Source organism: Pholis gunnellus (genome assembly GCF_910591455.1).
Source record: "Pholis gunnellus genome assembly, chromosome: 5".
Taxonomy (NCBI): Eukaryota; Metazoa; Chordata; class Actinopteri; order Perciformes; family Pholidae; genus Pholis; species Pholis gunnellus.
In genome coordinates, this window is record NC_136531.1 from 18,410,151 (window position 1) to 18,471,985 (window position 61,835).

Genomic DNA, 61,835 nt, shown 5'->3' on the forward strand with positions numbered 1-61,835 from the left:
TTTTTCTGTGCATGACAACATTTCAGCTGAGCGATATGAAACTGTTTGTTGAGCTCAGCATCATGATCAAATTGTGGTGGCTTCCTGTTGCACTACTCGGTTATCAACTTGGCACTGCAGCCAACACAATACAGGAACTGTGCTCCCTATCAGTCCATCATCAGCTTCCTACGTACCCAAGTAACAAACGGCTGCCCCGCCACAGCTTATCCGAATTCACCAGGTGGAAACCATAGCAACAGACTTGACAGCCCCCCCCCCCCCCCCCCCCCCCCCCCCCCCCCCCCCCCCCCCCCCCCCACCTTCCACCGATAACTTCCTGAGGAAGCTGTCACCTCATTGCTTCCTTCCTGAATGACCCGGTTTTCCCATATTATTACTGCAGGGACGTCACAATGATCTTCATCCAAAATTAGCTGCCGTTTTTTTTTTTATTATTATTGGAATATATGGCGTAGAGAAAGAAGAATATTTGGGACTATTTTGCTCTCGCGCTACAAGATTGATTACTTGCTTTGCTTTTTTTCTTTCCTCGCCTCTTAAGGCTAACATAAGCAAAGTGTGGCCCTGAGTAAATGTAACGCTGTTGTTTACTCCTACTGTAATACAAACCAATGCAATGCAAAACTGTGACTAACTGTGCGAGTGTGTGCGCACATCCTTTTTGAGGGATGTCATCTGGACTCCTATGAACCTCACTGTTTATATCAGACTCCATTAGAGACCATATGTCCATGTCTAGTTATTATGTATACAAAGGCATACGCACAGAGAGTAGAGGGATCAGATTTAATGAATTAGAGTTCCCTCTCTGTAGCTGATGCATTTTTCCCTCTTTTCCAGCTCAATAGCTCTTTATCCATGCATCTAAATAAAAAAAACGCATACAGATTTCCGTCCTCTAATATCCTCAGGAGTGCATCTATTTTGTCTCCTTCATCCTCCCTCCCTCCCTCCTTCAGTCTGTCTGTGAAGTGAGGGGGTGGAGCGAGGTGACAGAGGGCAGATGTTTCCTCCCCAGCTTTGAAGACGCTTGTAAAGATGGAGGGGAGGAATAGTGGAAAGGGTAAAGCATGTTTCTCCGTGGAGGTTGGGCGTTTCATGACTAAGGCCACAATCACAAACAGCAGATACAGGCTCCGTCCTGGCAGCAGCTTTGGAAAGGGTAGCTCTCTTTCCAACCGTCGGCTGCAGCCACAAACCCTAAAAGTCAAGCTAACACCTCATTTAGTCGAAGCGGCTTTAAATTGCCTCTGTCATCGACACAGCCGTCATTGCAGCATTTTGCAAACTGATCAAACTGAACTTTGCCTGTTCAAGAGGAGTTTACAGTCCATATTTACTCAGAGAGCTGCAATGATCAGCCAAGTGCTTTTGCTTTTTTTTTTTTAGTTTAGGGATTTGGAAAACAAAAGCTTGACTGTGCACTGCATCTGTTCCTTCAGTTGTTAAGGGTGTGAAGGCTCAAATTGCTCTTGGCCTGAAGGCAATGGGGTGTGTGCCTTAAAGCTACATATTGCCACCATGTGGTTAAAGAATTGTAAGTCGCTTTGGATAAAAGCGTCTGCTAAATGACTGTAATGTAAAGAAATTACTTTATGAAGCAATGCTCAGATTAGACACCAGTCATATAATCCATCAGATATAAAGGCAGTAACATGGCAAAATGACAACGACTTTTATACAAAATGGGATTGTACAAACATTAGTGGAGTGGAAAAAAAGGCAAGGCCCTCTCCTTGAATGTTTCAAAATAATTTAACACTGGTACAACACATTTTAATCCCCATAAAACGTCAAAAGAAGGAATTACGTATAGTAGTTAATTGAGAAGTCAGACTGGGTTTTTTTTATTCACCATTTTTGTGTTTGGGATTCTTTGGTCAGGCCTTAAATAATGGCTTGATGATACACTGGTGCCATCCTTAGCATTACCCCTCCCTAGTGTACAAACTATACTTTTTTTACCTGCCGTCACTTTACCGGCCCTTTGTGGGCTTAAGTCTTAAGTCTCTGGGGCTGAAGACTAAAGTCTGAAAATTTTAAATTTAAAAAAACCTGTGTTTTTAAAATACTGCACCTTCAAAGTTTGTATTGTTCCTTTATAGACGGTTAGATAGTTGCATTTGTCATTGTATTACAATTTTTTCTGAGTATAACAAAAGCTGAAATGGAGTTACAAGGCTCTTGACGAGTGAATGTCGAGATTTGTGTTTTGTCCGTTAACGGACGCTCAGCCACCGAGGTCTCCTCAGCAAACACATCTATAAACACAATGTTAACTTCAGAGCTGAATTTAATAACCAGATACATCGAGTATTTGCATTTTGCAACACACACACACACACCTTTTCAGACAAACATTTTATAAAACATAATCTTTCATTGAAATTAATGAAACTTCATTTGGTCTTTATTTTTTTGAATTTAATAGCATAATAAGAGCTTTTATATTAGATCAGGCTCTTCTTTGTTTCGTCGTCCCCTCAATTTTGGAGGTGCAAAGGTGTCGACTTAGATGACTTGAAGGGAGGCAGACAGGGTGCCGAGGCATTCCACAAGTAGAAACTCCCACACACATTACGCTGTGACGTAAGTCCACACTGAGTTCCAGAGAAAAGCTATCCCAAGGGAGATACAGTATGCGGCTAGAGCAACAATGGCAACAGCATCAGTTTTCTATAGAAGTACAAACTTAACCCCACATTAACAGCACCAAGAGTTTAAACAGCATTGATATATTTCACTTTCATGCCTTAAAATATATGGATCTGTTAAATATAAAGTTCTATGCTTTGTCATTATTCGCTGTTAAGCTGTGTTGATGGCAACAACACCAACTTGCAGAAGTTATAAGTGCTGCATAGATGGTTTGTCCATCAGACAAGACCACGTTGGATTAAGCTGTAAAAAGAAGCAAAAAGGGAAAGGACACAAAATTAGAAAGTAAAATAAAGAGTAGAGAGTCAGATCAGTTATTTTGATGGACGTTAAATTGCCTCAACCCAAACACCAGCTCACCTTTTATGATGACTTTGGCCAGTGCCTCACTAGAGCCGATGTGGTTGGTGGCCACACATTTGTACGTCCCGCTGTCGCTCAGTTTAACGCGGGCGATGAGCAGCGTTCCATCGCTTTTGCTCTCGGCTCCTGGAGGCAGACTCGCCCTGTCCCCCCGGCTCCACTCGAACTGAATGGGATGAGAGCCGTGGGCGAGGCACTGAACGTGCAGCGCATCTCCGGGCTGGAGCCTCACCTGGTCAGGCAGGCAGGTGGCGTACGGAGGACCTGCATGAAGGAGAAAACATGACTTTCACCGTGAGCAGTGACAATCTTCATGGACAGTATCTGTGTCTTTATATTATCTGCATTAGTCAACTCACTCTCCACCTCCATCTGCGTGTACGCTTCACTGTAGCCATGTATGTTGGTTGCATTACAGATGTATTGTCCTGAATCTTGGCGCCCCACGCTGGTCAGTGTCAAAACTCCACCAGCCATTGTGTGTTTCCATGGCAGCGGTGCACGCAGCTTGGACCAGGTGATGACGGGAGGAGGGGAACCTGAAACGAGGGAGGGAAACGGAGAGAGCTAAGTGAAAAATGAGAAGTGAGAGCAGCACTGAGAGATATTGACACGCACACGCATACAAACATCCTACCACTGGCCTGACACTCCATTGTGATTGTATGTCCCTCCACCACTGTCATTTCTGAAGCGCCCACTGAAGCCACCGGTGTTCCCGGCTGCCCCTCGACAATGATCTCAACTTTGACCTCGGCCACCCCCTCGTTGTTCTCAGCATGGCAAATATAAACTCCCGAGTCGTCTGGATGCACTACAGGCCACTGAGAAAAGAGTTGGCGATTATGTTCTTTTTGTTGTCTTAAGTTGTGGAAATAAGTATTACTCGTGCATGTGTTCATATTTCACCTGTATGGTGTTGACGTCATTTGTGTCCTTGGTAACCAGCTGCAGGGTGGAGCCTTGGCGTTTCCAGTTCAGCTTGGGCCGTGGCCTGCCTGTGGCCCGACACTCCACTGAGACAGGGTCACCCATCCTGACTCGCAGGGGCCCTGTGGGTGTCAGCCGCACTTTAGGAGCATCTGACAAAGGACACACAGACACGAGTGACATAGTAAACAAGCAATAACCGACTTTTGTGAACACAATAGCTTTTGAGGTGATTGCAGTTTCTTTTAGATTATCCAGCGGTGAAACATAGTGCATAGTTTGGTACTTAGTGTGGCCCTTATTGTGCCATATATCACTGTTGGCAGTTGGTGGGGTTTAATGGGCCTGCTGGGTACATTTGCGTACTGGTGCGGGACACTTTCTTTGTGTGTAGCCCCGTGTTTGTGGCCACATTTACCATTTTTTTTGTCTCTCTGCCATGATGTTTGTCTCATGCTGTACTGAGCTGGAGTCGGTGTGTGTGTGTGTGTGAGAGTAAAGCACAACACCACCCCTCGTGCAAAGACAGGCACAGAGATTCCGGACCTTATCAATAATTTAGAACCGGTTCCCGTTTAGAACTGAGTTTCAGGGGGCATCTTTAGTCAGTAATGGACCCTATGATGGGCATTGACAATCCCCCTCATGCTTTGGGATTGCTCATCTGAGGTCCTCTTATTGGCTCCCCTTTGTCAGCTCACTCAAAACTAACACGGGGAGGCTACGTCATCAGCTGTCCTATGTCATAGGCCTATCTCAGGCGCCAAATCGATACCTGAAGGTACTCCCATTCAAATTGATTGATACATACATACACAGGAATCGCGTTGCCTTTTAACACCAAGTTTTCCAGTTTTGGATTCTGCCTTTCGACCAGTCACTGTCACCAAGGATCTTTACTCAGGTGCTCTCTGCTGCCTTTAGCCCCCCTTCAGTTACAGGGTCTCAAAATCCTGCCATATCTGAACTACTGGTTGTCCCCCTCACTGGATCAAGAAATCCAGGACACAGAGCTGGTGGCTCATGTTCAGTATCTGGGGTTCACAGAGAACTCGAAGAAGAGCAAATAAACTTTCTTGGTATCCACTTTTAATCTGTGACAATGAATGCACATCTCACTCCCAAGAGGGTATAGACGTTCCAGAGAAAGTGTTACGTCACTTCCGACTAGGGAACCTTGCTCACAGGGTGAGTCATAAACAGCTGGGACTGCTGGGAATGCTGGCAGCAGCATCAGTGGAGATTCCATTTGGGCCTTGCCGAGGGCGTGTCCCACACAGCGATGGTTCAAATCCTTTCATCTCAATCAAAAAAAGGACAGGAGGAAGAGGCTGCTTTTGACATTCCTGCATGTTGGCCCCGTTCCCTGGAGGATTCTCAGGGGAACCCCACTGGGGCACCTCTCACATAGGAGTTTAATAATCACAACAGAGGCATAACTGACAGGGAGAGCAGGACAGTGAGGGGCCATGCGTCGAGCCCTCTTGGGGCATCAGAACATATAGATGCGCTTGAACATGTCCTTGAACTGAGGGCCGTTCATCTTGCTCTTAGTGTGTGCTTATGAGAACACACAGTACCTCTGCAGTGTACCATATAGATCGCCAAGGTGGAACAAAGTCACTATTTGGTCTCCAGGTTGCGGTCTCACAGATCCAGAGTTAAATTCATGACTTGTGTCACAGAGCAACTTTAATATGTATGTGGAGTCGTGTGTCTGCCCACCTGGCAAATGTTAAGTCCAATATTCACTCACTTTTAGCTGTTTTAGGTTTTTGGTTTGTATCAATTCAAAGCTCAATGCTCCACTATGTTCACCAGCTATTGTCGCTAACGGTGTCTGAGTGCCGTTTGGTCCCGAGCTTTCTCTCTGAAAACAGCTACTGGAAAGGACGCTATGAGATTGGTAAGAGTGAACCTGAGCCGTAAAAGTACACGTGCTGAACTAAATATTGATTAGAAGCTCACGTTTGACGTTCAGCACAGCCGTGCCAGTGCTGCGGCCTACAGAGTTGGCTGCCAAGCAGCGGTACTGGCCCTGGTTTTCAGGTACAGCGTTAGCAACCGTCAGCACAGAGCCATCAGGGCCCGTCTTAACATTGTCTAGAAGGAAAAAAAGGAGAATGCAGTGAAACTTCACGGATGTTGATGTTGTATGAACAAGGCTTACATGTTGTTAGTCCTGACCTGGTAATGCTTGGTTATTGGCTTTCTTCCACACCACTTGGATTGGCTGTGCACCTCTCCGCACCTGGCATCTGAAGCTGGCAGACTCCCCTTGGCGCACAGTAGCAGCCCGGGGCTCCACTGAGACTTCAGGAGCCTGACCAGCAACTGCACAGAAAGAGATAACTAGTGACACACACACACACACATGCAATGCAACTTTGTGAACCTTTAGACGAGTCTGGGTAGAATACAGTGTAAACACACACCACCCCAAAGCAAACATGCTGAGCAAATACACAGACTGAACAGAAGTGCTATTGATGACAAGGCAAAAAAAAAAAATAAGGCACAGAGATTAAATGAAATTCTTTTAAAGACATTGTGTCAGAGAGGAATATTCATTTATTTTGACTTTGATAAAAAGATCTGTATTACTATAGTAAAGGGTTAATGTAGCCAAATTACCAAAACAATGGTAGCTATATGCACTTAGTTTTTCTTTGATTTGCCCAGATGTTGAGATTTGTTTTGATGCTCACAGCATCACATCACAAATTACCATTACTCTGGATAATCAACAGAACATGCTTTCAATAGCTTCCGAAGGGAATATTTCTTAAATTGAAAGTTAGACAGTTAGATTTGTGGATTACCCAAAGTAATCGGGGCACTGTTTCCAAAAGGACAATGCTGTTGAAGTTTATACATATATTATTTTATATTGCTGTGTGAGCAGCAGTTTGTGTGACCATTTAAAAGTACAAGAACAAATATACGTCTCTACAGGCGTCAAGCTAATTAGCAGAAAAGCTGCAATTCTGTTCAAAGTAAATCCGATTTATTACCTGAACACAACAGAGAAAACAGGATCAGAACCCCGGGTGAGAAATCCATGATGAACGGAGATCAGTCCCACTTCGTCCCCTGTGAGAAATCTCCCCTTTCACTGTTTCTCTGTCTCTTTTTCATACAGTCACTTTCAACCTTTAACCCCTAACTTACCATTTACCTCTTCTCCTATTCAAATACTGTCAACCTGTTCTAGTCACGTATGAAGCGCTTCACTGCCGTATTCTTACTTTGCGATCTTATTTTGTTCTCATTGTTTGATTCCAAAATCCAGTGACATTTCAGTTGCATTGCTGTGAACCAAGCAATGCTTACAAATAACTCATGTTAGTGGTATTGAATGGACTGAGGTTGAAGGACATATTCTGCTGACGAAAGCTGCAAAAGCTGGACACTAATTGTTAAGTGTGTCAAACAACAATACACAGAGATATTGATTTCATCACTTTAGTCTTCAGAGTATTATTCTGCTTTCCAAGAAAATGATTTCTCTCCAGTGAGACACTCCATGTATCTGTAGTGTATTGACCAGTGAGCCAACAGTCATAAGTGGCAGATGAAATACAATTCAAAGGACTCAAAGTACAACTGTCCTGTTTTTTTTGTTACTGAATTTGGGATATTTGTGAGTAACCTCAAGCAAAGCTGGAGAATAATCAGATAAAATGAAAAAACATCTGGAAATATGTAGAGAACTAAAGGAACACACCAAAGAACCATCAGATATGACTGAAGAGAGCATGCTCAGTATCATTTCTACTCATAGTTTGTTTCAATAGTCTCACGGATTATTAGCCTTTATATGTAAGATTTGTAATCGTAATGTTTGCAGAATAACAAGATGCAATAAAAAGTAAATTTAAGTAATTAAATCTGTTAAAGTGTAGTTTTAACTAATTAAATAATGGGCAACTAAGACTCATGATGAGGTAATAATTACGATATCATCCTATATGGACCTTGCATCCTGTTATTATCACAATTTATTGTCATAATTTGGATTCATGGCTGTCTGTTTATCAAGTCTCATTTGTTGACATCCACCATTGAAGATTAACTCGGGCACAAACAAGTCATAGATGGGAAAACAAGGCAGGTTTGTCAGGAAAACCAATTGCTTCAGAATATACAGAGGCTTATTATATGCAGTGGCACTGTTCAACACTAGAGGGCACAGATAAATAAAACACACCTGGTCTCATTGGTACAGTGTGACGTGAAACGTAACACAACGTCAAGTGTGCACATGAGCATAACACACTGAACCTGATCTCCTGGGTTGAAGCCTCTTTGGTTCAAAAGAAACAGAATTACAATAAAGCAATAATGTATTTAAATTCAGTTACATGGCAACAAACTCAAACCAGTTCTCGTCTGAAGCAAAGAAAAATTTAATAAGTGACAATGTTTTTATTCATTTTTGGTCATTTCTGCCATTTATGTTTTTGTTGTACTCTACCAATGCATTTTCTTAGTGACATTTTTCTTAAAAAACTTCAAAGAAAAAAATACATCATAAAATTGTCAACATCTAAAAATGACTTCATGCTTTCTTTTTGTCTTTTTTTGTCTTATTTTAAATTCTTTGAAATAAAATGATGAATGCGGTTCAAGGCGACACACAGGCCCTAAACCTTCATACAGTTTATGATTCACTGAAGGTGAAGTAGTACATTAAAAAAAGTTCTTTTCAGCATTTATTTATCTTTTTAAAAAATAACAGAAGAAAAATGGTGTGAGTAATAGTAAAATGAAAAAAGAAAGAAAAAAAGGTGTCAACACATTCGTAAAGTGGAAGGATTAAAAAAAAAGAACTTGGAGAGATGTTAGAAAAACGATCAGCATCACAAAGCAAAACAGAACAGTTGCAGAGTTTTGGTAATGCTCTGTTCGTGGCTTGGCTGGATGTCAACCTACAGTCTGGGTGGTGTTAGTCTGAGGAGCGGGATGGGGGGGTGGGGTGGTGGGGGGGGATGGGGGTTGGGGGGGCATCAGCTGGAGGTGACGTAGTGTTTGCTCCCTGGTGCTCTGGGGTGGGGGGGAGATGGGAAGAGGAATCACCACTGTGGTGCCAGCCGTCATCACCCTACCGAGAAACAGACATTCAGAGCAGGACGTAAACGAAAAGCATACACCCGTAGATCCACTGACCCTGTTCACATATCACTCGGTGAAGTTCAATCGCGCTTAGAAGTCACTTTGTTACAGCCACTCTTCACTTCAGTGTGAATGTTTCCTTTAATGCACAAAAACAATCTAGTGTCCCGTTTCGGTCGGCGATGTCGTCATATGTAGAGGGCCCACATCGATAGGGTCTACAAAACGTGTCACACCATACCACGTGCTAACACGGGGAACGGCTGTTACCATGACTACTCAGTTGGAGAGTGTGTAACTATAGCAACAGTGGTGTAACCATGGCTACTCACACGGACACAGAGAGGAGGGAAGAGTTCCTCCGGGCAAGTCTTCACAACCTCCCGTCAGGAGTGTAACACTGGGCTGGGTATCCTCCTGTCGGCACACAGTTAACACACATTTTAATACTTCTGTCCTGAGTCATAGGTGAGCTCGGTGGTCCGCTCATGGCTAGCCACGCATTTCATTTTCAAATATACACCCAGTGGTCGTCTCCGTAATATACACCTGATATGAAGTGCTACCCTGAGCCTTCCACTTAGCACTTATTGTATTCGTATTAGTTTGTTGCACTTATTGTTTTCGTTTGTTTCTGCACTGAACGTTTGCTCTGGTTCATGCTCTTAGATGCTTGTTTAACAAAGGAGATGCACTCATGACTTCTGGTGACCAGTAGTTCTCTTGAATACCTATGTTGAATACTTATTGTAAGTCGCTTTGGATAAAAGCGTCTGTTAATGACTGTAATGTAATGTAATGTAATATGGAGAGAACAGAGACAGTTTAATGAGGGCTGAATCTTAGGCTACGTCCACACTACTCTGTTTCCATTTGAAAACGCATATGTTTCGTTTACACCGAGCGTCCACACTACGCCGGAGTTTTAGAGCACCGAAAACGGAGGAGTTTGAAAACGCTCCCGAGGAAGGATAAGTTTGAAAACGCCGGGGTTGCGTCTTCGTGTGGACGGTCGAAAACGGATACGTTTGGAAACGATGACGCCCGCACCCGCGTTCGCTCCTTGATTGGTTCTTAGCAGTCACGACGTGTCCTTCCCTGATTCGTCACGCCCCAATCACGTGACCCTTTCCCGGAAGATCACAAACAACAGCAGCCTTGATTATCGATCGACTACCAGGTTAATTCAACACGGACAACTGATTACAGGTGTTGCTGACCTTGTTGTCTTTACCAGCAGCTGTGGTCCAGTTAAAGTCTGCAGCTGTTAATGGAGCGATTAGCGAGCGGCGTGTCCAGCGGCGTTATCAGCCATACGGAGCGGACGTCTGAAGTCACGGTTAGCGGCTTTGAGGAGAACGGACACAAAACGGAGGACTTTCCTTTTCTTATTTATGCTAATTTTGTTCTGCACAACTATTGTGAAGTCCACATATAAACTATAAAGGAACAAAACATTGATTGCTCTCCAGTAGGACAGAGACTTCAGCCACCAGCGGAGCTACGAGTGAGAACAGACAACAATGAAACCGAGGAAACGAGTGAGAGACGTGTGTTGACCACATTTATGGACCAATAATCTTTTATTAGTAAGTGTTGATTTTAAAGTAAATTTGATGTGATGCTGTAACTGAGTCTGAAAAAGAAAACTTCTAAAACTATTCACGAAATGTGTCTGTTTGAGTTTATAAAGGAAGATCTTAAGTATCAAACACGACCGTTCATTATTAAAGACTACTTTATTACTCTGTCGTATTTCTTTTAACTAAGCAACCATTCTACTTCCTGTTTACATCGGCACCCACCCGCATGCGCAGTGTACGTGAAGAGTCACGTGATATTCGTTTTCAGGCGTTTAAGTGTGGACAGAAATCATCTCGAAAACGATGCTGAAACGCCGTGTGGACGGAGTATTAGTGTGGATGTAGCCTTACAGTCACATAATGAATTCAAACTGCTACCTTGTTTTGATCATATTTTGCTAAGTTGTATTTTTATTTAACAAGTAAGACACTGTTCCTCATTTGGTGTAATGCTTTTCTTCCACATTCAGGACCCCAGTGCTTTTATTAGGGCTTCTCTGAGGCTTTTGACATGTTTTCTTGGCGTCGTGTTTGGGCACATGATGTGTGGTTCTTTGATTTTCTTTTACCCGGGTCGCTGAGCAAAATGTGAGTCAGTAAAAGAGTACTTTCTTTAACTTTTCCCAAAATGATCTCATCCGCAGCCTTCTTACTTTTAAGATTATAACAGATACGTTAAGAGTTATCTATAAAGTTACTTTCTCCTTGTTTTAATCCCGTGACGGGAATCGGAGGTATGTTTGTTGTGTACCTGAGTTTGGCGTGGCGGGGGAGTTGGCTTGGCTTGCCTGTGAAGATACACTGGCAGCGTCCACAGCTGTCTTCACAGCATACCGGTTAGCTTCCTCCTGCAATTTTGCAACGTTCCTCTTATACCGAATCCTCTTGTTTCCAAACCAGTTCGCCACCTGAGAGAGGTTACAGAGGGAAAAACAAAGTCAGAACCACACCAAACGTCGTCCCTCCCTCCCCCCAGTGTTTCTTTGACGGCCTGACCTGAGAAACAGTGATGGAACACTTCCTGGCCAGGTCCTCCTTGGCCTCCTCGCTGGGGTAGGGGTTTGCCAGATGAGAGTAAAAATATGTATTCAAAATCTCTGCTGCCTGCTTGCTGAAGTTTCTTCGTTTCCGCCTGCCAGAAAAAGTGCAATTGCAACGATTAACAGTCAGCGAACACTCGTCTTTTACACTGTCACACACTGGAAGACTGAAGTTGAGAAGAGGCGGGAAAACAAACAAATAAAACCGCCAAAAAAAAAAAAAAACCCTACCTGGCATCCAGGAACCTGGAGCGCAGGATCATGACAGCTTCACATGTGCTCTGCTTTAACTGCATCTGGATAGTGCTGAACTTGCGGTGGATGATTCCCACCATTCGCTCTATCTCTTTGGGTGAGATGGGCCGCGTACGGGACTGCTCCCTCAGCAGGTTCATCACGTGGTCGGTGAACTCATTGCATGCCTGCATGGGAGAGGGGGAGGGGGGGGGGGGAGAGTAGGTCAGGTTTGAAGGTGAGAGAGAGAGAGAGGGACAAAGAAAGAATTCAACAAACTCAAACATTAGATGTTGTTTTCACTGCACTTCATTTCAAAAACCCTGGTGGGATCTACAACGTGGCTCACTATATATATTCAGAAAAAGCAACTCAGCCATGTGACATGTGTGTCACGATGAAAAGTACCACACCTGTTGGTATTTCTCCAGCTCAGCATGGTACATCCGTCGTATCTGAGCGAGCTTCTCTTTGTACTCGCTGTGGTCTACGCTCCCCCCCTCGCTGGGCGACCCTCCGGCTGCAGCGGCGACCACAGCCGCCGCTGCAGAGGCCCCGCTCCTCTCCGGACCCGCGACCCCCTCCGCTAACAGCATGTTGTCCAGTCGCATGATCTGAGGGTCGGGGCCGTCTTCTTCTTGGATGCCTCGGATGCTCAGGGCTGTGGTGGGGGGGGGGGGGGAGAGACACAAACACATCAGATGTGATTTTCTATTTACAATACTCCCCAACTGCCGTTTGTGAATCCTGCTCACGTAACACCGACATGTTCATTCACAATTTACAGGTATGTAGAACTAGAAAAACAGGATTCACTCATAAGCTAGAACAACTGCATGAGTAGTAGACTTAGTCAACGTTTTAAGCTGCTTCCTAATATCGTTTCCTTCTGATCAGGAACCTGCTTTGCCTGTTGTTACATTTACATTTCTTAATAGATATTTGGCCATTTTTTAATTATTTAATTGAATAATTGCTGCATTACGATTTGAAGCGCGGACATTGTCGTGCTGCGAGCCCAATCTGTGATAAAGAGAAGAACGATAGGAAACATGTTGATAGTTTTGTGCGCCCATTGAAAATATTAAAATGAAAAACACAGAGTTGTGTATAACTTCCATAGGGTTTGTGTCTTCCAGCAGAGTTAGGGTTCCCTTCACAGCCAGCAGAGAGCACTATCTCACAATATAAGACCCACAACAAACATATGTCCACACTATAGCCGGATCCTTTCTGCTCCATCAGTAGAATGTCCTCAAACTAAAAGCTGCAAACTGCTTTTCCTCAGAAATATCAATAATGATCTGCTAGGTGCTGAAGAAACAAGCCAATGTTTTATATCTCCTCTGTCCTAGAGCCCTGGTTTGGCCCAGTCTCTAACTAGACGGTGGTAATGAAAGTGAAACATTACAATAGCTTGGAGAAAAAAAAAGAAAGTAATGTGTTTTCTCACATCAAATCAAATATGCAGCCCAAACGGCCCAGTTGAACTTCAGAAAACTTCAGAGAAACCATTATTTAATAGCCCGGAAAGAGCTGACACAATATAACACCGGACGACAGAGGAAACCTCAGTCATAGCTTTGTTAGTGAGAGGCGGCGAGGAGATCAAGTGTCTGGGGCTAACTGGAGAGAGAGAGAGAGAGAGAGAGAGAGAGAGAGAGAGAGAGAGAGAAAAGAGGAGGAGGCAGGGGACGGGAGACACAGACAACAAAAAACACTGCCAGGAGGGAGGTTTACATAAAGAAATACTGGCTGTTGCTATGGTAGTGATGCCAGCTTTCCTTGGCATCCTCATGCCCAAAGAAAAACAGCCACACGCACACGCACGCACACGCACACACACACACACACACACACACACAGACACACACACACACACAGCTGTTAATTAACGCCAGCTCTTAAGGAGCGACTAAAGACCCAGTGAAAAATTAAGGCTCATTTGAGAGGTCGTTAATTTGCACAGCTATGCAAATTAGGTGGCAATTACAAGGTAGTTCCAGAGATCACATTCATAATCCCGCAACGAGGGCAATGACAGCCTCCGCATCTGGCAAACAGCATCCACACACACACACACACACACACACGCACACACACACGCACACACATCTAAAGACACTAACAATCGGTGATGGCCTCCAATTATTTCAGACACACTAGCAATTTCCAAAACCATGTTACAGTACAGTAATATAGTTTAATATGTGAAATATGTCTGTAATATTACAACCAAATATGAGCATACTGCACCTAACATACTAGCATACTAAAGTGGAAAATCAGAGAGAAATGTTCCTTTATTGTAGCAGTGAAATATACGTTTAGTTTATTCAGTGTACGATGTTTCTCAGCGCTGCGTTTCTTGTATATCAGAGTAGAGGACAGACGAAATGTTTATTACTTATTCATAATACTTGTTTTGAGCTTGTTTTTACTATGTCTCTTGTGTGCAGTGTCCACTATGCTGCAGTAGTCCTGTAAATGTCCCCGCTGCGAGACTAATAAAGGATTATCTTATCTTATCTTAAATATTGGAGACGCCGCTCAGTATAATGCAATAAAATTCAACAGCAAACTACAGCCAACAAAATGACCATTTAGTTTAATCGGCAACTCTCTGAAACGGTTCGAACAAAAACTGAATATTATAACGTCTATTTATTACAGGAACACTTTAGACTGCGTTAGTTTTAGTTTGCTGTGCCGAACGAACTGGCAACTGAGTGTATAAGAAAAGAGTAAAGGCCGTAAAGACAGCGGCAGAAAGACAAAGACACGTATATTGAAATGGGGCCGGGGTCCCATTACTGTTAATTACATATTAATTAGCCCAGAGTGTGGGCCGGCCTTCCAGATTGCCCGTTGCCTCTGTCGAGTGTACAAACACTAACACACACACACAACACACACAGTAGACGGGATAAAGAGATGAGCGGCGGCCCATGACGCTTCGAGGAACAGCGCGAGTAAATCCAGCTTTGTGAGCCCAGTCGGGGCCGTGGGTGGCAAACTGTCCCCCACTGAGAATCTGTTTGTAGTGAAGGCTGACAGGACTCCGGGGTCTGGAGATTATCAACTGTCTGCCATACCATGAAACACAACCATTACTGCCTCTCCCTACAACCCATCCATCAATCTGTCCCTCCCTCGCTCTTGTCAGTTCTTTTTCTGTTTTCTTTACTTTGCCTCGGTCCTATTTTGTGCGCTGTAATCCTCTCAAAAATTCCCAGAAAAACAGGATGGCTAAAAAAAATAAAATAAGAGTTGTATTGGGAATAGTATGAAAGAAGGAGGGAAAAAGAGGTAGGACAACGGAGAAGTGAGCAGACGTACCCAAAGGAGGATGCAGGGAAGATATATCTGAAGAGAACAGCAGTGTTTTGTCGCTGTCATGTGAGGAGTTATTTTTAATGGTTGTAACTTGGGATGGAGAGGAACGAAACACTGACAGCAGAAATTAGGGAGGCAGCCCGGTTCGAGACAAAGAGAGGGAGGAGTAATATATCTTCCATAATAATCTAGATATGGAGACTGCCTGGAAGCCCAGAAAACCACTCGGAGATCAATTGTGTGTATCAGAGCTATGTGTCCATAAGATCGGTTACTGAGCATGAGGTTATTGTTCAAATCAGTGTGAAGAAGCAACAACACACCGATGGAAAGCAGGAACTCTCCGTCGCTTTGTAGGTATCGTGATACGAATCAAGGGTCCAAAACACATTTGGCCATTCATACCAGATTATTGCTTTAGGCAAAATATGGGTCATCCCCATACACAATCACACAAGCCTGGGTTCTTAACTACATGTATGATAGCTTTATGGAAGTGTACATGTCAATGGCAAGCTTTGTTTGATATTTCATGGTTATTAAAAGCGGTTCCTAGATGTTTATTTTCTTGTGAAATGGTGCATAATAATATGATGATGTGGCCAGGTAATACGACTTCTTTACCAGAAGTATTAGAAGTTGATGCAATAACAACTGTGAGGCTGTGGCATATGGCCTTTAACTATTTTCATTACAGTTGTTTTTGTTATTTTGTTTTGCATGAATAAGGTTGAACTTTGTAGTGCAGTTGCTTGGTTTGTGTTGAATTGTAGCGTGTACTTCCTGCTTGACTCGGACTTGGCCACAGCCAGCAGCTTAATTGAACACACCTGTGGAGGCAGAGCTGCTGGCCAAAAAAACGGAGCGATGGGGGGAAAAAAAAACCTGAAGAGACGCTGAAGCGAGCGGACGAAAACCGCAGAGCCCAACTTTGGTGGCGTGTCCAAGGAACCGGGGCCACAAGCGGTAGGCCTGCTCGCCCAGGAGAGCTCTGCACGACTGGGACAAGTTGTCCAGACAGAGTGGGAGTACGGCTCCAGTGAACGGGTGAGAAAGATCTAGTGCGGGCTTCCGACCGACTCACGGCTGCTCTCGTATTTCTTCCTGGCGACGTCAGCGGCGCGTGGGCGTAACGCAGCAGCGGAGAGGACCTCGCTAAGCTAGCGGCTAGCATACAAGGCTGTAAGTGTGCTTTAAGGACGAGCGGCCTGTCGACCTAGTGGCTGGACAAAGAGACGCGGCGGTGCACCGCAAAGTAACTGTCGTAAAGACGACAGGACTTAGTTTTAGCTTGTAGTTATTGGACTTGTATTGATCTTTTTTTCCTTTCTTTTTTAAAATCTTGTTTACATGTAGACGTTTTTACAGAAGGCCTTATTTTTTGCGGAAAAGACCAAAAAAATAGTGCCGAGCAAATTCACTATTTACCTCTGTTTGAGTAACAACTTAAGGCAACAATTACTATTGATGTGTCTGGCAGGAACAGATGGACATGGGGCTGAGTGCTCCAGAGAGTACTGAGACTGAAACATTGCTAGTTTAGAAGTTTTCATGGGATTTATTGACCCTGAAAAAGATAATAATAATAATACCAGCCTTATCCTTTTGATCCTCTCATCAGTTAGGAAGAGGGAGTGTTGTGGCTGAGAGGGGCAGCAGTGAGCACTCACTGAACTCAATGAATAAAACCCAGATCAGAGCACATTACTCGTGATGACCCGTTGACACCGAACACAAAGATCAGCTCTTTCTGGGTCAAAGCTGCGGTGTGAGAAATATACAAACGGAGGCTGTCTGTCAGCGTGTGAAACATCTGAATGACAGCGAGTAGACGAGACAACTACAGTAGTTGCCTTGGAAACTCTGCATCCCTCCTGCTGCCAACCTCAGGGTTCCCGTTTACACACTGAGTGAATGAAATGAGGTAATAACAAGGGCTCCGTGTCGCTCACACTTCTGTCTGCCTCGTGTCTGGAAGGAGTTCTCCACTCTAAAGACAAGTTGAGATGATCTTCCACCAGATAAAACACAAAGGTGGGCCCTTTACTGTTCAAAATGAACTGCTGCGTCAGGATCAAACATTTAAGGTGTAATATAATTGTAACAACCATCTCATTTCTCAGTCAAAAGTGTCTGTTGGTAGAGACGCTTCACCTGTTTGGTGGTGCATCCATCAAAAGATGAGTTTGAGAAAAAATGTCAACACAAACTGAAGATAGAGGGTGTGAGACACTGAGCACAAGAGGAAGAAAGTGAGACAACATATTGAGAATATGTAGCGGGTGGATGAAGCACTGGGGGAAACCCGGCTGGACAATATTCTTATATCTTTCTGTCTCTGATGCGTCTGTCTCTTTATCCTTATGTTCTCAATTTGACCAAAAATGATGAATGTAAGCCTGAAGTTCAAAACAATGGTTGTGGACTGTAGGCTTCAACCTCCGCTACAATCATGGATGCACTGAAAGAGTAAAATAATGTGCATTCTTATCACCATGACAGCCTTTTCTTTACTGGCTGATGTGAAAAAAAAACAAAATAATAAGACCAGGAACCAAATGGACAACTCACCTGTCCTTTCTTTGATCTCACACAGGACACTGAAGAGAGCGGGCTTCATTCTGTGGCAGTTTAAAGCGTGTTTCCTTTTATGGAAAATGAAAGACACAGACACAGAGAATGTAAATTATAAGCCATTCTGTTGGTTACAGGCACTGACATCCACCAACAATAGATCATGTAGACACATTGCAAGTCAGTGCTGAACAGACTGGATTCAGATGAGTGAGTGTGCAACCAGACCTGTTCAAGCCCTTGACTGAAAACAGGCCTGAGCACATAGTTGTCTAATTCACCTGGACTTACTCACCTTAGTGAAGACAGACAAGAGAAGAGATTGACGGCACAATCATGCAGAAACTCTGAGAGCTTAAAATGGAACAAGCCTGTGTCCACATAGAATAGGGATGGCACAAATATAATAATAGTGCATCAATCAATATTGCAATATAATGTCACACTACGGTACAATATTGATAATCTGACACCAGTTTTGTGACACTATTTCTATTACATTACTGTGGCATAAATATTTTACTATTTTCCTGCGTACATCTGATGTGAAATGTGCCGTTTCCTGGCAGCTGTTTGCCAGTTTTTGACTATTTGAATTTGTACATCCTGTCACACGTCCATGTTGCTTATGAAACCTCTGATTTATCTCAAAATGTTATAAAACTCTGAATGTCATACTTAAGGCAGTTCTTAAGACATGATTTGATTTCTACTTAATGAAATTTACATCACGAGATGAAGTCAAAAAACGAGAGTGATAAAGGCAATATATTACAGAAGTAATACGTAGCATGCTATGAATGAAGGACTTCATCTTTAGTTACACATATTATGTGAATAGATTACTTGGCTTTACTGTATATATGGTGTATTCGCAGTATTACCTGTGTTGAGACACTATTTTGAGCAAACTACTGTGAGTTAGCATATTGTGAGTTGGGTGATATGATTAAAATTAACACATTATTAATAAGGATACTTCCCCCCCATCAGTGTGTATAACAATGTTATAAATGCATCTACAATAACCAAACTGCATTCTCCTGTTAAACTTAACTTGAAACCAAAGTCTCCATGTGTACAACTGAGTTTGTTATTTCTAATTAGTGGTAATCTAACAAAAGATTTTGCATTATTATGAGTAACTGATTTCATGTCCCGGTGGGTCGTGCTATGGAGCCAGTGGTGTACTGAGTGCTGTTGATAAGACCTGTGGGGGTGAAAGCTGGTGATACACAGCTGGAGACGGGGCACACAAACCCCATCAGCATTCTGTAAGTCAGGGGTGTTATTACAGTCTGTTACAATGTGTGATGTATGGGTCTGTGTGTGTGTGTGTGTGTAAGCCCATGCACGTTTGAGGAGATACTGTGATGACTATCCCCCCCCCCCCCCCTGTGCAGACCCAAATCCAACTCTTAAACATTCTATCAGGCCTTATCTGCTCGCGGCTTTACCTGGCCTGGGCCTCATCCAGGCTCTCATCTGTGATGACCATGATCTGCTGGAGGATGTCACCAATGTCCTGCTGCGGCTGGCCCATGTTGTGATGTTTCCTTATGTTGTCAGGATCACCCACGTCCTCGTGAGGCAGTCCAGTTAGTCCAATATGACCCAACATCATGCGGGCCTGCTCGTCCATACCTACAGTGTGGCTCTTATTGTGGAGAGAAAGAGAGAGAGAGAGAGAGAGAGAGAGAGAGAGAGAGAGAGAGAGAGAGAGGGAGAGAGAGAGAGAGAGAGAGAGAGAGAGAGAGAAGGGAGGATCACTACAAAAAGGGGTTTCCTTCTCCAACTTTCAGCACTTAGAAAAAACGAGAGGTTGAAAAGTTTCCCATAAAAAAAGAAAAAAAGCATACAGGGCTCAAAACAGCGAGAAGTGTTGGCTCAGCTGGAGCTGCCTGCTTGTGTTGGTGTGAGTAACAAAGCAAAAGAGACAGAAGTGCAGCCGCCTTAGCTTTTACTCATCCGAAGAAAACGATACAAAACCGGGGCTCTGGAAACGGGTTCTTCTTTGGCATTGGGGGTGGGGGTGTATGGGGGGGTGGGTTGGGGGGGTGCACGGTTAAAAAAAAAATGTTCGCCTTCAGTAAGATACTGTTGTTTTTATAAGTAGCCTGACGCGCTACGGACGTCTTTTCTTCCCCTGAAAAGACGACCAAGAGGCTCCAGATAATTACCAAAACTGGCTTGTTACGGAGCTCATTCCCGTTTGAGAGAGGCTGGTCGGCTCTCGCGTGTTAAATAATGGTCTGATCGGTGCTATAGCTGTATCTAATGACCCGGGAGCCCCTTTGATGTCGTCGTCTCCGCCTGCTCTCCTTTTATCCATGAGTCCCGTATCCTTGCTCGGTAATTAAAAGTGAGAACCGACACGGTCACCTAAAAGACGGTCCGGGAAAGGTGTTCCCGAGGAACTTCATCTATCTGGTCCCGTCCAAGTCCCGCAAATTCAGGTTTGTAGCCTTTAGTTGTTGCTTATTGCTATTTTCTTTCCCCGTACGGCTGTTGTCCCACTCCTCCCAGAAAAACACCACCATGGAGCAATGCCGTCCTCTGTCAAATTACACGAGACGAGAAAAGACTACTTCCGCTCCAACATTTCAGACTAATGCACCTTAAAGCAGATAGCCCTATTAAAGGAGTAGGTTTAATGAAGTAATAAATCAATAGACGGGCCATGTTTTATATACGCGGAGAGATATTTTTTTAACAACATATACGTCAATGCAAAATGTTAAAACGCACAAATGGTCCAAGCAAAGGTCGTGTGAGGCTGCTTTTGTTTTTAACAGACAAGAGCTAGTCCTAACACAGTTTGTCCGTGTGAAGGGGACGCTAGTCATGTTATGATTCATCACTTTTACATTTTCTGCGCTCTTTTTCTCCTGGTCAGCACCCTACAACAGCAGAATTTGCCTACTTCATTGTATTGTAATCGATCCATTTAGACTGCATATATTGTGCAGGGTAAACAGATTAATCTGGACATTTCTGTCTGCTTTCCTGCTACTCTGTATTGTGAAAATGATACATTGTATACATGCTGTTATTATGTGTGCAGTGCATGTGAAGTCTTCCACAAACTTGTCCTGGAGGGGACAGTAACATGGTTTTAATATCCAATGTCGAGCCAAATAGAATGATCTGGTCAATGAAATACAAAGAGCTGCTGAACAATGCTGAGTTATACACTTATAATTTAAATGTCTGAAACATTATTTAGAATGCTGCCTTGCAAAGTCAAGTGACCGACACAGAAATGGAACAATGGTTTAAAAACGGTTTTTGATTCAGATAGTAGCGCGTTAGTACTTTTATTTTGAAAGAAACAGTGATTCAATTCCGGCCTCTTTCTGGCTTTTTCTGGTTCCCTTGACGCAGCTCTCCATCAGTATGTCGGCGGGCTCCGGGGAATGCTGCAGTTTGATCTGAGACCGCGAGGAGGCCATCGCTTCACCATGGAAACAATGTTGTTGTTGATGTTGATGATGATGATGCGACCAATACTAATAAGTGTGTGCGTCTGTGTATGTGTGTATGTGTGTGTGTGTGTGTGTGTGTGTGTGTGATGGATGTCCTAGAATACCTAAAGGTGCCCTCTCCCTACAGACACCGTCCTGCTGTTATGGTGACCTCATCGTATTGTATAGTAGCCTATTGTCTAAAATGACATTTTATTTCTACGTGACTTTATGTTTCATCCGTTTCAAAGAGGACTCTCGTACACCTTCTTACCTCACTAGCTACACATGTTTACAAGCTGTGGGTAAGCCCTGTGTGTGTGTGTGGGCCAGGATATATATAGTGTTTTTTTTATTGAGACTGCAGTGTGTGTTTGTTTGCACATGAGCTGAATGCATGTGTGTCTGTCACTCCAGACAGGAGGCTGACTTGATGGAAAAGATGAATGAAACCCCCCCCCCACCCTCCCTCCCTCCCTCCCTCCCCCCAGCATAGTAGGAAGTACCAGAGCGTCTGAACCTACTCTCTCACTCAGTCTATCACTCTCATATTTACTACCACGCACACACAGGCAGCTGCATGCACCCCCAACAAGCAGACACGCAGATGTGCAGGCATTCAGACACACACACGCACACACACACACACGCACGCACACACACACACACACACACACTGGCGCACATTGCCTCTTCTCACTTTTGTTTCAGTCCCAGCTGATTACAGCTGGCTCATTCTCATTAATTGGCCAATCAGCCAATAAAGCTAATGCTCTGAATAAACACTGATTTTCTATTTTCACCGAGATGGAACAGTCCACCCGCTGCAGCCCCCCCCCCCCCCCCCCCCCCCCCCCCCTACAACCACCCCCTGTGGTCTGCTCTGCATGTTGCCATGCCAACAGGGACCTGAGCACCTCTGGATGCTCCAGTCTAGTGTCTTTTTTTTCTCATTTTCACACATACACACACACACACACACACACAACATTAGAGTTGATTAAGAGCAGTGTCTGTTGTGAGAATGTATAGTCTGTCGCCATCAAAGGAGCTTATTCCTAATGTGTGTGCCTCCATGTTGCATGGTGGAAATGATAAACAAAGGATAAGGGTGGGCTCACTGACTACTCAAAACAGATGTAAATATCCTCGAATCATTCACCTTGGGAGGGTTAGAGGTGGATTTAACTCCACTATGAATTGTATTGCATGTGTGTTTATATCAAAACAGCACCTTCAAGGATAAGGCTGTTAATGTTCTATATTAGTCTCATTGTCACCATGAAAAGATGGAAATGAACCATGTGTTAGTCCTAAATGCGTTCTTCCCTTTCCTTTCTGTGGCACTAAGGTCCATGCCCAGTGGTACCTGCTGAAGATGAACATCATTTAAAAGGGGTCTCAAAAATGTACGTAATTTGAAACACTATTAAGTCAGGAGTAGGCTTAATAGTGTATTTGTTGGGGACCATTTCCAATGCATTTACTTAAACAGTTCACCCCAAAATACATATTTTCCCTCATACGTTAGTGCTATTTATCAACCTAGATTGTTTTTGTTGTGAGTTGCCTTGTTTCGGAGACATCGGCCGTAGAGATGTCTGCCTTCTCTTTAATATAATGGAACTATATCGGCATGTGGGGCTCAAAGCACCAACATGTCATTTGAAAAACTCAACAGCAACGTTCATTTCCAGAAATCATGACCCCCGGTTACTCAAGATAATCTGATTTTGATCTAATTTGAGCAGCGGGACGGTGTATGTGGGACTGATTCAAGATACTCTACAGTGCCCATGTTAATATTAATGCAGGGACATGTCAGCCGGTGCAATGTTTTCGCTCATTAATGTGCTTTCAGTCGTTTGCCTCAACAATTAATCACACCAGGCTGTGGCGACACATGCGACACCGAAGGCTACATGGTGGTAGGATTCATTGTTGGTTTTAGTCTTTGCAGAAAGAAAAGATGTGTTATCCATTAAACCAGTAGTGTGTGCATGCCTGGTTTTAAACACCACGTCTTGTCACACATCTTCTCCTTGCCCTTTAAAACCCCCACTGCTCCCAACAATTCATCCCTTCTTTATCTCTCATTCCCTGTTACCCTTTTTCATTATCCTCCCCTCGCTCTCCCCTCTCCTCCTCCTCCAGTCTGCCCTGCTCACCCTCATTTTCATGTAAATGAGAATCGATTCTTCTCTCAGCACCCCTCTGTCCACACCTAGTTATATCTGCAGTGGCCTGTATGTTTGTTGTGAACGAGCCAAAACAGGCTGAATGTTTATATTTCGTCCTTTGTTAATTGAGGACACGAACAACACAAACCGCCGTACAACCGCAGGATAGCACACGTAACAGTTCGGGTACACGTTTAGCAATAACATAAAAAACATGTTTAATGCATGTATGGCGTGAAATTGGACAACAGACTGTGTCTCCCTGACTGCTGTAATGCTGCCATCTTGCGTTCAGACTCGAGTCGGCATTTAACGGTGACGTCTTGCCCCGGGGGCTGACGGGAGTTGGAGTCAGAATGGATTCAGTACTTCCTGCTTTCAAGAAGAACACCAACAAACTCCGGCTGTTAACTAAAACGTTGTTTCCGTGCCAAACCGTCTCACTTCGAAGAGACAGACGTGGGTTCAGAGACAGAGTAAGTATTTATTTTTTATGTTTTTATTAGTCGACTCCCGGAACAAAAGCGAGTGAGCTCATTTTGAACAAGATGCAGCGAAGTTTTGTCAATGGAACAGTGGCTGCTATTGTAAAGTAAACTCGCCTTGTCATGTAAGTTAACGCGAAGTACTTCCAACTGAATTGAACTTGAATCCGTTTATTTTTATTCATAACTCTATTACAGTACACGTGAGCTTGTCTGGAAATATAGAAGTATGATACCAGCGCGAATGTCAAAGTTGCTGGTAAAGCAATTAAAGTGTCAAAACTCCCCGTGGATTGATTAAACTGATGTACCTGGTGTTGATGTCCAACCCTGATACCAAACAGAGTTCACGCAATAACGATTACGTAAGCAAGTAGGATGTAGGGAAGTAAATACATACATCTTACATGTGTCACTTAAAATGTTTAATTCGTTAGTTTACTTTCATTTAAACATGTTGGTCGTTTAGAATTCACCACTCATGGCCTACTCTCAGATGTTTGCTTTATTCTGAGTTTTGTCTTCTGAAAACTGAAGACAGCTTCTGGGTATTTGATATATATCAGACCATTGGGGGCAAATAGCAGAAAAAAAGATTTAAAAGAAATGCTTTTCACATCAATTTAATCAAGTACTTTCATTTGTCATTTTCTTTATTTGCCAAAAGCAGACTGCTTGTTTCATGATATAAATATTGTGGTATATAATGACATATCCCTTGATAGAGGACTTTATCCACATCAACCCCTACTTTCTACCAGAATAGGGGGGCTTGGTAAAAGAACGTTTAAATCTAAAACAAACGTCTCGTAAAAAGAGGAATGCAGAACTTCCCAGGATGGACTGCCATTCACTGCTGTAGTTTGGGAGGAATTCCTGCACTGGATAGCATCTGTCTGTCCTGAACTATGTCGCTTAGGGAGAACATTCATTATAAGACTCAATGGGAGCCTGTTTACCTTTAGTGAGTCCTTTCTTTAAGTCACATGGACACAGCAAATTGTTTCACAATGCCAACCAGTCCCAGAGAAAGCAAATCTTTACACACACAGACAGACAGACAGACAGACAGACAGACAGACAGACAGACAGACAGACAGACAGACAGACAGACAGACACACACACACACAGATAAAGACATTCTCTGCTACCACCGTAGTGTAATTCCTATAAAAACCTCCACTGTCAAATGAGGGTCTGACAAGATTTTATACGTATATGTTTGCCTCCAACATCAAACACACACACACACACACACACACACACACACACACACACACACACACACACACACACACACACACACACACACACACGTATATTGTTGTCCTCCCTTCCAGATGCAGCCAGATGTGACTTCCTTATTTACTCTCCTGTTCCCTTTTCTCTTCCTCAGATGTCTTTGATGGAGCCTGGGGTAGTCCGGCCAGTTACAGCGGTGGCATGGACCTCCAACACCAGCACCTGCCCCAAAGATTTCACACTGGTATATATACTTATACAGAGATTAATGTTCTATACAACTGTTCATATACAATCGTACATTGTTGCCACTGGAGTAACAATGTTATACCATTTTTTAAAAACTACCAAATTTCACTCCGTGGTGACCACAAACAGTTTGCTCGAGTGTTGTGAGAATTACAATATATCTTCCCTTCCTCGCTTTAGTAACTGACAACCTGAAAGACTTATTCTGTGCTGTGGTGTATTGTGGTGTACTGTGGTGCCACAACAAAGTACATCATCATTACAGGGTTAAAATTGGCGCGACATCCTGCAGCATTAGAGGGAAGTGAAATGTTGTTGGCGGGCAGTTTGAGTGTGTTGATGAGCTGTAAGCATTACAACATTTTGAGAATACTCTCAGAGAGCTCCTAACGTGGCCTAAAGAAATTCTATCAAGGAGTCCTTGTTTAGGAGAGATTTAGGAAACTTCTCTCAGCACGGCCGGGATGGAAACTGTTTCTGTCGTGAGGAGCTGTGGTTGAGCCCGTTGGTAGGTATGACGCACTCTTTTAAAGAGGTGTGATAGGTTAAAAAAAGAAAACGGCACACTTAGTGATGATGGGCAGAGAGTGGATAGAACGTGGTCTCTATTCAGACATGGTGTAATTATGACTATTCTATGTCATGAACGTCTCTGTTGAATAAGTTGTAAGCCGTACTGTATAAGTAGGCTTCAAAAACGTCTGCAAACACAGGCCTCCTTGCACGTGCTGATAGTTGTCATATTCATTCATCATGCATGGTCGGCATGTAAATCTATAAACCAGCAAACACTCTGGCATTTTTTCCAGTGTGCCAAATCTTTTCAGTCAAAAGCCCAACTTCTAAGCCACCACTCACGTCCGGCGCTCTCTTTGTGCCCCAACTTGCCAAATGTACTTCCCTTCTGACATGCCCGTTCATCGTGTTGTTAGTGATGTCACATGTAGTATTCCTAAATGTACCTCTTCTCTTTCTCTGCCCCGCTGCAGATCAGCATCACAGAGGACGGAGCGGCAGCGAACTTTACTCGCAGCTTTGCCATGAAATCTGGATATTACCTCTGTTACAGCAAGGTAGCAGAGAGAGAGAGAGATCAAATCACAGATGCACTTCTATACTTTTAAGTATGATATGATAGACATTTGTGTATTGCACTTGTCCCACCTGTCTTCCATAAATGGACTGTGTCTCTCTCTCTCTCTATAGGACTTGACAGCTGGTATGGTAGTGTCGGACATTCAGATGATCTCAGACAAGGAGTCTATTCCTCCTGGTTACTGCTATATAGCAGAGCACCTCGAAGCAAGTGAGTACATACACACTCACATTTCTGTCTTTCTACACGTGTGAGGGACTTTATTGACATCATGTATTCTCTTGCCCCTAAACCATCACAACTTAATGCCCCATCCTTTACCCAGACTTACACTTAACTCTAATCTTAACCTGCAAACAAGCAGTAGTGTGGACTAGCCAACATGTCCTCACAATGCACACATGTCCTCACTACAATGGTGGAAAGCTGCAATTGGTCCTTGCGAAGATAGCAGTGCAAGCACACACACACACACACACACACACACACACACACACACACACACACACACACAGGTGTCGCACATCCCTGATATTTGATGTTTTTCTGGTATTTGATGTCTTATTTACTCGCTGTTGATGTCTGTGTGTGTGTGTCCGTCCATCCGTCCAGAGGCCTCCGTTTGGAAGAAGAAACGTGTGTGTGTCCACCTCGTCCCAGTGGGCAGTGTGGACACAGCTGTGTTGGATGTCAAAGTGACTGCCAAAAGCAAAATGATGTTGCAGCACTACACATATGTGGGGTTGGTAACTTTCACACACGCAAACATTTGATTTGTACCTTTTTGTTTATCAATGCGATTCTTAAATACCGTAACTCCCGAACACGGTGGTCTGCATTCGGATGTGCATTCAGTTCTTCCTTTGTATTTACACTCGTGTGTACGCGTGTCATTTTAACGTGCCTTTTCCCCCCAGAGACGTCCACGGCTACGTGTTGTGGTGCAGAAAGGGACTTTTTAAAAGCCCCATGCCTCAGGCGAAGCCACGCAGCGTCAGCCTGGACATCCACAGGATCTCATTGGACCAGCCGTCTGCTCTTCTGCCCCTTCGACCCAGGTGCGCCACTTATTTAATGTCTCGAGAATAATTCGCAAAATTGATACTTGTCGTTGTTTATTCAGGGACATGTTGTGGCTCCTCTGGTACACAAGATGTTTAAATAGAGCCCATTCAAAGGACAAGAACAGATTGGAGAATTAACATTGGTAACCAATGAGACATGTGTGTTTCTCTCCATAAAAAGTGTAGGTCAAAATAAGAGAGACGGATGTTTTGTAACTCAACAGTAGAGGACAGTTGGCATAAATACCTATCTATTTGTTTCCGCAGCAACCCCCCACTGCCACAAAACAAACTGAGTCAGAGACGCCACAGCCTCAAAAACAAGGACAACTCGGACAAACCCGCTGACGGCAGCATGCAGGGGATCACAGGTGCGCCATGTCTCCCCTCACACACACACAGGAAACGTATTGCTTATTTCTCCCAGCAGGCAACTCACTCAACTCTTACCCGCCTTCCCTCTCTGCAGCTTTAGATGGAGTTCCCTTTAGCCTTCACCCAAAGTTCAATATCCAGGCAAACAGCGCGGTGCGTTATGATGTTTTCCAACCATACTTAAGTGATGAATTTCATTACAAAACGCAGCTGGGGTTTTTTTTTTTTTGCCTCACTTTATGCTTTTTCACCCCAAGCTTCTAATATAAACATGTATTCATCTCTCTCTCTTTTAGGCCCTTCAGCTGAACTCTCAATTAAACAACATTCGTATAAAGTCCCTTCAAGACATTGAAAATGAGGTAGGGTCACAAACGACTCTCAATTTCAGCCCAGTGGTCCTTGAATTAAGACCAAGCAATTATCCAAACAAAGAATACACTCACTTTGCTTTGTTGTTTTTTTTAGTATAACTACACTTTTGCGGTGGAGGAATCTGCTGCGAAGAGAACCAGACCATCAGTGCCAACAGGAGGCGCCCAAACGGCTCAGTGATCGTTGAACTTTGACAAAGCAACAATATCAGACTTGTGTGTCTTGCTCGGTCCAAAGGCGTTCAGCATGACACCTCCCATCATGGTACAGACGAAGGATGACCTCGCCTACATGTACACTGTAGGCTTCTAATTCTAATGTTAGGCTTGACAATCGTACTTCACAGGGTTTCCCCTCCTTTTTATTTGTCTATCAGGCCAAGTCTATACTCCGTTACCGTCTTCAAGCATTCCTAGTTTGTATTTGCCAAAGGAAAGGCCTGTTTGAATGAAATCATACTTGTGTTGATGTTTGGATTGTTACAGCGTTAAAGAAGACTTTTCTTCATGCTCAATTTCAGAATTTAGTCTAATTGTATGCTTTTAAAAAAAAAAAAGAAGCTTTATCATATCACAAAGATGCACATGTCCTTTAGGATGTCTGCTGCTTGCTGATGTTGAATGTTACCTGATATCCTTCAGGGCTACGCATCTTTTAATCGTTTGAATCATCATGTTGAACTTTGCTGCAGACGTCTAACTGAGCTCAATTGATACACTAACATATCTAAATGTAGGATATAGTGTGTTCCTTGTCTGAAGAGTAGCCTACTACTACAGGTTTGTATTATTCCAGAAATGCATAATATATCCTATTTTCAGGTGAATGGAGGAAGGTTGTATATTTAGCTCTGTGTGTTAGTTACGATATGTGGGGGGAAAGGGGGAGAGAATCGGGTTGTTTTTTTAACCATCAGGCAGAATAAGGACCAAATATTTATCTTTGACATTGTACAATATATAAAGACATGTTGTTTTATTGTCTGCATAGTACACTTTTATTGCATGGAAAAAATAAAAAGCAAAGAAACACTACTTCTACACTACTTGTGGTTTTGTTGTGTGCATACAGCACTACCTCAGAGATTAAGCCACTCTGCATTTAAGGCACATTTGATACATTAAGACTAGTTTGAAATACAGCTTGAGAACCTAAATTGTTTACAATTCGATTATGTGCTGTAGTCAACGACCAGAAGAACTGAACATAATTTGTAGTCCGAAGAGATGTTTTCATTGTGGTGGCCTCACCTGAGCAGTGAGTGGGAAGGACGTGGACAAAGGCAACAGGTGCTGACCTTTAAATTGATGTGTGCAGGTATTTTTAGCAATGACTTGCTTACTTTACGCACACAACCTCACGCTGAACAGAGGAAGTGGTTCATTCATTCTTCCTGCTTTGAGTTTCCAAGCCACTCTTGGATTCAAATCAGTAGTGTCTGAGAGACAAATCGTTGTCTATGCAGATTTAACACCAGAACATTCTGTTGCTAAAATTAAACTCGGTTGAGTCTCCTCACTCTCAAAAAAAAAAAAAAGTAACTGAAAATGGTGATTTTATTGCCAATTCTGGATCCATTCTCTCCATCACTTCCATTATATCCAAAATTGGCATTTTATTCCAACCTCATCTCATTCTGCATCTATTCACAACAACTTTACTGACAGATCTACATGTTTGCAGCTCTTTTGATGGTAACATGTTACATGTAAATGAAGAATATTCAATAGCTGGAAACAAACGTTGTGGTGCATTACTGCCACCTGCTGTACTATGCTGGATTGTCAATAACGGATGTGTTATGTATACATTAGCTTTTACATCATCGTCTCCCTGCATAGTAAACTGTTGTGCAACCCGTTAGGTAAAATGCTTCATGCGTTTTGTAAATGACTTGCTTTTCAGTTTAAAACTTGTATTTTTCTTGAATGATAAATACATATCACAAGTTAATAAACTCCAAAGTGATTCCCTAAAATTGCTTGTTTTGATTAACAATCCAAAAGGATTTAATTTATACTGATAAAAAAGAGCTGGTAATCTAGACTTGATAAGGGGGAGATAAATTATAAATATTTATAATAAAAAAACAAACTAAGTGATTTAATTCCCTGTGGTGTGAACATCTGTAATTTAAGTGTATTGTGCAGATAATCAAGCTTAGCTACAGTGAAGTATTTCAGCAGTGTGTGTCATATACAGTAACAGACATAATGTTATCTAACCCACTAATGTTAGTTAATGTTACTAATGCTGATACTTGTGCTATTACACCGTCATTGGTCTCAAGTAGCTTCCATTTTCTGTATGAGGGTGATATGTGCAGCAATGCAGTCACACACTGGCTCTCTTTCTGGTCTGTTTGTTCTGCTTTCCGGAAAACGGTCTCTGATTCCAACCAGCTGTTTCCCGCCTCGCACAGATCAGCTGCACGCACACACACACACGTAGTAGGCGGAGGCATCAGACACACACACACACACACGTAGTAGGCGGAGGCAAGAAGCCACACACACACATTGGAGGGAACCCCATCAGCTGTGGGAAGCAACACAGCTTGAACTTACTTTTATTTTTCTAAGTCTATTCTTCAGATTGGCACATTTTGAAGCCGTATTTTAGATATGCGCCATTGAGGAGTACAGCGAGAGCTCGGTGCTAAAAACGTACATCATCAGTATTTTAACAAGGACAGCAGTGGAGGAAGAAGAAAAAAAAACTGAAAACACGGACTACCGAAGGTGGCTTTGAAAGCATGGAATATTTCATGATGCCGACAGACAAGATAGCGTCTTTACAGCATTTCAAGAAGACGGAGAAGGATGTTATTGGAGGTCTATGCAGGTGTGTAGCTGACTATTTTTCTGTTGATACGAAACCGCTCGCACAAATCATCCCTCGTGTCGCTGTAGTGTGTATGTGTGTGTGCGTGAGCTGCAGCCCGACTTCAGTTAGCATGCTAGGTGTTAGCTTCGCTGCGATGTCTTGGCAGCAGGAGCATGGTTGTAGAAATTAGCAGCTTGTTGGCCAGCTGCTGCAGTTGGCGGCGAGGATATAGAAGATAGTTCAGCTAATGTTATTACACTGGCTGGTCTAGTAACGTGTAATAACCCGACGGGCTTGTTTGCAGCCATTCCACTCAGAAATATGTAAATCAGCGCCATGAAATCGATACATTTGCTTCCAGTTGAACGCCAACCACGTGGTAGTTAACGTGTTCCCCGCCGCTCCGCTGCTAAACACCAAATCACATGTTTGAAACCACCGTTTCGTACACCCGTTGCCATTTTTTACCAAATTACGTGTATGGTATAACGTATGTGTCGAGGTGTTGAATGCGGCTCGGTGAATTTGGGGGTTCGGCTTTACTATGTGCGTAGCAGCCATGGTCGTGTCGTGTGCTACAATTAGCTTAGCATGGCTAACTAGTTAGCTACCAGGACGTACTCGTCTCCTCGCCGTGTTGTGGCTGCACGGACTCGCTTTCACGCGTGTGTACTGGCGTGTTTCACTGTGAACCGTGTGGTCTCGTAAGTGTGACGGGGGGCCGTGTATCTTCGTCCCGGAGCAGCAGACCAGAGGGTGACTGCTAGCTTAGTGCTAACGGTAGAAAGCATTGTTCTCCATGATGCCAGGGGGCCTGCAGCAGCAGCTGCTGCTGGCGGAGTCACATTTCACTGCCGCCGCCGTCCAGACTGTCCGACGCGCCCTCCGGCGGCCATGTTGAAGGTCCGCAGCTCCAGCTGACAACAGCTGACTTCATCTCTAAACTTTAATAACACCGGCACGTTTCAACTGCGTGGGGTCGGATATCTGATAGAATTGTGGAAACAATAGTAAACATGATGATGGGCTGAAGTCGGTCTTTGACATTTGCTCAACTACATGGTTTCATCAGAGGACAATATATCCTCATTAAATTCCCAAAGCCCACTTAAACATCTCAATCTAAGCATGCGTACACAAAATAACTTTTTTTATCCCAAATAGACCAAATTAAGCCCTAAATGTTGCTTATGCTCCGCAGTCTGCTCTACATTACGGGCTTACACAACGGGCTTTAATAACCAGTAGATCACGATGTATGTAAGAAAGCTTTTCAAAATAAGATTAAACTGAGACGCACAATTAAGCAATTCAAAGATGTATGTTCATATATAATAAGATAATAAAGGTGTTTTGGTTTTTGCAGCTGTTTAGTTAAGCTGGCGGTACTGGTCAGACTCAATTTAGCATTAAACATCAGCGTATGGCTGCACACCCACAAACTCATCTTTTATAGAGAATAACTATTTAGAGCCACGTGCGCTGTGTCCGCTGTCTGACCTCTTTCATTTTTGTAAACATCTTCTTTTTGGCACCATAATCACCTTTTAGGCCCAATGGTTCACTCATTTCTCCTGAGTAAACATGACAAAGAGGGGTTTGCCACCATAACATCCAATCTCGTGGGTGTGTGTGTGTGTGTGTGTGTGTGTGTGTGTGTGTGTGTGTGTGTGTGTGTGTGTGTGTGTGTGTGTGTGTGTGTGTGTGTGTGTGTGTGTGTGTGTGTGTGTGTGTGTGTGTGTGTGTGTGTGTGTGTGTGTGTGTGAGGGCACTGAGTTCAGCCAAACTCAAAGATCTCCAGGCGACTAAACCGAGGAATGTGAGGTCGAGACTAAAGCCTAGTAAAGAGTCCAAGTTAAAGGTTTAAGTAGTCCGTGTCAGAGATCAGATTATTGCTAATCGTTGTTGTTTATTTTAACCTTGAACAAGAAGAGCAGATTCATGTCAGAGATATGTGTTGTTAGCTGTTTATATATATATATATGTATTTATGTCACCTTTTTTCTTTTCGCTGTGTTTTCTTTGATGTTGACAGTGTGTTAGAATAATTTAGAAGAAGGGTCAAATGTGCGTCAGAGAGGAGCTAGTGCCTTCTCATTGGACACGGCGCCCGTGTGGACAGAATAATGAGCGTCTCTCTCTCTCTCTCTCTCCTTTTGACCTGGCTCCCTCAGCCTGGCCAACATCCCCCTCAGTCCGGAGACGGCCCAGGACCAGGAGAGACGAATCCGCCGCGAGATTGCCAACAGCAACGAGCGCCGGCGCATGCAGAGCATCAACTCGGGCTTCCAGTCTCTCAAAACACTCCTGCCCCACACAGACGGGGAGAAACTCAGCAAGGTGCGGAAACCACGCACACACCGACGCTTTGTGACAAGCGCAGATCACGACACAATGTTAAGCTTTTGGCCCATGCACCATTCTCCTACTCACTTTATTTTGGTCCGTCCCTGCCAGGCGGCCATCTTGCAGCAGACGTCGGACTACATCTTTGCCTTGGAGCAGGAAAAGACGCAGCTCCTGGCACAGAACAACCAGCTCAAACGCTTCATCCAGGTAAAATCCCGTGCCGTTGTTTGTCATAATAATTGTGTCGAACTCATCTTTGAGTGAATGCAGCCCAAGCCACGCGACATGACCTGTATGCTCTCTCTGTGACAAAGCGGCAGTGTTTGACCTGGGAATGAGAACAGGCTGCACAACCTGTAATAATTATGTTTGCATAATTGTAGTCTGGAAAATATATTCTTTCACCAGCCCGAAAAAAGGTCTTCTCATTGAGTTCCACCAGAAGCACAAAGACAGTGCAGTCCTTTCTCCATCCGTATTCAGCCATGTGAGAAACATGTGTTTACCCGCTTCTTTAGTTTACCACGCTTCACCTGACGCTTTGTTGTCTCGCCCAAAACGGCCCATTGTTCAGCTCGGCACAAGCGGCGCGTGTCTTTTTTTAAATGCCGGTGCTATGTTTGTTCCATTCCTTCACTAATATTAAACATGTCATATTTAATACAGCGGTTGTTTTACATTTGACCGTGTCCCTCCAGGAGTTCAGCGGCTCATCGCCCAAGAGGAGGCGAGCGGAGGAGAAGGATGAAGGGATCGGCTCTCCAGACACGCTGGAGGAGGAGAAAGTAGAGGAGGTGAGGAGGGAGATGTTAGAGCTGCGACAGCAACTGGACAAGGAGCGCTCGGCTCGCATGCAGCTGGAGGAGCAGGTGAGACAATGAAAGAAGTTAGTGCAGTAGGACAGGAGCGTTACGCTCTCACAGTAACCGTTTGGTTCTCAGGTGTTAAACTTCTCTCAGTCTGATTATATGATTGAGATATTTCACCGTTAGCTGACTGTGATGCTGTTCGTGTTACGTTGTGATTGTTTTTGAAAACACCACCAATATGACCAGTGTTGAAGAAATACGTCGCCCCGAAATATCATTTGTTTATCCGTTACTCACCCCGTGTTACCTTGAAGTCCTGAAGAACACGTTTTTCTTGCACGTCTCCTCTGTGAACGAAGAATACAAAGATGGAGAACGTGAAAGATGCATGTGTTTGGGAAGTAATGAGCATGCGACTGGAGAAACGAGACTCTGTTTATGCTGCATGTGATTTGGAGAGTTTTAAAATAGTTTTTCTGTTGTTAAACGCGCCCCCCCTTTTATTTCAGTACTTCAGTTCATCAAGACTTTAGTCGCGTATTGTATTCTTCGTTCATCGTGAGAAAAAAATAGTTGACCATATCTCCAGGCTGTGGAATGGTCTTATCACAGTGGTCATTAACTAGCAAAACACCCGGACAAACTATTCAGGTTTACCAACCATTTCAACTTCTAATCAGTATCTGGGTTCTGCACACGATTATCAGTCCCCTCATCAGAGTGGTGGCTGTTGGTGGTGGTGGTGTTGGCAGAATTACCAGTTAGTTTCTAATAGGCTCACATCCTGGATCTACCCGAAAAGCAGGTTAAGACAAAAGGGACGGAACAGGTGGTGGAGACAAACAGAGACTTGGGTAGTGAGAGAGAAAAGTAAACAGCTGTGGAGATGCAGGCTTGAGACAATTATAAAGAGTCAAACTGGATCTGCGCAGTAATTCAGTGCTGTAAATAGAACACCATACTGCACAATGGAGAACAATAGAAAAGCAGGTCTTGGAATGAAAGTGGAAACAAATAAGACTTTGACTATCCTACTTTTGTTACCATGCACGCATGTTATTTATCAAACGCTGTGATTAACCGGCGCGCTGCTGCTGTGTGTTTTGTGTGCAGATGCGATCTCTGAGCAGCCAGCTGCAGCCGGATCGTCTGAAGGTGATCACTCAGCAGGTGGAGGAGGAGCAGGCGCTCTTCCAGAGCCAGACGCTGTTACGGCTGCAGCAGATCCACGCCGCCAACAGACGACCGCACAGTCCACAGGTCAGAGGCGCTCTGCCACTCCAAACCGCTGCCGTTTGAACAAAAGGGCTTCTGAAGTGAAGCATTCTGGGCTGTCACGCAGGGCTTGACACATATTTTGTTGCGTCCCCCCAGGTGCTGGCATCTCCCACTCCCACCCCGCCTCCCCCTGCCCCAACCCACCACCCCACGGTCATCGTTCCGGCCCCGACACTAACCCAGCACCCCCACCACCACGTCACCGTGGTGACCATGAGCCCGTCTGTCCAGACCGGCACCGTGTCCACGTCCAGGCAGAACCTGGACACCATCGTGCAGGTAGGAGTTCTTGTTTCCCTTTGACGTCTCTCGGTGGACCGAATACTTGCCGCAGCCTTCAGTGTGTTTTCTCTCGCTGCGCTGCTTTCAGGCCATCCAGCACATCGAGCGCGCTCAGGAGAGGAGAGCGAGCGCCGAGGAGGAGCAGAGACGAGCCGTCATCGTTAGCCCCGCCCACGTCGCCATGGACACCGCCTGCTCGGACACAGACACCGACACAGAGGGAGAGGACTGCTCGATGAACTGATCCCCCCCCTCCCTCCCCCCCAATGGACTCACATACACACACAAACACTTAAAATACCTACTCACTGTAAGATTCCCTCCAGGAGCTTGACTACTTTTAAAAACAAATCTTTTTGGCATTATCCAAACTCCTAAATCCAGTGGTTAAGCTCTGTGTCAGTCTTGTACTGTAAAATCTCAAAAAAGTAGGATGGTCAGCGTGCAGAGGAGCCCTGTGGGGTTTCTAGAAGGTTGTTTTTCAACGTCGGAGCCGGTCTGTGACCTTGAGGGTCTCCTCGTGTAAAAAGCTCTCCGCATCAGTCCGTCCTCCTCGTGTGTTTATGTGCTACATGCTGTCGCCCCTGGCACGCTGACAGTATTATCCGTGCGACAAATTGATGGAGCCAGTACAGTGGTGAGTTGAATGTAACAACACAATAAGAAAGCAGCTGTTGAATCTGAAAAAGGGACACGGAGCTGCCGTTATTTCTTCCCCAGTCTTAATCACTTTTGTTTTTCTTTGTTTCCACAAAACCCAACTTAAAACTACAACAGAAGGCATTTCTAAATTAAAAAGTTAGGGACAAATTAAAACTTAATTGCAAGGTAAATTTGAGGAAAGGTGTTGAATGAAATTATGTCTGATTTACTTGAAAAAAAAGGTTGTTTTTGATATCTAAATAAGCCCTTAAAAAAATAAGCTGTTGAACAATTTACATTAATCGTCTTTTTAGTTTTATTCATGTTTTTGTTAACTTTTTTTTTTTTCTGTCAGGGTTACTGAATGTCAAAGGTTAACATTTTGTTATATTGAGATTAACAACTTAAAATTGGAGGTTTGTCGGGTTTTTAGGGAGAACCGGAGGCCTTGAGATGAGTCGTGATTTTAAATGTTCATTTCTGATCTACTGGTGGTCGTTTCACCCCAACTTTAAAAAAAATATGTTTTTATAAAACAGAACCAAATATTGCTTCATTTCCGTAAAACAAACAGCATTTTAGTGACTGTTATTAATTCTCAATTATTATTATTATGAGACAATTTGACTTAATCAAACTTCATCCTTGCATATGACAATATGTAACGTTTGGCTGCTGTTTAAATCTGAAACAGATTGCATGAAGGCTTCCGGTTTTCCTCCAAAGACTTCCAGTCCATCTTCTGCTCTTGGTTTGTTGATTTCAGTAACTATGCACTAGTTTTATGGTATTTATGCAATTCCATCTTCAGTACATTAGTCGGTGTCGTTTATACGTGAGGTGAAGTTATCTATGCACCGTTGATGGGTGTGTACATTACACCTCCAGTCACAGAATGTAGTCTCTCTGTCAGCCTGGTGCTCTGCTGACCAGCAGCGAGCCGAGGCCCAAACTCCTCGCGCAACGCCACACGTGGTCACGTTTTATTACGTGTCTTGAGTGTCGTCTCGTCATTTCCACAGCTTGGTATTGCTTAGAGAGCAGGGGAGCGGGTGTGGGGGGGAGTTGTGTCTGGTTACGAATGACAGCAGATTTTGTGTTATCTTGTTGTGAGATATCTACTCACATTAATATCAAATAACATCACAATATAGGCTGGTCACATCTTACTGGACTCCAACTCCCCCCCCCCCAAAAAAAGCATCATTTTTGGAAAAGGAATTCCTTTAAGAGGAGATCAGCAGCTGTTCTGTAGAATAGTTCACTGTAAGTTTTCAGTGCATCAGATGACACAAAAAGTCCAAAACTCTAATGAAAAGTACTGAACTGAATTGAAGATCTCTCCCCAAATGCACCAAGTCTGTCCACCTCATGTTGCGTTGCTTATATTTCTCGGGACGTTGACTGGAAATCCCTGCTTGGAGCCTCCCTCCTGTCGTACTCTTGTTTGATACGCTGACTTGATGCTGTAAACATTCCTTTTATTTGGATTTTCTATCTGTCTTTTGATCTCTTATATGTTCTGTTGCCAATTGAATGCATGTTACTAATTGCTGTTTTCTCTTCTCTAAAGCGGGCTTTTTATTTTTTTTGCAGGTTTCCTTCTCTCTTTTTTTTCTTACAAACACATGACTGATGCGTTCAGTGTAGAAACTGTCTTGTGTGAGATGTGCTGACATTTTTCACTCGCTGAGTTCAGTTTTCTCTCTGGGTAGACTAGCGCCTCTCTCGTCAAACATGGTGAGGACTTCTAATATGTTCTTTGTGAAACTTTGTTTAAGGGTTCGGTGTTTTGTTGACAAATGGTAAGCCAAGGGGCCGAGTTCAGGCCGAGGTTTGTGATTGGTCAGCTGAACACTTCTCCCCAAATGTTTCTGTATATTGTGTTGCAGCACTGTTGTCTTTTGGTGGAATTTGAGATATTTGATATGAAGCACTTGCTGTTCTGTACTGCCTGAATCAATGATGAGGAAGAATTATTTTTTTTGCCATTTATTTTTTTGTAAACTCTTGCTGTGACGCGACTCAACAGCTGTTTATTGTGTTCTGCTTTTCTGTTTTTTCATTTGTCTTTCTTTGTCTGGTTTTCCATTTTTGATGAAGCATCATTTTTTTTTATACTTTTGTTATTTTTCCCATCAGTCCAGGTCGATGAGAAGCTGTTATATTTTGTTTATAAAAACTTGGGTAAACAGGCCTTTGTAAAGATGAAAAAAAAATAAAATTTGTACTTTTTTTATTACACCCTTCTGCTTCCTTTGCGTTACCTAAATGATGCGTGATGTGGACCTTTCTGTCCACCAGGAGGCGACATTGAGCGACTCCTTCAGCAGCAGCGAAGAGAAGCTCTGCAGCCTTGACTTCACATTTCTGATAAACAGGTGGGACACAGGCCTCCTTTTAGTCTCCTTTTAGGCTAAATACAATTACTACAGATACTCAGCTGTGAGAAGTGTATGTTTGAAAGAAAAAAAATCACCTTTTATCTTTGAATGCTGGTGTAGAAAGCAATAAATACACTTCTGGATTAAAAGCTGCATATATATATATAGAAGCTCATTAAAAATCAATGACTTTTACACGGTAGGTGATTAAAAAGACCACAGCATGGTCAGCCAGTTTCTACGTGCTTCTCTCTGCTCCTAACACTCCTGATGGGGCCAGGCAGCTGCTTTGACACACAATGGCTGCTATGGCTGCAGTTTCTCCACTGGCATGCCCTCTGACCTTTAGCCAGAGCAGTATATATAGGCGGGGGAGATGAGGGGAAGGCCCCTGGCAGCCAAAATGAAGTCTCTGCTGTCTGTGTGCTGCTTGCTGTCTCTGCTGGCCCTGTCAGCTGCAGGTAAGGTGGAGGGTTTATGTCTTATATTAAAAATCTTCAGGGTGTTAGTGCTGTCGGATGCGTTTGAGAGTTATTTTAGCAGGTGTGGTATGTGAAATGTAAATGATGGTCACCAGATATCTGCATAGGAATTTGATCTGTGTTTTTGAACATATCTGAGCTTTGTATGACTTTAGAGGTCAATAATGAAGGAAACGTGAAAAGATCAGTATATTTTTATTGAGTTGTTGCATTAAATGAGTATGAATATTCAACTAAATGAGTTACATCCAGGATTGATCACTTTGCTTCCTGCCAGTTGCGTTGAAATATGTTTCAAAATTTGACTGACACCTATACTTGCGTAACTCAGCTGATTGGGCAGGAAACGTGTACTGAATGTTACCCTGGAACACTGTGGAGCTTTGTGGTTGTACAAATGAAAAAGGCTAAGGTGTCACCAGCTGATGGAAACTGTCCTGTCTGCTGCTGCTTATTCTCTCTGCCCTGGAGAGAAACGCAGTGACGGCTCTGACGGAGTGGCTTGGACTCACAACAAAGAGACACTCTCTGCTGCAGCCAAAGCCAAAGCTGGCAGAAATGATCACTTTTCCCTCTGGATCTATTTCCGTTCGCCTGTGTCTTCACAGCAGTTGCATGTACGTGTGCTACTCAGTCGGTGCTCCAGTGGGGATTTTGGCATTTTACCGTCGCTCGGTGTTGTTTTACAGGCTTACCTTTAGTCCACGTTGAGTTAACGAATACATTTTTTTTAAACTGAGAAAATCGCGATGACACTAGTGATGCATAATATAACTAACTATACACCACAATTGTTTGGTTAAAGCCGAGGCAGACGGTACCCTTGTCTGTCCTTCCTCTGGTTCATTCTGACCTCTGCAATTTGCCGTAGTCAGGAGTCAGTCAGACAAAGTCACCAGACACTGTGGTCATGTCACTGATACACATCTCTTTTAAGACGCTCAGGAACGCGCACACATCTACATCATCAATAGACACAAAAAGACTCACTGAGGTGCACTTGAAATCACAAGACAATCGTAAATTCTTACAGATTCACTCCATGTCTACAGCTAAAGTCAGTGCCGCGTCAAATGTCTCAAATAACGTGTCATCACTCCCACTCTGCTCTATCCGCAGAGCTGCTAATCTGTCATTCCAGTCAGCGGCGTCCATGTCCAGGGGATGTCCCAGCTAAAAGAGGCATGAGAGAGACAGAACATGTAGGACCAGAAGTTCAGCAGACTGTTTAAAGTTACAAGTGACATTAAAAGTTTAGGCAAATGGAAATATACTGAAGTAATGACAGAGCTGAAGTGGCAACATCCCCCCTCCACGTACTGCATTTAGATTTGTGTGAGAGTGTCTCAGAAAGTGTGAGACTTGACAAAAATAGCACACGCAATGATGAGATAAACAGGAAGGTGTTACAGGTTTATTATCACGCGAGAAAGAGTGTGTGGCTTTAATCAATAAGTATGAATGCTGAGACAGATGCTGGTTTGTTTAAGATGAGCCAGATGTGCAAGCCCACCGCTGACAGGCTGCCTGTGTTCCTGTGCATTCTGGCTTTAAGCTCTGAAGTCTAAAAAGGAGACTGTTGCAAGTGTTAAAGCAACTAACCATTCATCAAGTTGGAGTTGGAGGAAACAGGGTGCATGTCAGCGGTACTGGTGCTGCTGATGTATTCATTGTTCTTGCTCTTTAAAGAGATGCTGAGTCACGCACCGCCGCCGCACACCGTTGCAGGGAAGGTGAGCAACAGTGCCGCAGAGTTGCAGGCCGGCCTCGCGACAATCACAAGGGACGAGTGGAGCGCCACACTTCACTGGAAATAGAAGTGGAATTATCCCTCCTTCTTTTCGACCCTCTGACTCATTGTGGGTCTATTTCTGTCTCAAAGATGTACCATCCAGCTCACAGGCACCTGTCCCACTCTATCCCCGCGACACTGTGCTCATAGCCCAGGCCTCAATGCAGCAACAGCTGGGTGAGGAGCCGCCAGAGAGGCACAATGCACTAAACTCTGATGGTGGTCGAAGCAGACAAAAGACGTGCAGTCTACACTCATAACTCTAGATAAATAGCGTGCTGTGTTTTGGATGTGCACACTCTGACTTTGATACTGCGATAATGTTCAAGTTTGTTGCATGTATATAATTACGCAGCATACATTTTTGCTTTAAGAAAAACTTGATGTGTATTTTATTTATGCTTAACTTAAATTATAACAGTGGCGTTGCAAATAGATGTACGACAATACTATCAAGGATCAAACCTTAGAGCTGTACTTATCAATGTGGTTGCATTGGGTTACATTACTATGTATAAAGAGCACACTCTTTATGAATCTACTGAGAATTATCACCCGACTCTGCAGTTTCCCTCAGATCTATCGTGCATTTTAGTGTCTTTTAGCTCATTGTCTTGGTTTTACAGTCGCAACGTGCTTTACTGATCTGCCCAGCACCAAACGGCAGACAAAGCTGGAGACTAGCTGGTGAATTTAGTGGAGCATTTAGCAGCTAAAGAGCCCGGTTTTTGTCTCAGGATTTGGTCGAGAACAAAACAGAGCAACAAGAATAGTCAATATTAGACTTACTTTCATCAGGTGGACAGAAAGAAAACTCCCAAATGAAAGGTTGCTCTTTGTCTGCTGGATGTGTAAATGGCCAACAAGCATCCACCATATCAACTTTATATGGTAATAATATGTCAATATGTTTATGGCTTGTTTCACTGCTCCAAAGTGACCAAAAAAAGAACAATTTGCTGCTTTAAAATAAGAAAATGTTAGATGTTGCAGTCTATCAGTTTGTCTCAGCATGTTCTACCACTGCTGAAACAACAATGTTGGCTGAAAGGAACACTGATTCCTCACACATTCCTTCAGCATGTAGGTTTAAAAAGCTTTCAAATTCACCCATGTAGTACAATTCAAAACTTGAGTTATCTGTATCTCCAAAACATACACATTTTCTGCAATTATGCTAATAAATCATCATCTTTATTGCCGACAGTAGCCTGATGTAAAGTTGTTGTAACCAACCCATGCGGTGTACATGAGTGAAAGGAACACATTTTGGATGCTATGCAGGGTCAGGGGGAAAACATTTCTACGTAAGATGATACATATCTGTGTTGAAAAGGTCAGCCTGCTAATATTCTACCAATGACAATCCCAACATGCTGATGCTAAGCAGGTTGTGTTTGTTTTATGGGGCTAATGGGAATGCCATTAGATTTGCAGGTATTTTGTCCGAAATGAAAGTGTGGGAAATATTTACATTTTTGATTCGATGATGGCGCTGGATGAAAAGTTAAGGCTTCAACAAATGTATCACAATTCAGCCTGACAGAGGCCTAATAGTGTATGCTGAGATATTTCCATCAAAACCATGAATATCAACCTCATGGTGGCACTTGACCAAGTTATCGGGATTAACAATCATCCTCTTTTGACCGTGTGTACCAAACGTCAAGGCAATCAATCCAGTAGTTGTTGAGATATTTCATTCTGGACCAAAGTGATAGACCGACCGACAGACCCATCGTGCCATCTTTTAGAGCCACGTTTGGTAGTATGATTGAAAACAGAAAACCTACTTGGGATACTGCTTACTTGTTCTTTCCAAATCATTCAGCAATATATTGTTTTGTGAATTTGTCTTTACAATGTTATACATAACAAAATAGGTCTCAGAGATCAGACTATTTCCTTCTCACTTGTATTCTGTCTCTCATATTTTCTTGCCCCGCTCATCCTAACTATGTTAACTTTCATTTAATTGGCCACTACCCACAGCAGAAAGTGATCGCTCCGCTTTATCTCCGTAACCACATCAAGGCATGCAGTGCGGAGAAAAGCCAGTAAACGAATGAAATGTAACGCGGTTACTTTATTCATTGGTTCCCATACATTTCATGCTCGTATCCGAATCATCACATCAAAGTGCTTCCTACATAAACCAGGCAATTAATGTATCAAAGTCAGAGAGCAAAATCCCAGAACCTTCAGGATTTATCTTATTGGATGTAACGTAAACAAACCAATAAATGGTCATTAGGCAATAGGGACTGACCTTTTTATGTTTTGTTATTTAACTCTGGCAACATATCCTCTGCGGTTGCTGTTGATGTGTCAGCACAGGTGACGCTGCAGCACTATTATATGTCATGAGACAGCATCCAAATCCTCCTCATGTCCCAATCAGAGCAGCTGAGTGCGGACAGGCTCACACCGACCTCTGCTAACGACGGCCGGGGAGTGCACCATGAATATGTGACTGTCTCTCAATATCAGCAGACCTTCACAGCCCAAATGTCATGGAGCTGCTTCGTGTGCTGGATTTGATTTGATTTTTGTTATCTCTTGGATGATTGTCATTTTGGGACTTAAACACCATTAAGAATGCTTTACCATTGTGATCAGTGATGGCCCAGCCAAGCACTGGATTTCCATTGGTTTGACCGGGTTCGTATTACGTTGAACAGGGACACGTCCTGACTAGATTCTTACCTTGGCCTTTGCTTAGACTTGGAGTGAGACCAGACTTTTGGTAAAAGTCAAGAGCAAAACTATCATCACAATGCAGAAAACACTACGGGACAAAACATCTTCACAGTGTGCACCCAGTGGGGATGCTTTGAAGATGTAAACTTAATGTTCTCTGGTCTCTGAAGCTGACAATCCCCTCAGGAGGTGACAAGCTAACAAAGCTTCCAGATACACAAGGTGACAAGCGACATTATGAGAATGAAATGGTTTGGTGTGTGATTCAGGGCCTTAAAGTAGAGCAATAAAAGCCGTCATGTAGGATGGTGCGTAAAAAAGGAGAGTACACAGAGTCCTCATAGCATCATTTAGGATAGCTAGATGAGCATTAGGCCTTCCATATAGCCTTACATATAAATATATGTATCTTGACTCAGAAGCAGCTGATCATGGGGTTGGTGGACTCAGCTTCAAGGCTTTACACTAGTACTTTCACATCCACATTTAAAACATGAAGCAGCTGATAGACAACCTTGTCATGTCAGCAACGTATTAGCTTATTTATAGTTTCAGATTGTGGCGTAGCATCCCTCAAAATCAAACGTGTCATGATATCAGCCTGATAATAGGACTGAATTAATATTTGTAGTATCGCTTTAGACTTTTCCACAGCAGACATTTTGAAATGTCATCGGACAGGTGTACACGTATGACCCTAATGAGGGCTCTATTACATTTATGTGGTTTAGGAGGCCTTGCCAGTGAGGCAGCATTCACAATACCAGGACCCTGGAACTGGAGGGCCTGAATGGAAAACGAGCCATTGTTTATTCTATAATAATTAAGATTAAATGGTTGCCATTAAAAAGATTTGTTGCTGTTGGTGATGCCCTTTTCAGTTACATACAATTAACAGCTGAAAACAACAACTTCATGTTTGGCTCCCGTTGACTCACTTCTGATTTGTTTGTCCCAATTGATTACAGCCCGTCCAGCTAAAGCCCATAATCCATCCACACAGGTGTTTTCACTTGTTGCCTGATTGGACCTCTGCTCAGGGCGAGGTGGGAGTGTACAAGTGGGGCTTAACTGACACATCCCTCATTATTAGTGTTGTTGCACCTGCTAGGGCGGGACAACTCACCTTGTTATCATTCTTATTGGTACAGAGTTACAGAGTCTAGTCAGAGTAATTAAAAACACCTGTGAGGGTGTGCAGGGCCTTTAAAGATTCGGGACATTGGGCTTTTTGGTTGGTTGAACTTCTTGCTAGACGTCATTACTATTCTCAGTGTACTTATATGGAAATCAGATTTAGTTTAATTGAGATGGATAAAGGATCAAATGACAATGTGAGAGGGGGTAACGCGAAGTCATGAACCTACAGAGAATCATCAACAAACTCTGCCGCTCCCGTCGGATTGGCAGAGCGTTATAGTGAGTTTCAGAGCTAAAGGAGTGAATGTTGGACTTACATTCATCAGGTGACCTGAAACCCGACTCTAAATAAACTATAATGTTGCGCTCTAACTGCTGGACATGCAAATAATCAATCCCTTATATTAAAGAGTTTGTCATATCAACTTAAACGGTGTTGATATGTCAATGATGTGTTCACAACTTTGGCCCCCCAAGTGGCCAAAAAAGCAGTTATTGCAGGTTTAACAGTGTACGTCTCTAAAGCTATCATCACATATTAGCTTCTTCTTTAGCGTTAGCCTGTTTGTTCATGATAGGCATTGATCCAGAAGCCTTATGAACATGTAAAACCTGTGACAGCTGGCTACAGCTATTAGTCTTCATCCCTCACGCTGACCCCTTCCTGTAACATGAACTGGACATACATTTAGCTGTCCTGTATCACACTGTGTACCACTACACGGTCCTCAGTCTTAAGATTGGCAGGCAGTTATAATTAAATAGAGGTCACGGCGAACACTTTGGTTGTGAAGAGTATAATGTACATGTATACATGTGTTGTACTGGAGAGGGAGTTCCCTGTTTTAGCTGTGATAGTTTTGAAGCCATAACTATAATCTACTATGATGGTGATCAACGTCTTGTTCTGTGTTTTATTGTCCTGAGAGAAAGAGACAACCTATCGTTGGATTTGCTTTTGCAGGAAACTTTATGTCTTTACAATATAACATACATTTGTTGTATATCTATGATGTTGACATCAGATCATTATATCAGATCCTTATGTCTCAGGAAGACACATAAGGACACACATGGGACAAATGCATCCGTATTGGCCTTCATCAAATTTACAGATTAACATTCAGTTTAGGTTTCGTTGTGTTTGTACAGATTGAAACGACTTAAAATAGTCATACATTCAAGTATGCTTTCCTTCTTTTAGAGAGATTATGTTTTGAAACATTGTAAAATCTTTGGCGCAGAGTATAAATGGGGGACCAAGTTTACATTAAGCCCCTATTCATTCATTCACCAGTGTGTTTTTTTGTGTTCTGAGTGTTGGGGGGGGGGGGGGGCAGCACTGTGACCTGAATGCAGAAATGGCACCAGAAAACAGTAATAAATATATGCAACGACAATAAATACATTATACTATTCCAAGCCGCCCTGTCCACTCAGCGGTCTTCTTTTAGGTTGTCTACACAACTGTCCACCGTACGTCTGCTTCAAATAGTCCTCTCTTTGGTGTCACCATTCAAGGAGCTGAAATGTGAGTCTTGAATCTGGGACGTGCTGAACATCTGATCTGCTCTGTTCGTGCACAGTGACTGAGCACTGGTCAAACACTGACGTAACAGACAAAGGTGACTGGTCTGCAGAGGTCCTGCTAGATAGTGCAGTCTGATTGGTCAGTTTATTTCTGAACATCTCCCGTTTAAAAGTTAATGACGATCAGGACTCTGATCAGCGATGAATTCTACATTTTTAATTGAAGAACTATTTGTCTTGGTGCTGATCAAAAGCTCAAACATTCCAAATGTTTTTAGAAAGAGACATCAGACCAGAGTTCTCCTGTCTAATCGCTTATTTCCTCTTCTTAGATCTTCTGACGGGGCCCTCCAGCCACGATGAGGATCCCCTGGTGCGTCTGCAGCTCCAGCAGCCAGAGGGAGATCTCTTCTCCTGTGGATGTGACACAACAGAGGAGCCCGCCAGCCAGAGCTCCTCCAACGACACCCCGGCCCCGGAGAGGGCCCTGTGCCAGCCCTGCAAACCTCCATCAGCTGTAGATACTGAAGAAGATTCAGCTTCGACCTCGGAGCATGAAGAGGAGGAGGAGGCCGCTTCTGTGGAGGGCGATGCTTCCACTGAGGAGATTACAGCCGATGGAGAGGAAGAGCAGGAAGAGGCTGCGTCTCAGGAAGAGGTAGAAGAGGAGACATCTGAAGAGGAGGCTGAGGATCAAAGTGTGGAAGAGGAGGCAGCATCTGAGGAGGTTGCATCGTCTGAAGAGGAGGAGGTAGCTGTGGTTGAGGAAGAGGAGGAGAAAATCGAGGAAGGCGAGGAAGAAGCAGAGGAGGAATTATCCAACGAGGAAGAAGAAGTAGTGAATGAACCTCAGGAGGAAGTTGCAGAGGCGAAAGAAGCTGCTGCTGAAGAAGAAGCAGTTGAGGAACCAGAAGTTGAAGAGACACAGGAGGATACTGAGGCAGCCGCTGAGGAGGACGATGTGGAAACTTCCATACATGAGGCTGTAGAGGAGGAAGCTGCTGAGGAAGAGGTTGCACTGGAACCAGAAGCAGAACCAGTTGAGCTTCCTCAAACAGACTCTGAATCTGAGGAAACAGAGTCTGAAGCGATAGAAGAACCTGAACCAGAACCAGAGGTGACTGAAGAGCCTGAGACCGAAGTGTTTGCAGAGCCAGAACCTGAAGTCATTTCAGAACCAGAGCCTGAACCAGAACCAGAGGTGACTGAGGAGCCTGAGACTGAAGTGTTTGCAGAGCCAGAACCTGAAGTCATTTCAGAACCAGAGGTGATTCCTGAGCCTGAACCAGAACCAGAGGTGATTCCTGAGCCTGAACCAGAACCAGAGGTGATTCCTGAGCCTGAGATCGAGGTGGTTACAGAGCCAGAGGTGATTTCAGAGCCTGAACCAGAACCGGAGGTGATTTCAGAGCCTGAGATTGAGGTAGTTGCAGAGCCCGAGCCCGAAGTGGAGCTAGAGCCTGTTGTGGAGGAGGTCGCGCCAGAATCTGCAGAGGATGCGACTGTGGAAGGGGAACCGGTCATTGAGGAGGCGACGGTGGAGGAGGCACCTGTCGATGACGAGGAGGTGACAGTGGAGGAGGTGTCTTCAGAGGAGCCTGCACCGTCAAAAACCAAAGGTACAAAAAGATAACACCATCTGGGTCTGTAGTATGTCAGAAGTGTAACTCTCCTTTCACCTCAAAAGAAAAGCTGTATCAGAAGGAAACCTACATCTTTTCAAGGACACCGTCGTCTTGCCGTCATTCTGTCAGACAGTCCGAGCAGCAACAAGTAGAGCAGCAGGGATCCCGTTACAGTAAATCTGTGCCCATCCAGTTGCTGCTTCTGTAATTAAGGGTGCAAGCCATTATCTGACATCCAGGTGTTGACACTTGCTATAAAAGATGACGGCTGAGTCTTAGAAGAGATCCCCATCTATTACTCTGATCCCACTTCATCACTTCATTCATTACACTTGTGCGAGTGTCATTGGATGTGGTTTTATGTAACGTGTGTTATCTCTTTGAACTATAGATATCCACAGTAATTGATTTCAACAGTCAGTGAAAGCCTGCGGTACATTTCTGACACGATTACTGTTACATTTTTTGTTTTTGTCACTTTATCCTGAGAGTTCCAGATGACAAATCAAAACATTTTGAAAACTGTTATGGTGTGAATAATTTACTATACATATCAACAAATCCTTTACGCAGAGATAGAAATTATTGAACAATAAAAGGAAATCTTAATCCTAAAGACACAAAACGCAAGTCGCATTTCAACAATAATACAATGCTTCTACAATCTTCCTCTAAAAAAGCAAAGACGATGCCTCACAGGAACAGCAGATCACAAACATTTGAGAAAAACAAGCTCAGAAAAAAGAAACTTTGGAAACTTTGCATCAAAGTACTTGTCATTTGAGGATTTGTAACTATACTCTCTAATAAGGCACACTTTATCCGTTGTTTTTAAGTTGTAATTAATGGCTTCATCAATGGTTGATAAATCCTTCATAAACATTTTATGAAGCAATAAAAGGCCACTGATGAGGACAGGTTTTGGGTTGCCACATTGTGCAAACCCGGCTGGTGTTTATCCTGAGAGCACAACTTTCTTTGTCTTTTAAGATAGTATTTTAATTTAGCTTGAAAACCCCTTTTTAAGACCACTCGCCCTCTGGAAATGAGCTACCGGACATCCGGACCAAAATGGATTTATTAATAACTTCTTTGAAAGAGGATTAACAACAGCCAAAGGGATTTTTCACAACCTGTCAACGCAAAAGTTGTCCGTACAAATGGTTGATTATTAACTTTAAACATTTTTATGAACATATAGGAAGCTCTGTAGAAAGTATGCTTTGTTATAAAGTGGTAGCAAATTATGCTTCTTGTGTGACGGGACATTTCACTGAGCTGTGAAATGACAGCAAAGGTCTCTATCTTTCTCTCTGAGGCATGCAAAGCCCCCTGAATATGACACAGTGTGTAGCTAAAGGGGAATTAGCAACAACCTCTGGTACAGAAATAAACAAACCAAAATAGCAGAGGAAAGGAATAGATGGACAACAGCATGATATAACAGTTGGGCCTGTACTCTCCCCAGATGGCCTTGTCACTCACAACTCGGGACACCATTTACCTGGAGGAGCACTTTTATTTTGACACCATGTCGGCTGAGTTTTTAATAAATGGATGAAAAGAGTGGTTCATTTCATGGATTTAGCTTTGGCAGAAAACAATTCAATTGTGTTCCAGGCCTTCTCTGTCCGACTAAGCATTACTACTTCCTGTCACAGGTAAATGCATGTTGACCTTACCAGTTGAATTAACTCTCTGATCCTCCAATCAGAACATCAGGCAGCAGGGCGGACACAGAGGGACCGCACCCACATTGAGAACACGCTGCGATTGGGTACTACTGAACCCTCAACAGAGCTCTCAGGTGAGGAACAAAGACATCTGAAAGTTATTGACATAAGACATGTGGTTTTGAATTTCTTTGCTTGAAATGCAGTGAAAGGGCATAAAGCACCTCTCTCCCACCAGCACAAATATATATATATATATATATATACACCCAAACACTCATACATACACACATTGCACATGCACAGAGGGAAAACCACATCCTGCTGATCAAAAATAGGATGCTCACTGTCAAACACTGCTGTGCTGCCCACCGTTTCAAATGTCTTTCAGACTGTGGCTGTGGAAACGCCTGTAGTTCAGTATTGAGATGAAGATTGTTTACAGCAGCATTGTCAATGGAAAAGAAAAACAGATGTGTTTGCATGAGAATGAAAGGAAGTTCGAGACAATTTGGGGGGGATTTTCTGCCGAAACTATTCTGAAAATTGCTTCATGATGTCTAAGTCCTGGGGCAGTTGTGAGTGTGTGTACTACATGCATGTGTGTATGCGTGTGAGCGTGCAGACACGTCTTGAGGCAGGTGATTAATCAGTGTGCGAATGTGTAACTCTGTCCTCGGCCATGAAAGCCTTTCTGTTCTCCGAAAGAAGACTGGTTCATTTCAAGAGCCGGTCTCCTAATCACCTCAGCTCGATTTAATACACTTTATGAGGGCAATTCATCATTCACTGCCAAAGGAACTGTTGTAATCAGTAATGGTATAAGAGCATTAATAATAATCTTGTCCCAAATGTCTTCTCGCCATTACATCCCAATTAATACATCCAACACTAGCTGCTATGAAGAAGCTGCTGGACATCTACCACAATGCCATCAAGCCAATGGAGCAAGCCTACAAGTACAACGAGCTCAGGCAGCATGAAGTCACAGGTAAACCAGCTTCCTTTTTGAGATCACCCCTGGATTAAATGGCATGCAATGAGAAATAATTGACAGTAGTAAATGGCGAATGGGCCGCTCATCAGTATCTAATCTAAATGTGAACGTCCACGCACACTGATGTTACAGCCTGAGTTAGTGCTAGTGTCTGTCAAGGATTTACAGGCCCACATGGGCAAAGCATTCATGTAAAAAGAAAACGTAATTTAGCCAACATTACTATCCACCAAAAACACGTCGCCTCACAGCTCCTCTATAAGTTAATAAACTGGAGTTGCACAAAAACAGTGAAGCACAAATACAGTCATGATTAAGAAGAAATCGAGCCAGGACCTGACATTATTCAAACCAGGCGCACAGAGAAGCACAATAAGGACTCTGTCTGCTGAAAATTAAAGGGAACGTTGTGTGGGCCAGACTCCCTACAACTTTGTTCCATTGCACTTGAGGGCAGGGAGTATTATTTATGCTAAGGAGCAGGATGAAGTCTTCAAAATGGGCCATGTGACTCTGGGACCCCTTGTGGCGCAGAATGGAAAGACTTGTACAGGACTGTAACTAATGTGTGAAGGACATTTATTTTCAGTCTGACACAAGACGATAAGGGGCGATCACAACACGTTGAATGTGAGGGGACCAAGAATGTTCATGCAGAATAGTATTCTGAATCAACCTGAGATAAACTGTAGCTGACTTGATGTTCTAAAGCAAAATGTATTTTCATTCTTTCTCTCTCAAACCTTTTCTTTATGTGCATGTCTTCAACAAAAACTGTAGATGGCGAGATCACGTCTAAGCCCATGGTTCTGTTCCTGGGACCATGGAGCGTCGGCAAGTCCTCCATGATCAACTACCTGCTGGGTCTTCACGGCACCTCACAGGAACTGTACACAGGTTCACACTGATAAAACCTATTGTCCTATTTTAACACGAGTAGACCGGAGTAGTGAGGAAGATTCATGAATATATGAATGTATTACAAGTAGAATATATTCACTATTGTTAACAATACCTACAACATACTTTAATTGCACTTAAAGTGACACAATGGAACTTCTGGCAACTACGTCCAAAAGTGGTAATTCAAAAATATTTCCAATTTCCAATATCTTCAAAAGTTACTTTAAAGACTGACTGTAAGCGAGAAATAGGAAACAATAAATATGTCTCCTGGTGATATAGGTTGTGTTTGTCTATGACTTGCTAAAACGTAGCGCAACAGTAACTCTTAATGTCAGCAAAGCGATATTGTCAGTTACACAACCATATCTATCTCAAGTTAGCTATCATTAGTCAGCATTAGCAGCCATATGCTACCGGTCACAGCAGACAAGGCTGCAGCAACAAAACCCTGGAGTATATTGTATTTAAGAAGAGTGCGTTTTATCGGTATTTAATTAAAGTTTGTATATATGTAAGAGAAAGAATATGTGATCTTTTGTTAAAGTTGTCCCTTTTAAAGGCTTATTGGACTCCATCTCATGTAGTAATAGAATATGAAAAAATGAACAAACAACCAATAAATAAGCTTCACCCTCCAGTGCAGATGGTGTTAAATCATCCCCGCTTCATCCCTCCACCAGGTGCTGAGCCCACCACCTCAGAGTACACAGTCATAATGAACGGGGAGAAGTCTCGGACCATCGAGGGCATTGTCATGGCAGCAGACAGCTCACGGTCCTTCTCTCCCCTGGAGAAGTTTGGCCAAGGCTTCCTGGAGCGGCTGGTGGGCATCGAGATGCCCCACAAGCTGCTGGAGAGGGTCACCTTCGTCGACACGCCCGGCATCATCGAGAACCGCAAGCAGCAGGAGAGAGGTGAGTGGCCATTACTGTTTTTACATCAAAGCCACAGACAACCTTTAGACTTGTAGACTTACTATGAAATGTAAATAAAACACACACGAAAAAAACGGTTTCACAGCGCTAAAACATTTCATGCATTGTGTCTCGTCTCTCCTCTTCCTCAGGTTACCCCTACAACGAGGTGTGCCAGTGGTTCATTGATCGAGCAGATCTGATCTTCCAGGTGTTCGACCCCACCAAGCTGGACGTGGGCGGGGAGCTGGAGATGCTCTTCAGGCAGATGAAGGGCCGCGAGTCCCAGATTCGCCTCATCCTCAACAAGGCCGACAGCCTTTCCACCCAGGACCTGATGAGGGTCTACGGGGCCCTGTTCTGGAGCATGGCGCCCCTGATCAAAGTCACGGAGCCCCCTCGGGTGTACGTCAGCTCCTTCTGGCCTCAGGACTATGCTGCAGACACCAGCCGAGAGCTGTTCATGAAGGAAGAGACCTCTCTGCTGGAGGACCTCAACCAGGCATGATATGACTTCTTCTTCACTGGTTTTTGTTGACAATATGATTCCTTTTTAAACACCAGCTACATGACCACATTTTAAAGAGTTCAGTACACTTATGATGTCTCTGAGGTAACGTTTTATTTGATACTAAATAAAAAGGATTATGGCTAAAACTCACAAAACACTTGCATTACACATTGTGACTCATATGTCTCTTCTCATTTCTGTCTGTCCTCTTCTGCAGGTGATTGAGAATCAAATGGAGAACAAGATCGCATTCATCCGCCAGCATGGCATCCGTGTGCGCATCCACGCCCTGCTGGTTGACCGTTACCTCCAGACCTACTCCGACAAGCTGGGCTGGTTTAGCGACCCCCACGAGGTGTTCCAAGACATTGTCAGCGACCCGGACAAGTACTATATCTTCAAATCCATTCTGGCCAAAACCAACGTGAGCAAGTTTGACCTGCCCAAAAAGGAGGCCTACCAGGATTTCTTCGGCGTGAACCCGGTTTCCAGCTTCAAGCAGCTCTCCTCCCACTGCAGCTGGACCGGCGGCTGTCTACTAGAGAAGATCGAGAGGGCCATCTCGTACGAGCTCCCGGCTCTGCTCAGCAGCGTCAGCAAGGCCGCAGACACGCCTGCGCCGGCGAAGGCCGCGCCCTCACCTCCGCCTCCGCTCCCTGGCACCTGTGAGGGTCCCGGGTGTGAGGAGAAACCCAAGAATCGCTGGAGGAAGCAGTGAGACGGATGGAAGGCGAGGGGTTTGCAGGAGGAGGAACAGAGGAGGCAGATGGCGGCAGCAACCAGAGGGTTTCCTGTAACAATCCTCACTGCTGTGATTTTCAGAACTGGGTATGGAGACACTGAGCAGGGGAAAGAGAGTGGAACATGTGCAAAGATGTACCAAGCAGACCTGGGTTAGTTTTGCAACAATTATCTGGTACACATGGTCCTATAAGACACCCTTCTGGTATTTACTTGTTGTTTTTTTTTACTGTGGTTTAGTAGGAAAAGGAATGTAGCAAAAGAGTCTTGAAGTCAACTGTCCATCTGAAGCCATCGCTGTCTGCAGTAGAAACATACAACAGGAAAAATCCAAGATGTCTCTCTCCTATGTAACCTTCCATGTTAATGAAATGACTGAATGTTTTCTGGTTTCTCACCGTTTTCAAGTTTGTACATTATTTATTCAAGTTTTTCTGCTTCAGAGAAAGATGCTGGCAGCGATTGTACTCCTCCGATGTCGTGTAGTTAGACAGTAAACGCTGGCACTCTCCAAACTGCTGTGCTGTGTTTTTACAGTAAAACCAGTATATGTTGTCGTTATTGTGTCAGGAAGCTTATTTTCAACGGTGGCACAACCGAATAGAGAAAAAAGGGTTTTCCCGTAGTGTTTTATTGAGCAGGGATTCAACCATGTTTAGTTGCTGCACTGTACTGTGCTGCACTGCTGGACACTGTACTGTCCTCTCTTCTCTATTGTGCTATATACTACACTCATTATAGAAGCACATTTTATTTCAAAATGTCTCAGTGCTGCACTGGGACTGAGTTGACTGAATATAACAACATCATTTAATCGTAGCTTGCTGTTCATGTAAGCTTGTATTTAATGCCAACGCGGCCTTCTCAGCCCTCTGAACTGTTGCTCGTCTTACCTCAAAGCGGCTGCATTTCCTTTAAAAATGAAATCTTGTCATTGTTCCTTTAGGTTCGTCTGTATTTGTCATTCTTTTGAGTGATTTCTTTTAAATAAACAACTAAATTAAATTCTGCAGGCTTGGTTTCCTTTTTATGGATGCAAAGACTTTCCAGATTAAGTGTTTTCCCCTGACACAATACATCATTTAGTTGTTGTTTAGGGGATTTGGAAAACATGGGCCCAAATGCAAGCTAAAAGCACGAGCTCTCATCCTCACAACACACTGCTCTGGATTGGAGAAACTGCACCTTCAGAATGAAAATGTGCAGACTCGTGTGTTCACACATAACAGCATTGCATGAATGAGAAACATGATTAAATGTGTAACAGCTGGATGAGCAAGCATCAGCCCAACAACCCGTTAACAACACACAGGCTGTATGTGTGATAGCGGGTTAGTTATCCCCTGCAGTGACTGAAAACAGCCACCAGGTGGCGCCTCAATTATGTTTCAGTCAGACTGACTACATAGCGTGCAAGGAAAAAGGAAGCTTTGTTTTCTTTTCATCAGTTTTATTTGTAATGCAAAGAAAAGGAGAAAACGGGAGACCATCTCCTGCAAGAGAAAAAAAACAAAGTGCACACTTGCTCCAAGGGTTTTAACAACATACCGTACGTTTATAATCTGTTCTCAGTGATAGTCCATACACACAGCATAGCAGCCTGTTACATAGCATGTGGATATTCATGTTATTTTCTCTGCTGATAGTTGGCCATGATTACATTTGGTTTATTCTGTCATAATAAATTAGGTATAAGCACTGAATTCATTCACGTAACATAAACACTCTTTGGACTGATTCAATATCAATCAGATACCCAGCAACGCGGCGGCAGAGCCAACTCAACTGTGACAATGACTCATCCAAGTCTGCTTTAAAGCAATGATTCTCAAAGTGGGGTCCATGTGTCCCCAGGGGTCTGTGGCACTGTCAGTGAAATAATTTGCTATAAATGAATAAATTGTGCTGTATCATTGAAAAGTTAAAATCTACAGATGGGGACCATTTGCGGCAATAAAACAAGCATATTGTGTCCATTACTCCCTCCCACGTTAGCTTTGGGCCAATAGAAACTGATATATGATTGTGACACACAGCAATAATGAAGCTCAATGTTTTTAGGTTGAAGCTCTTACTTAAAGTCAGCTTTTAGAATGATACTTTTTTTTTTTAGGACCGTCAGTCTTGTCGCTGTTCATTTTCTGAAAGCTTTTAAGATCAATTACTTGAAAAGTATAAATCCTGTCAGAATCCAAAGGCAATTTCAATAAATTGACCCTCTGTTTAATTAAAAGTATATGAGTGGTAACATTATTCTAATTTAAATATGTTTCTGTTGAAATGTGTGTCAGAATACAAATAGTTCCAATGCTTCCAAGGCTACAAATGCTGGTAAGCATCTGCTAAATCAGTGTTACGATTACGAGGGGGGCCGAAAGCTTCAGAATCTTTAAAGCGTTAATTTAAATGTACAAGATGTTGTCTTGGTCACATGATTACAATGCCTTACTTTTAAGTTTCAAAATATATACTACATTTGATCCTTTTAGTACAGAATCAGGCAGTGCATGGCATTCTGCAGACTACATTATACCTCTACATGTAAATAAACTGTGTAAAGCTGTGTTTGCATGCAACAATACAGTGACACAACACTAGAACAACTATTGTGTGCACCACCATGATAGATTGTGATTTTGTCAACCAGAATAGATTATGAATAGATTCCAGAACAGCTACATTTATGAAATTCTTCCGAAAACATTTTCTCTCTCAGAACTGTCAGTGTCATATGCATAGTGTACAGTGACATAAATACTCCAACACAAATAATAACTGAAGTATTCCTAAATAATCTGACATCCTGTCTCTTTCCATTCATTCAGTTTCCCTTAGTGGGTTTAGATAATGTCTGGATGGATCATTGTCCAATTTACCTTTTTAGTTCAGAGTTTAGTTCAGAGTGTGACATCTGTTCAGCACTTGAAGGCCACAATATGGCAGTTGCCTGTTCGAGGTTGTACTCGGGCACAGTGGTGCTTTGAATGAAATGTTATGGTCAGCATGCTCACAATGCGAACGATGTTAACAAGCTGTAGTGTTTATCATGTTAGTTTAGCGTGTTGGCTTATCTTTGCTAAGTAGGACGAAACACCAAGTGCAGCCGGGGCTGATGGGAATGACATTAGCCGTCGCAGGTAATTGGTTGTAAAACTGAGTATTGGAGAATTTTTTTACATATCTCACTCTAACCCAAAAATGTAAACATTGTGGTGGCGCTAGAGCAAAATTCAGAGGATCACCAAAGTCATTAGGATTCATCCTCTGGGCACCACAAGCGTTTGCACAAAATGAAGTACATTCTATAGCTGTAGAAAGATTTCAGTCTCGACCAAATGTGGTCTTCCAGCATAGCAAAAAAATACTGCTAGTAATACTGCGCATGTGCTTTTCTAAAGTAGAACACATCGAGTTAAGCCTATTTGTCACCATATTCTCTGGCAGCTCGTCTCCTCACTGGTGCTTCTTTTAAATGCTTTTAAAAATCTGCAGCTGTCCTGCTGCTGACCCTGAGCTCCAAGGCACTGAGTTCAGGTGTGTCACGTGACACAGGGCACGAACACACCCGTGCACATGTAATAAGTGCTAAACTTGTAAATATGGAGGTAATAATCCATTTATTATCTGTGTTTGCTGAGTTGACAGGCAGTGCTCCCAGGTTTAAGGAACAATGCTAACACAGACTTATCAGTGCAGCTTTATCAACTCTTCAAACAGACCTCTTGTAAGCTCTCGAGCATAAGCACGCACACACGCCCCCCTCATACCACGTACACACACTCACACACACACACACTCACTTGAATGGTGCATAGAGGCTTATTGCTTTATTGGATTCAAAGTTTAAACATGAGGGCTTGTTCAAAGGCAGAGGACACACATATATTCTTATTCATTGCTGTTCACAATCTCATCTCACTACAATATCACCGGCTGAAAATACAATGTGGTCCACAGAGACGCCGGTATAGTGTCCATTCATGCATACCACCTTGGATGTTTGATAGCCAAAGTGCCTGAGACATAAATGACAACAATAACCCATATTGTGTAACAGGCCATTGAACAGTAACAGTCTCCTTTCTTCCTCATAGTATGTCTTTCTGCAATATATTTGGCCTTAGAAATTAAACGTTTGACAACTGACAAGCTCCTTTCATACCTCTTTATTCCTCTACATTCTGTGATCTTTTTATCTCGTAGAAATCTGTGTGTAGTTTTGAGCCTCCTTAAAAACTACTCCCCTACCATGGGGATACAAATGAATGCATCTTTGTCAAGTGAATTATATTACTATAGTAAAATAATATAGGAAATTAAAAAGTCATGAATAGCAAAAGAAACAAACAATTCCAACTTTGTTTTCTCTGAATAGATCACATTTCCCAGGAAATGTTTTCCACAAAAACATGATTGCTGATTGATATTTGTACCAGTTTGGATGGGTTTTCCCCTCTGTCTGTGTTTATCTGAGGTATAGAAGTACAACGAATACAACAGAGTGCTTTTATTGGAGACAAATTAAAGAGAAAAAAAAGAAAGAAAGAAATTAAAATGAAAAGTAATATATTAGACTTTATATGTTCCCTTCATATCATACTGAACTACATTCCACTGATATGGACACGGATTGCTTGCACAGTTTCAACACTCAAAACAGAGTTGGGAAACATCCAGATCACCTCTCAAATTACCCACATTTAAAAATAAATCACAAAAGTACAGAAGTGCTTCAGTGCAAGACATAAGTAGATGACAACTAATTCTGCTTCTCTCGTTAAGGCCCATAGCCAATTTTGGGAGATGTAATCATGGAAAAGTGACAGATCAATAGTAGAATTACTGCCTTCAGGCGTTGGCAATGTGGTATTTTTTTAAATGGTGAACACTGTCAATGAGCTTTTATGAATAATTCAAGTCACGTTTTAGTTTGAAGTCTCTTATTTCGTGTTATTATGTCTTGAAAGGCTACACAACAGGAATAAAAGGTAATGTGCTGTCACTGCTTTAAGACAAATATTTATTAGAGGCACTTATAATAAAGTAAGAGGTCCACACTGCTTAAAAGTGTGGTATGGGTTGGTCAATAGGCCACACTAAACGTAACACACCCCTTGTGAATCAGTGTGTGTGTGTCATCACAGTAGGCTAATTAGGAACGACTGGAATCTGTGAATTAATATCTTGAAAATAGCCAATGTTAGTCTCATGTTGAAGGCAGTATTCCACCTGAAAACGTTGTACCTCTACTTGAGTGTGCAACGATACAGGTGCGAGGAACGATTTCAAACTAAAACTAACCATGTTGATGACACTGTAATTAACATTGCTTATGAGCATAACTAGTTGACTCAGTATTGCTAGTTGAGTGTGAAAACATCAGGGGTGAGACAGTAACATGTGACTTGAACGTAGCAGTCTGGACGCTCACACACCACCGACCGTCAAGTCAGACAGACAAACCGGGGAGGTAAATCACCGGAGGTCGGTCTGCCTTCAAACTAAAGGCGTTAAATGGGTCGCGTTTCACTTTGGCTGCGAGTTTGTGAAATGCACAGCGCAGTTCAGTTGCCTTCTATGGCCAGGTGTTCACGTCGACACGGTTAACAGTGTGTGTACCGTCTACGCATGGAGGTTCAGCCACGCTTCTATTAGCTGTGGAGCTATGTCTTCCATCGTCCCAGAAATGCATGGCTGGCTATGACATAACTTCACCCGAGAAGTTTGTGCGCAACGTCAACTGTCATTAGCTAACGTTAGCTAACTAACGTTACACGTTACACTAACGTATCACGACTAACTGAATTATTTTGAATAGTGCTTCTTTAACCGACACAAGACAACGCGCATGTCCTTTGTAAGCTGTCCTATGTCCTGTAGCCTTTTCAGAACCACCGTCCTGTACAAACCCAACATCAAATATTTAACTGACTAATCCTATTTATTGGCCGTCCTTGCTTGTAAGGCAACACCGGAAACCGATTTATTTAAAAAAAACAACCGTGGCTCGCTTGACAGGCTGGTCACACCAACCCTCTCCGCCACAACAGCTGGGGGAGGATTTCCGACCCAGTCACGGCGAAGATGGTGGCAGCTACACGAGTGGAGATATCACGTTCGCCCGGATCAGACGGAGAGCAGCTCCGCGAAAACTCCCGCTGTTGGTCTGTTTGTATTTAGCCCCTAAACTCCAGCAGAGAGCGGTATCAGGAGAAGGGGGGAAAGGGAGGCAACCAGCGGCCGACGGAAGAGGACGCACCACAGCCAAGAGCGCACAGTGTTGTGTTTGTTGGACACACGCATGCCAGCGGAATCTAGCGCTACCCAGACCTTAAGGAATTAGTTGCGATAAGGAGATGGTGCTGATTGTGGGGCGATTTTTGATAGTCCCACCGAGGAGATAGCCAAAGGGGGTTCCTTCATCGCTCTGGGGATTTTCTACGTCTTTTGCTTTGGGATTGGGGGGGGGGGGGGGGGGGGGGGGGGGGAGAGAATGCGAGGGGAGGGAGGAAATCCAGCCTCAGCTCCAAATAACCAGAGACTCCTAACTGGGTCTCCTCTCCAAACGCAGGAAATACGGCCTGGGAAAAAAAAGTTTGGGAGCTTTTTGGGAAACCAGAGGGGCCCTATCGCTGACGTTTTGCACGCGTTTTACGGCGTGATTTATAAGTAGCCTACTACGTTTGTGTTATTATTAAGAGCGTCTGTTATTCCACAGGTTACGCTGATGAAAAGCACACGCTGTTGGTGTTGTTATTGCAGGAGTTTTGATCATCACTATTTATAGACCAGCCTGTTCCGTCCGAGGCTGTTCCTCGTAGCTGTATATTTTGCCAACTGCGCGCAACAAGTTGCAGACACTCCCAGCAGAGGCAAACCTACACTAATTTGGGCCAGCGGACGGTATTTTTTTTTGACTGCGCTTCTCTTTTCGGATTACGCGTCTTTGAATAACTCATACCCCGACCCCCTCTTTGGAAGACAGAGGGGGAATAAACGGTGGAGATCCGGAGTGGGAGTTCAGGAAAGGACGGGGCTGGATCCGTGGGAATAGGCCTGCCTGTCAGGCCTCTTATGATCTGGATCTTGGACTGGACAGGGCTCCCGAATAAACATTTCATGGGCCACTGGAATAGAGATGAAAGGAGAATGTATGGGAGTAAGAAATGCAAATCCTTAGCACACTGAGCCACGAGAAGGGGTGTAGTGGAAGGTAAAGCCGCCTTATTTACAGATCACACAACTTTTTTTTTAAAATCAACGTGATCAACTGTTTTAAATCGGAATTGTTTTAAAAAAAAACAACTGTCAGCTAAAAGTGAACGACTTTATGTGAAACGAGAATACAGTCTTTTTAAGTGAGGACTGTTTATTTTTTGGGGACATATTTGTTCTTACACGCATTTAATGCTTTATGCTGGTAAATCCCTATACTGTCCACATATTTTTACTTTAGCACAATTAGCTGATCATAACGAAAATATTGTGTCGGTGTTTTCTTCTTCTTTAAGTTGGGAAAGGAAGTGTAAACGAACTATTAGTCGCGCCCGTTGTCGAGGTAACAGGGACAGTGTAACTTTTTGTAGCCACTTGCTGTGCACAACGCCAACTATTGACAGCCTGCAGTTGTATTAGCTCATCCAATGAAGCCCTGGACCTGAAGGCTGTTTTTTTCCCCCAAGCAACAACGTACTTTCGGATTGAAGACACATCTGGGATTTTTCCCTGACGCTGTCTGACTTTGGAATGTCAGCAGTATCGAGATATTGCGCGCACACACACAGAGGAGGTCATTTCCAGTCGTGTAACGTCAGGACCGACTAGTTTGAAAAAAAAACCGTTGCATCACTAACCAGTCCTTTCCGAGAAGGATGTTCAATTCAGGAG

At 43.4% G+C, this 61,835-nt stretch overlaps 4 protein-coding genes across 4 annotated transcripts; 3 read left to right on the forward strand and 1 right to left on the reverse strand.

The window, feature by feature from the left end:
* Positions 1-8,347: 8,347 nt before the first annotated feature.
* LOC306695810 (pre-B-cell leukemia transcription factor 1-like) lies at positions 8,348-20,366 on the reverse strand. The gene is made up of 9 exons (XM_079159176.1): positions 19,696-20,366; positions 19,294-19,493; positions 17,834-17,907; positions 12,340-12,587; positions 11,924-12,114; positions 11,649-11,784; positions 11,404-11,560; positions 9,402-9,486; positions 8,348-9,058 (listed from the first exon to the last, which is right to left on the reverse strand). The coding sequence occupies exons 2-8, from the start codon at positions 19,476-19,478 to the stop codon at positions 9,443-9,445; spliced, it is 1,035 nt and encodes a 344-aa protein (XP_079015302.1). The 5' UTR covers positions 19,479-19,493; positions 19,696-20,366; the 3' UTR covers positions 8,348-9,058; positions 9,402-9,442.
* A 3,492-nt stretch (positions 20,367-23,858) lies between these two features.
* mvb12a (multivesicular body subunit 12A) lies at positions 23,859-29,401 on the forward strand. The gene is made up of 10 exons (XM_079158814.1): positions 23,859-23,956; positions 25,363-25,452; positions 26,447-26,530; positions 26,664-26,763; positions 27,166-27,295; positions 27,471-27,611; positions 27,885-27,988; positions 28,087-28,145; positions 28,289-28,354; positions 28,461-29,401. The coding sequence occupies exons 2-10, from the start codon at positions 25,363-25,365 to the stop codon at positions 28,545-28,547; spliced, it is 861 nt and encodes a 286-aa protein (XP_079014940.1). The 5' UTR covers positions 23,859-23,956; the 3' UTR covers positions 28,548-29,401.
* Positions 29,402-30,913: 1,512 nt separating this feature from the next.
* On the forward strand, positions 30,914-38,797 carry LOC306696684 (transcription factor AP-4-like). Its single transcript, XM_079160355.1, has 7 exons — positions 30,914-31,211; positions 33,368-33,533; positions 33,651-33,749; positions 34,241-34,411; positions 35,465-35,611; positions 35,726-35,908; positions 36,000-38,797. The coding sequence occupies exons 1-7, from the start codon at positions 31,123-31,125 to the stop codon at positions 36,153-36,155; spliced, it is 1,011 nt and encodes a 336-aa protein (XP_079016481.1). The 5' UTR covers positions 30,914-31,122; the 3' UTR covers positions 36,156-38,797.
* Positions 38,798-39,328: 531 nt separating this feature from the next.
* LOC306695980 (uncharacterized protein) lies at positions 39,329-54,953 on the forward strand. Its single transcript, XM_079159443.1, has 8 exons — positions 39,329-39,398; positions 46,914-48,200; positions 49,921-50,013; positions 50,775-50,870; positions 51,657-51,773; positions 52,463-52,696; positions 52,849-53,198; positions 53,425-54,953. The coding sequence occupies exons 1-8, from the start codon at positions 39,341-39,343 to the stop codon at positions 53,923-53,925; spliced, it is 2,736 nt and encodes a 911-aa protein (XP_079015569.1). The 5' UTR covers positions 39,329-39,340; the 3' UTR covers positions 53,926-54,953.
* Positions 54,954-61,835: the final 6,882 nt, after the last annotated feature.

Bases quoted from the DNA above. Each gene is read 5' to 3' on its own strand.
- LOC306695810 (XM_079159176.1), bottom strand. From the start codon at position 19,478: ATGGACGAGCAGGCCCGCATGATGTTGGGTCATATTGGACTAACTGGA. The intron at 17,908-19,293 runs GTAAAGCCGCGA...TTTCCATAAAAG, and splicing joins CTGGATGAGGCCCAGGCCAG to GAAACACGCTTTAAACTGCC. The intron at 11,785-11,923 runs GTAGGGTTTTTT...TTTTTCTGGCAG, and splicing joins TCCAGGTTCCTGGATGCCAG to GCGGAAACGAAGAAACTTCA.
- mvb12a (XM_079158814.1), top strand. From the start codon at position 25,363: ATGTCTTTGATGGAGCCTGGGGTAGTCCGGCCAGTTACAGCGGTGGCA. The intron at 25,453-26,446 runs GTATATATACTT...GCCCCGCTGCAG, and splicing joins GCCCCAAAGATTTCACACTG to ATCAGCATCACAGAGGACGG. The intron at 27,989-28,086 runs GTGCGCCATGTC...CCCTCTCTGCAG, and splicing joins CAGCATGCAGGGGATCACAG to CTTTAGATGGAGTTCCCTTT.
- LOC306696684 (XM_079160355.1), top strand. From the start codon at position 31,123: ATGGAATATTTCATGATGCCGACAGACAAGATAGCGTCTTTACAGCAT. The intron at 31,212-33,367 runs GTGTGTAGCTGA...TGGCTCCCTCAG, and splicing joins GTTATTGGAGGTCTATGCAG to CCTGGCCAACATCCCCCTCA. The intron at 35,612-35,725 runs GTCAGAGGCGCT...GCGTCCCCCCAG, and splicing joins GACGACCGCACAGTCCACAG to GTGCTGGCATCTCCCACTCC.
- LOC306695980 (XM_079159443.1), top strand. From the start codon at position 39,341: ATGAAGTCTCTGCTGTCTGTGTGCTGCTTGCTGTCTCTGCTGGCCCTG. The intron at 39,399-46,913 runs GTAAGGTGGAGG...TCCTCTTCTTAG, and splicing joins GCTGGCCCTGTCAGCTGCAG to ATCTTCTGACGGGGCCCTCC. The intron at 52,697-52,848 runs GTGAGTGGCCAT...CCTCTTCCTCAG, and splicing joins CCGCAAGCAGCAGGAGAGAG to GTTACCCCTACAACGAGGTG.